Below are 72089 nucleotides of genomic sequence, written 5' to 3'. Positions count from 1 at the left end.
CCAAAAGTATTCACCATGGCCACTCTGAATCCCCTTCGGCTCCAAGTCACCCATATCAAGGCTCACCTGCAAGGTTAAAGAAGGGGTGATTTTGGGGAAACTCAGTGTGTAAGGAAAACCCATTCAAAGCCCAAGTCAGTTCAAACCCATTGGGCCTAAGCCGATTCAGGTAACAGTGGTACTGGGCCAAAACCCTTTTCAGATTACAATAAACTGGGCCTTAGCCCCTTATTCAGATAACAGTATGGTCCATAGGCCCATTTCAAAATACATGCAACATCAGTAAACATATGCAAGCCCATTTGAGGAGACTACTCAACCCACCAACCACTACACTCCATCCGTACCAGCCATACACTCCATGTAGGGAATAGCTCAACCCACCCAGCCCAACACTCCACAGTTGCAGCATTGCTGCTCAGTTAACAGTAAATTGAGGCTCCAGTACGTGGACAAGCCACTTTCAGTACTTCCTCCGTCAATATCCCAATCCCATACATCAGATAATAACAACATGGCATGAAGTAAATAACAACAGTCAAACATGCATTTAGGTCAATTTAACCCTAGGGGTATTTCGGTAATTTATCTCCTAGGGGTAAAACTGTAAAATTTTCACTTTTAAAGGTATTTCAGTAATTTATCTATTTTAGGGTTTTTCATGCATATTTCTACCTTTCACGTACTAACAGAATCACTACCGAGGGTTCTTACCGAATTGGGCCCGTTGGCCCATCATTCCAATTTTGGCCCATTAAGCCCCAAAATATCGAGGGCACAGAAATCATGCACTTTGCAGTCCAAACATTACAGCTTACCAAAAACATTAATCGATTTACTTCACGAGCATTCGCACACTCGCAAATCTACAAAATACCGATTTTCGGCATTTCGGCTTTTCGACTTTTGCCGATCTAGACTAGGAAAGAGGGTGTTAGTTACACACCTGTTTGCGACGATATGCTGACGAGATCCACACTCGAACCGCCTACAATTGGATTACTAACACGTTAATCTAACTATTCAAATACAAACTACGTATTAACCTCTTACAATATTCGGCCAACCACACCTACAGATCATAGTAAGCTTAGAAGAAATCAATAAGCAATTCATTAACAAATTTTTGTCAATGTTTACCACATAATCATAATTTCACTGCAAGCTGTCTTCCTGAGTAACAGTCACTAAATCATTTATAACTGGAGCTACGAAACTCCAAATCAAATGCCGTTAATTTTTCCTGAAAATAGACTCATATATATTTTATCCATAAAATTTTCAGAATTTTTGGTATGGCCAATCAATACCAGATTTTTCTTAAAGTTTCCCATGTTTCACTGTTTGACTAATCTGACCGCTCTTCATTACAAATCAAATTTCTCATTGTACAGAATTCAAAATATATTCTCGTTTATTTCATTTGAAACTAGACTCATTAAGATTTAATTACATAATTTATTCAGCTTCTAATTCATCTCCCACAATTTATGGTGATTTTCCAAAGTCATGTTACTGCTGCTGTCCCAAGCAGATTTATTACCAAATCACTCTTTCACACCTAACTTGCATGCTTGTTATTTAAACATGTATATCACCAATCAATCATCACATATCTATGATTTTACTTAAGTATAATCTCCATTTCATCATTTTAAAGCACAACATGTTAGCCGATTTTTCCCCTTAGCATCTAAGGCACATGCATGCTCATTTGTTTGGCTCAACTTCACCTATCTTCCATTTTTCATCAAAAGAACATGAAACAACAACCAAAAACCAAAATATGCTTCATGAGTTAGGATAGAATCAAGAAGAACTCATGAACATCAAGATAGAAGCAAAGTAACAAGAACTTACCTTCAATTTTTCCCCCTCCTAGTGACCGAATATTCAAGGGTTTCCTCCCCTATTTGCTCTCTCTCAAATTCGGCTATGAAGAACAAAGAATGAACAAAAACCTTCATTTACTTCCTTTTGTTATTCTTATCACTCAACATTTTATGACACATAAATGATATACTAATATTTGTGCCATACTCATGCCATAATTCCAATAAAAATATGCCCATAATCTTACCATGCCCATCATCCATTAACTATTAAAATGCTAATGCCCACCATCCATTAACTATTAAAATGCTAAAATGCATACATTATCAACTATCCATCACCTTGGCCGGCCACTACATTAAAAGTGGGGGATTTGACATGCAAATCCTCCTATTTTGCACTACTATTTATTTGGCCACTACAAATTAGCCTATAGCATTTTCAAACATTTTCACATAGGTCCTATTTCATAATTTCACTCCCTTTTCTTATGGAACAAAAATTAACTAAAATTACCGGGTTCTATCTTAAGCTTGGGCCTTTTAGAGGCCCACTAACATAATTAAACCTATGCCAACATTCACAGAATTCGCGAAAATTGGGGCGTTACAGAACTCGTTGAGTTGTGTTCCGAGTTCATTATGGATGCGAACACCTGAGCTCGTTGAGTTGTATTCCGAGTTCATTATGGATGCGGACACCCGAGCTCGTTGAGTTGCATTCCGAGTTCATTATGGGTGAGATTATGGTAGCTTTACTACATAAACAGCAGGCTATTGTGTTTGTCTAGCTACGGGCTTCCGTATATTCAATTATATTCCGAGTGTTCAACGGGTAATTTGACGGAGTATTCGATAATGGTCCCAATGAGACAAGCAATTGGTGAGTATGTTCTTAAGTTAAATTACAAGTTGTACAGTTATATACACTAAACTTACGTGTGATGCCTTGATATATGAAGCATATAGTATTGGTGAATACTATGAAAATGACATGATAAGGAATAAGTCTTGATACTTGATGAAATTGAGATTATGGATCTATGCCTATGAAGCATAATTATGTGTTCTTTCCATGATGGATGAAATGATATTGTATAGATTTAGTGAATAATAGTTGTGATTGAGTAAATTTAGCCTTGGCAGTTTTGGGTTACTGCAGTGATGCAACTTTGGGAATTCACCATAAATTGTGTAAATTGAGTTAGTGATTAAAGCTCAATGTGTGTAGTTTCACATAGAGGAAACGATACACGCAATTTAATTTTATGTTATGAGATATTTAAATTATTGTGAGATAGAGTCTGAATGACTTCGAGATCCTCTGTTCCTATTTTAGAAATTCACTAAAAATTGTGAAAAAATAATTAGGAGTTATAATTTACATTTATAAATTCCTTATTGAGTCTATTTTTGAGAGAAATAAACGGCATTGCCCTTTGAATTCTGTACAGATATAAAATTGATTCGTAGTGAACAGAGGTCAGAGTAGCCGAACACTGAAACAGGGGAAACTTTAATGAATAAACTGTATTAATTGGCTAAGTCAAAAATTCTGAAAATTTTATGGAAGAAAGGTATATGAGTCTAATTTCAAGGAAAATTAACAGAACCTAATTTGGAGTTTCTTATATCCAGATATAAATGATTTAGTAACTGTAACTCGATAAAACAACTTAATCTGAACATGTGTAATTGTACAATTATAGTGTTTTATCTTGAAAAGCATGTTTGTAATTGCTTATTAATTTCATATGGACTTACTAAGCGTAAAGCTTACCCCTCCTCGCCATTTCTTTAGTATTGGCAGGTTGGCTCGGGGTTGGAGATCGTCGGAGGCAGAATCACACTATCAAGCTATCATTTTTGGGAGAATTAATTCAAATATTAGAAATATCAAGTGAGTGGCATGTATAGGAAGCTAGTTTTATGACATGTATTATTATTATGATTTGGCCTAACCTATTGATCTACGTTGAGTTATCGTATATGGCCATGGGATGTGGTCCATATTCACTATGGTTTGTAAGCTTAATTAATCATGTCATGTTCTATGTTTCTGGTGTGACGAGGTAGTTAGCTTTGTTTGTTGTGCATGATTGGTGATACATTAGGTAAGTTGAATGCATACCTATGGATTATGAATTAAATGTAAATAAGTAATAATGCCTTGGACATGAATGTTTAATGGACAAATTGGTAACCACAGTAAGATGGTATTAAACGAGAATAAGATTTGGCATATCTAGTTCTAGTTAATGTAAGAATGTACATTACATACATGATGGTAGGCAAATGATACGTTGGTATTAAAATAGATGATATTGAATGTTATTGAACTCATGTATGTGCTAATATCTTGTGTTGAGGTTGATAGTCATGGATGTTGGTTAAAGTGAAAAATGTTTAAAATGAAAGACTTGTTGTTGCGTGAAATTTTTCAAGTTTTCGTAAGTTCTCAGTTTAGTCCCGAAACCGTTTTAAAGTATGTTTTGGGCTTCGTAGACCCAAATAAGGGATGTTATGCATGTGTCTGAATAGTTTTGAATTAAATGAAATTTTAGGGTCAGTTTTCATTTGTGTGCATGTTTAAGTCCGGTAATGCCTCGCATCCGATCCCAACATCAGACACAGGTAAGGGGTGTTACATATTTTGAGTTCCTAAAGTGTTTAGATGTGTTATAGGAAGGTTGATGGTGGTTTGAATTTGTTTTTAGATTGTTCAAACATGTTCTAAGTAATTTGTTTCCGCTGTTGCGACATCCAACGCCCAATGTCGCAAAACCCAACCTTCGTCGCAAAACCCAACCTTCAATGTCGTGACATTAGAGTCATTGGAGCATTCTATTTTCGGTGTTGTGACGTCTAAAGCCCAGTGTCGCGACATCCATTTTCCAGTGTCGCGACATTGACCATGTCTACCCTGTTTTGCCCCAATTAAGCCTCGAATGACCCCAGATTATAACCAAACTTTAAAGTGAGCTTAAAAATGACTTAAATATCTTTAAATGAGTATATATTATGTTAAAGAGAAGTCTTGATATTGATGCTTAAGTTAAATTAGCTTCAGCACCCAAATGTGATATGTCTTGCTCGAAACATATCGGTTCATTCCAGGTAAGGGGTGTTATAGTCTTATATGTAAATTTTTAGTCCAAATCTTATTTTAGTTTAAGTCGCACGCCTGATCATGATTTGTAATAGTTAATTTTGATGACAATTATTTGAAAGTTTACAATTTTTACTTATAATTTCTTTTCAAAAAGTTTAGATTATTTTTGTTTGGATGCTTTCATTAATTGGATTAAGATTTAAGTTTAAATTAATCAGTTTACTTGTGGATTTATCAAGCAATTAGAACAAATTCATGCTCAGTGGAAAGGTGTCAAAATTAACTATTACAAATTACGATTTGTTGCTGTTAAATGACAAGCAAGGGTGACCTCCTTGTTACAGGCCTGTAGTGGGCCAAATGTGCACGGGCCCATTATAAACAAACCAAAAACAAATAAATAAATATAAAAACCACAGTCTATTAACCCAAGCCCAATAATTAAACCCTGACCCGAATCTACAGGACCCGACAGGTCCAGAACACTAAAACAGGACAAAACCTGAGGACATCTCCTTTTCCTCTGCGCCGCAACCAAGCAACCCCCCATGGACGGCCTCCGTACCGTCTAGCAGCCACCCCCGTACACATACTAGCAGACCCCGTACCTGGAAAAAGACAAACAGGATGCAACAGCAAATAGAAAGAAAGAAAAAAATTGTATTTCATTTTTATTTTTTTACATTCGGCTATAAAAGCCTATTGATTTCGATTGTAAGGGCTTTTTTTTACGGGATATACAGAAGCAATATACAAACAGAGGTGATTTTCAGTCTCTTACTGGCTTTAGTTCTTTGATTGGGTCATTTTTATTTTTTTTTCTCTTCAATCTTTCGTTATTATACTTGAAAATAAAAAGAAACGAAAGGGGATCTTACTTTGCAAATTCGCCACGGGTTCTTCTTTGCTTCGCTGAAATCGAAGTCTGAGGAGTGATCTTGAGGTTGCAAACTGATTTCTGGGTTCTAGAAGTTTCATTGTTGGCGGCGACATGCTAAAGGAAACCCTAAAAGAATGGGCTGATAGCATGATTTATTTCTAAGGGGAAGGATTTGTGTTTTAGGTAAAAAAACGATTGAGAAAGGAGGGGTTTAGTAGCAGATCTAAACGGCGTCACTCCAAAAGGGGGTAGGGTCCGCGTGTCTACCCGTTTGAAGACCCGGATCCACCCTTTTGCGCCTAGAATGGAATATTTGTGCTGAAGGTCCCTCCTCCTTGTGCTGCGTTGTAATCTGCTCCCATTTGCATTTGATTTGCTTTATTTTCTTTTAGATTATTCCCAAAATTTGAAATACTTTTATGTTGTAGTCTGCATCTCAACACAATGTTTCAGGATCAGGGATTATTTCAATCTTGATCCCTGTGAATTCATGTGTGTTATATATGAGTCTCCATTAGTAGTTTACTTATTTGGTAAATTATCTTTTTATTTTACTTTGATTTCAATTAAGTATTTTATTAGATTTATGTTATAAATTTGGGTTTATTCACTCATATATTTTCAGTCCTTTTATTAATGCATGTATATTCATCATTATTTTATTTTCATTTTTGTTTTTTTATTGTTTATATTAGTTGTATTGTTAATATTAATTGTATCATTTGTATCATTGATTACTTATTTGTTGTAATTTGGGTAATTGAAGTTCCACATGTTGCATACTATTTTATGTATTGTTTTATGAATTATCATACATGTATATACCTTATAATAAAATTGGCTTTATTCTATGAACATTATTAACATTATTAACTATTTTTTTATATATATGTTATTTGTATTTTTTTTAAGAAATCGCATGTTATATGCATTAGTTAAATTTTAACTATACGTATACAAAAATTATTGATATATATAATTTAAATATATTTTTAAACGTTAATATTTTTATACATATAATTTCTTTTAGATTTATTCACGTATCTTTCTTATTTAAAAAGAAAATCCCACATATTTTGTGTATAATTTAAGTTATTATTAAACATATATTTAGAACTTATATTTAATTTGTATCCATTGTTAAAGCCAAGATATTCTTATACATATATATAGTTTTTAAATAAACTCATATAATTGTTTTTTTTTTAAATTATTACACATATAAGTTGTGTTTAATTCTATAATTCATATTTTAATTGATATCTTCACATATAATTATTTCTAATATTTCTTCACATGTATATGGTACATATTAAATTAGTTTTACTATGGTACATGTTATTATTTTCATATAACTTTATATAAATATTTATATATATATATCCCTATTTTTTAAGCTTGTCAACCTATATACCTAACTTATTAATATTATACCATTTTGATTTTTACATTTCATTTGCTTCACATATATCTTGTTGTTTTCTTTATATCTTATGGTATGAATATATATAATCATTGCATGGTATTCGTCTTAATGATTTGTTAATTGTTCTTCGTATGTGTTTGAGATTTGATTATGATCTCCGGATTAATTATATTTAATTGCATATTCTGCTAGCCGATTAATATTATTATTCATCAAGCATCGTACCATCATATGTGCCTTTTACCCTATATCATTGTTTCACTTAATTTTTGAAATGTGGTTCTATAAAACTCAAATTTTATGATTAATTTCGTCTTATTTCAAATCGAGTTAATACGTCTTAAGCTAGCTTTATAATCATTCATTCAAAAATTCTTCAAAACGAAGACGACATTCGATGTTTGGCAATTCGCAGAATCGTGCCCTAACGTGTTGGGTTGCAATTTCGCGTTTGCTCAAAATAACCGAATATCACTTCAAAATTTCATTCATGTCTTTTAAAAATTCTTTAAAATGAAGACGAAATTTGATATTTGGCAATTCACGGAATCGTACCCTAACGTGCTGGGTTGCAATTCCGAGTTTGCTCAAAATAATCAAATATCCCTTCAAGATTTCATCATTCATTCAAAAATTCTTTAAAACGAAGACGAAATTTGATAATTGGCAATTCGCGGAATCGTGCCCTAACGTGCTGGGTTACAATTTCGCGTTCGCTCAAAATAATCGAATATCACTTCAAATTTCACTCGTATCTTCTAAAAATCCCTTAAAACGAAGGCAATACTCAGTGTTTGACGATTCGGGAATCATGCCCTATCGCGCTGGGTTGTGATTTCTCGTTTGGTCAAAACAATCGAATATTCCTTTAGGTTTTCACTCATTTTTTTAAGAAAACATTTTAAAACGAAGGTGATGTCCAATGTTTGGCAATTTGAGAATCGTGCCCTATCATGCTGGGTTGCACATTTTCTTTAGTTCAAAACAATTGAAGATCCCTTCGGAGTTTCACTCACATTTTCTAAAAACTCTAAAAAACGAAAGAAACGTTCGATGTTGGGCAATGCAGGGAATAGTGCCCTATCGTGCTGGGTTGCAATCTCCCGTTTGTTCAAAATAATCGAATATTTCTTCAGAATTTCACTCGTATTTTCTAAAGCAAGGCAATGGTTAATGTTTGGCAATTCGAGGAATCGTGCCCTACTGTGCTGGGTTTCGGTTTTCTGTTGAACTAAATAGTGAGCATCCTCTTGTGAGTTTCAAATAAAAAATTTTCGAATGCCAAAACAAGAAGATTTTTGACAATCAACTCGGGTTATTCAACTGTTATTAAAAAGAACCACATTTCAAAAACATTTTTAATTTTAGACATAAGGACAGTATTTAATTGATTTGGTACCAATTTTGGGCATAGTGAGGGTGCTAATCCTTCATCATGCGTAACCGACTCCCGAGCCCGTTTTTTAAAATTTTCGTAGACCAGAGTCGTTGTTTTAGTAAACTAAAAATGTTTTATTGAAATAACTTCATTCTTAGGTGATCCGATCACACCAAAATAAAGATCGGTGGCGACTCCATATTTCTATTTTCCAAAAAGTCGATCCCCCGTATTTTCATCGAATTTAAAATTTTAAAATATTTCGAAAAAGGGATGGTTTCGACAAGGCCAAATTTGGCCCAGACCAAATCTACCCAAAACAGACCCTAACCAATACCCAACTATCCCCTAAAACAAAAATCCAAAACCCAACAGCAAGCCCAATACATAACACTAGCCTAAAACCCTAACAAAAAAACCCTAGCCTCTCTTTACCTCTCCTCACCCTAGGCGCCGCACTAGCCATCTTCTGACACCACCCACCGCCACCTGCTCCACCGCCTAAGTCCCTATCACTACTTGCATCTGCAAAAGGAAGGAAAAGACAGTAAATATAAAAAAATGAAACAAGTTGTAATAGCTATAAAAAGCCAAATCTAAAACCATGTTAAGGGATTTTTTCGGGGAATATATTGAAGAATACAAAAGCATTGGATTTTAACACAAAAACAGTGATTCGAACACCACCAAAATCAGAGAAACAGAGAACAAAAATCGAAATAAAAAAAACGAAGGTGCTTTTTTTTATATTTATTTTCGAATCGATTACTTTTTTTTTCTTTTCCTACTCATAACCATATAGAAATATATGTATATATTCAAAAAAACAAAAAAAATAAAAAAATATTTCTTACCTTTTCCGGCCACCGTGTAGCTAGTGGCGGCGGTCGACAGCTGTCCCCTCGCCGGATTCTGGCCTTGGCCAGAGAGAAAAATGAAGGAGAAAAGAATTTTTTTTTGAATCAAGGAAGAAATGAAAATTTTAAAAAAAAAATTGGCCTTATATAGCCTCCCAAAACAACGTCGTTTTGGAGGCTGCCCTTTAGCCCCAAAACGACGTCGTTTTGGCCATGCCCGACCCGTCCGACCCGACCCGCTAGAGGATCAACGTGTTTTTGTTTGAATGGGTTATTTATGCGCGCGGTCCTTCTGCTTTTTCAAGCTCTTGCAATTAAGTCATTTTTTATTTTCAATTTGGCCCCATAATTTTTTGCGCTTTTCAATTTAATCCCTATTGATGCGCTGCGTTTTGAGGGGAAGGAAATATTGCTGTTTCAGTCCCCCTACGTTTCACGTGTGTTCAAAATGGTCCTTTCCCTTTATTTTTTTTTCAATTTCGCCCCAAATATTTTATTTTTAGCTCAATTTAATCTTTTTTAGTTATTTTACTATTTAAATCAATTATTTTAGTATTATTATTTTTATTGTATCTATTATTAATATTATTACTATTATTAGTCTTAGTATTTATTTTAATTAATACTTATATATATACGTTTTGATATAGTATTAAATTATTATTTTTAATATTTTTAAAGAAATATATATATATTATTAACTTCCATGTTTTATTACTATCACTATTATTTTATGTATCTCTATATTATATTTAGCTTTATATATATCATGTCTTACTGTTATATATATATATTATTACTATGTATATTTTTAGTATATATATATTTATGAAGTATTATTAATAGTTGTTTTTAACATTATTATTATTTCTAATATATATATATTATGTAAATATTCTAATGTTATATTATATATATATATCTTTCATAATATTATGAATATATGTTTTTAATATCACATTTTTATATTATTATGTATATATCAATATATAGTATTTTTTATTATTACTTTATTTTAGTATTATTATTTTATTTTATTTACTTATGTGTGTTTCATTATTATTTCTAGTATCATTATTATTATTACTATTGGTATGTATTTTCATATATGCATATATATACGTATTCATATAATAGTATTTTTAATTACCTTATTTTAACATTATTATTATATTATACATTTTCCTTTTCATGTTCATGTTCATTTATCTATTACTCTATTAATAATTAACTTAATTTACTGATTATTATTATTATTATTATCACTATTGTTATATTTAGTATTACTTTTATTTTCATTATAACTATTCCTATTATTAATCCTCGTATTATTACTATTGTTTTTTTGTTTTTATATTATATTATATTATTAGTTTTGCTACTATTAGTATTAGTTTTAGTTTCAATTAGTATTTTAACATTCATATATATATACTTTTATGTAATATTGTTAATAATTATTTTTAAATATCATTATTATTTTTAATACATGCATATATATATATATTATGTGTATATTCTTTTAATAGATATTGTGTATATATATATTTTATATATTATTTTTAACTTTGTATTATGTATACATTTTTAATGTTATCCTTTTATATATCATATACATACTTTCAATACTATTAATGCACCATTAATACCTATTATTGTATATATCTTAATATGTGTATGTATGTAGCGTCATTAGTATTATTAATATTACGTTTTTTTTCGCCACCTTACGTACTATTAAATGTTCATATATATATACGTTTATTGTTTTTATTTCGTGTTTAGCACTATTATTATGTTTAATATCATATGCATGGTTATTGTTTTTAATTTTATTATCATATTTATTATTTGCCTCGATACATTTCCAATTCTTTTTTGGTCCTTATCCATTCTGCATTAGGTTGCTTTTCTTATTGTATTATTAGCATATCGTTATTTGTATTGTTATCTTCTTTCATTGTAAATATTGTTTTTATTTTTATTTTTATTTTTATCCTAATACTCTTATATTATATGTTAATATTTTTCATTCATTATATCGTTTATTTGCACCGTTAATTTATTTATGAATTTTTATTTTAAGAAAAAATATTTTATTCAATTTTCTTTTTTATCAATAAATAAGGCAATGAATCGATTTAACATTAAGTCATCGATTTCATCGCTATGTTGGGTGAAATTCGTCGGCTCGTGTTGAAAACGGGACACCCTTCTAAAAATCGAAAACTAAAAATTCTCATTTTTCAGTCGGATCACGATTAAATTTTAAATTGAATTCGTATTTTTGAAAATCAAGACAACACGTGTTTAACAAGATACCAATTTTGGGCGTCGCGAGGGTGCTAATACCTTCCTCGGGCGTAACCGACTCCCGAACCCTATTTTTCTCTGGATTTTCGCGTAGACCCAAACTCGATATCTCTCTTGTTTAAAAAATAGATTTTCTTTTTTTTTAAAAAAAATAGAGAATTTATTAGGTTTCCGATCACACCTAGAAAAAAGATCGGTGGCGACTCCTTTTTTTAATAAAATCAAAAGTCGTTTTCAAATTTCCAATAAATCGCCTCAATTAGCGACCGAAAAGAAAAAAGATTTTTACGTCGCTACACTCCTGATGCTAATGTTTCTTTGTAATTTGTTTTAAGCAAGGTTGAGATGTAACACTCCTCGCTTGTCTCCATCACCAGATTAGGGTTACAAGATGTTATGATAATTAAACAGTCAAGAATACGAAATTTTAATTCAATATTTACTTAAAACATACCTTTGTAGACAATAATTCAATAATCATAAAATTCTTACAAAAATGGGGCTTAATCAAACCTACAACTTTAAAATCAATTTAGAAACAAGCAAGGACTAATTTGAAACAAAACAAAAAAGTAAGGTAAAAATAGAAAATAGGGGTCAAACGACCGTGTTATCAGGCTGTGTGCAGGTGCATGACATGTGGTGATATGTGACATTGTAGTGTTGTTCAACCGTATGTAAGGTCTAAAACCATGTAGGTGGAGGCACACGACCATGTCTTCAAATCGTCTAACAGGCTGTGGTCGTGTGATCCAATTGACACCTAAATTAAACATAGCACACAGTCGTGCCATATGCCCATGTAAAACACACGACCATGTGTCAAGCCGTGTGCCAGACCATGTGAACTTAAATGTACCTTCAAATGCAAGTTATACCATTTTGTACTTACTTAGGTCACAAGTATACTATTAATCAATCATTCAACTTGTTCAAATCACACTAAAAACATATCAAAATATGTCATTTACCTAATTCTAACCAATATGCTATAAGGTACTATCACAAACAACATTCAAGTCTTGCATTCAACTTCAATTTTTACCAAGTTCAAACTTAATTAAATAAGACCATATATGGTGACAATATACCACAATTAAATCACCAAATAACACTCATTGCTAAAGCATATGCACTATATATTAGCTATCAAAAGAAAACCATACATATATACCAATTAATAGAATTAAAAACAACTCCAACCAAAGTATACCTATTCAAACATTACCTATCACATTTAATTCATTTAAACAAATATCACAGTCAAATCTCTAAACCAAACTATGATCCACCACATAAATTTCCATAAACATTCAACTTATATACAAGCACAAAATATACCACTTATAAACAAATACAAGATACTCCTATTATATGCCACATATCCCAAAATAAACGTTCTCAAAGTCTACTGAGAGATAATTGGATAGTGTGATCTTCAACTTGATCCGATTGCCTAGTTCTGCAAAACGATATCTACAAGAAAATAGGAAAAACGCTTTAAGAAGCTTAGTAAGTTCATAAGTTGAAACGATATAACTTACCTTGAAAACATAATTTAATAATTAACAAAATCATTATCTAGCATTAATCCTGTCAACCACGACCATTCAATAGGTGAGTTTTCATATATATATATATACACGAGTCATTTAATGATTTCATCTGTACAGTATCATTCATTATCAAGTCATGATATAATATCGAAAATCATAAAAACATATACAAGTCATCAACAAGACATTACAAGCAAATATCAAGTGCATATAATCATCATGTCATTTAACCATTGAAAATTCAACCCGATGAATGATATGAACAGATACGGATACGTGGTTATCCACTCAAGACATGCCAGAATGCTCTACTGAGCCAATCCAACTAAGAACACGCTTGAGCACCAAGTGCCTAGCCTGTAGGCTAACATCTCTCCAGAAACACGCTTGGGCACCAAGTTCCATGTAATACCCCTACCCGTATTCATTGCCGGAATAGGGTACGAGGCATTACCGGAGTTTACGAATTAATTTTTTTTTTCAATTCAACATATTTTCATGATACATTCATGCATTTATATAAGATAACGTCATCACATATCTATAACCAGGTTTGTTAACCATACTAATGGCTAACTTTACATTCATTTCACGTTAACATTTACCTTGTTAGCTTATACATGCCATTGATTTCCAAAATAAAGTTTCTTTATATATCGAAATCCTGAGGTTGACAGTGTGATGTATCTCCGACCAAATCCGACCTCCGAGCTCTTAACACTACAAAACAGGGAAAAAGGAAACGGGGTAAGCACTTTGTGCTTAGTAAGCTCATGTAACAAGAATTATACTTACCTAATGTTTTCAATACAATATAATAAACATTCATATATCCATTCAATGCATTATTACCCTAACATGCACAAACTCAACAATATATATACCATGATTGATGTACTCATCAATACCATGATTTTCATTCCCTTATTATTTTTCATATTTATCCCGTTGAATTTATCGGAATTTCGATGGATTTTCAGAGGTACACTTTTAGTGTACAATTCCGGGTCCGTCAATTCATATTCATGTGCGCACATTTCCATTTCAGAGAGCACACTCCCGCGAACCTCAACCTTGCAGCGGGATTACCAGTCCAGGCTAAATCTCCTGCAATATAAACTCATAGAGTATTGTCGGGATTACCAGTCCAGGCTAAATCCCCTGCAACGACAATTACTCTAATGAGCTTGGATCTGAATTACCAGTCCAGGCTAAATTCAGACCCTAATTCGGATTACCCGTCCGGGCTAAATCCATTTTACACATATTCTTCGGGAGGGCTATATCAGGATAGGATCACTCGTCCGGGCTAGATCCTTTTTACCGTCAATTCCTTTTCAGAGATCCATCGAATTTTCCTTTCATTCAAACGAGATTTCTTCCCATTTTATCAAATATATCAATGTTTCATAAATTTTCATACAATGAACATTCAAGTCATATTCATATCAAAAACATGCATTTCAAGCATTTAAGAATATAATTCAAGTTACATGAACTTACCTTGATACTTGTTTGTAAACAGTAAAAATCTATTAATCCCGAACTTTTTCCTTTCCTCGATCTAGCTTCGTATTTGAATCTTCTGGATCTAAATAAATAAATTTAATTATCAACCTAATACATTTCATGTTCATATGCAACATTCTCTATAATTCAACTATTATTTATAGTTCATTCAAAGCTGTCTACTTGAGTCATAGTCACTAAATTATTTATAACTTGAGATACGGAACTCCAAATTAAGATCTGTTAATTTTCCCTGAAACTAGACTCATATATATTTTTACCATAAAATTTTCAGAATTTTTGGTTTAGCCAATCAGTACAGTTTATTCTTCAAAGTCACCTCTGTTCTGTTGTCTAACAGTTCTGACCCTTCTTCACTAAAAATAAATTATCTCTTTATACAGAATTCAAATGATGTTCTTGTTTGTTTCTATTAAAAATAGACTCATTCAGAATTCTAGACATATAAATTTAAGTCCCTAATTATTTTTATTCAATTTTTTATAATTTTTCAAAGTCAGAACAGGGGAACCCGAATTCATTCTGACCTTGTCTCACAAAATTCATTATATCTCAAATTTACAAATCCATTGCTTACAATATTTCTTCTATGAGAAACTAGACTCAATAAGCTTTAATTCCATATTTTTTTCATCTTCTAATTCGATTCCTAAAATTTTTGGTGATTTTTCAAATTTAGTCTACTGCTGCTGTCCAAACTGTTTTAGTGCAAGCTGTTTATTACCATTTTTCCCCTAAGCTTTTAATAAATGATAATTTCGTCCCTACTCAATTAGCCCCTCAATTGAGCTGATTTTTCTCAATTAACATTTTATTCTATCACCTTAAACTAGTTTACAACCTTTAGGAATCAGAATTTCAGCAATAGACTTTAATTCCAAACATTTTCACAATTAGGTCCCAAAAATCAATTTCCATTGAAATTGCCTAATAATCATCTCATGAACAAATTAAAGCTTTAATTTCATTCTATTTCATCATAAAATTACAACACTCAACCATGGTGACTTTAAATTTCATCCATGAAATCAAAAACTAATGAATTTAATAGTAGGATCTAGTTGTAAAAGTCTTAGAAACACAAAAATTACAAGAAAAAGGCAAGGATTAACTCACTTGGTGCAAAATTTATGAAATACCAGCTTAGAGAACCCTCATATGGCGTTTTTAGCTGCTGGAATTGAAGAGAAATGAAGAGAAATCTAGATATTTCCTATTTAGTCCTAGTTTTATTTAGTTAATTTTGCAATATTCCAATTTTACCCTTAATTTATCAATTTTTCTGCTGATTTCATACCCTTGCCGTCCAGCCCAAATAACTTTTGGGTCTAATTGCCTTTTAAATCCTTTCTCATTAGACTCTTAAGCTATTTAATCACTCTAGCAACTTTTACACCTATTACAATTTAGTCCTTTTCATTTAATTAACTATCCAAACATTAAAATTTCCTAACTAAATTTTAATACCACATTAATAACATTTCATAAATATTTATAAAATTATTTTCGACTTGGTTTTACGAGATAGAGGTCCCGATACCTTATTTTACCCAATTTCTTCAATAATTTCTTTTTATAACTAATCACTAAATTGATAAAATTTTCCTATCAATATTTTCATACGATTTTCCTATCATATAAATTTTCAAGCAAAAATATTGAAATAAATTTCTCTTTAAATCGGATTTGTGGTTACGAAACCACTGTTCCGATAACATTGAATTTACGCCATTACATTCCAAGCTCGTAGGCTTTACATTAGTCCCAAGAAACATGTCAAGATCACTGTAAATATAACTTAGCAATCCACAACAAATGCTAGACTCAAGTATATTTAGTGTATAATAACAAGTCATGAATCATCATTTCATCACAAGTCAATCTTGTATAGCACGCAAAATAAACTATTGACATGTCAATTGTATCCTATCATATGTTATGTCCGGGCTCAATACATATCATCATATTAACACTTTACAATTCAATTATTTTCTCACCTTGTATAAATTTATAACAATTTAATTATACATATATATTCAACGAACCACAACTCACAATCAATATAGCATTTCAAATTTTACAAACTAAACCGTATGAACTTACTAGGGCCAAACTGTAGAAATAGTAAAATCAGGGATTATTTAGTAAATTCAAGCAATTTCATCCACAACCAAGCCTAGCCGAATTATATATGCACCTATATCATCCCATACAATTCACAATTTCACATATTTAACACAACATTTTCACATTTCTTAATTTAGCCCCTATTTGACAACTTCATTAAAAATCCTTTAACAAAAGTTGTTTATTTAACAACAATAACTCATTTTCTTCCATTAAACTTCAAAAATAACTAGCATGCTCTCATGGTAAAACCCTATACTTTGAATCATTTTGCAATTTAGTCCCTTATTTAGCTAGCTTAAGCAACAACGATTTCGAAAACATAAAAATTAACAAAAACGGGATGAGATAGCACTTACATGCAAAGGAAATAGCTTGAAGAAAAATTTTCTCTTCTCTAATGGCGAAAATCAGCTAGCATGGATGGAATGAGGAAGATGACATCATTTCTTTTATTAATTTAGCCTTTATTTACCTAATTACCTTTTTACCCTTACCTAACTTTAAAATTTTCGCAAATACCATGGCATGCACATCCACTAACTCAATCTATTGTCTAATTACCAACCTCCACTTTAAAGTTCTATAGCTATTTAACACCTTTAGCTAATAGAACAAAACTTTTGCACTTTACGCGATTTAGTCTTTTTTCACGAATTGAGCGTACAGACGGTAAAATTTCTTAACGAAATTTTTATGCAATAATACTATCATGCTGTAGACCACAAAATAATATTAAAATAAATTTTATGACATCGGATTCGTGGTCCCAAAACCACTGTTCCGATTTCACTGAAAACCGGCCGTTACATTATGCATATGACTTTTTATTGACATTTTTCACAATTGCCCTAAAATTTTGTAATTGATTCAATTTAACCCCTAAAATCGAAATAAGTTTATTTTCACAATTAATCCTTAACCCATATTTTTGAATTCTTAATCATCCATATACAACCCTCTAATTCTAAAATTTTACAAGAAAACCAAGCAAAATTCAATATTTAATCATTTTAGTCCTTAAACTCAAAACTACTCCAAAATCACTTTACAAAATAATCCAAATTCATCATCAAGCATCAAACTAAACCATTAACAACTAAAAAGCTTCAATAATATCAATGAAAAGTTTTTAAAACTTTAACAGTTTCACAAAATAGTCCACAGACTAGTTAGATTAAGTTACAACAATCTTAAAAACATAAAATTTACGAGAAACGGGATGGAAAAACATACCATGCATAAGAAATGAAGCTTGGCCGATTTTTCCAAGGTTTCAACCATGGAGTTTCGGTTGAAAGAACAAAGATGATGAAAGTGGACTTTGTTTTTCTTTTTGTTTTATTATTATAATACTTTAATCATAAAACTTGTAAATCAAGTCTAAAATCGGCCACTAACATCAAGAATGGCTAAATTTACATATTAGACCATTTAAATATGCTTTTATATTTAATTTTCACTTTTAAACTCATAAAGATTGACTTTTATAATTTTTATGATTTAGTCCTTTTTTTCTTTAATTAACTAGCCAAACGCCAAAATTTTGAACCAAATTTTAATATGATAGTAATGAGTTCGTAAATATTAAATAATTAATATTTATGAACTCACACATCAGAATTGTAGTCCTGAAACCACTGAAAAACGAGATGTTACATAAGAGATTCACATTGTTTTTTTTTTCAAGGTTGAGAGATTCACCTTTTTTTTCCATTATCCATAGTTTTTAGGTACAATTTATCTAGGGGGTGTCGTAGGGAGTTGTCCAATTATTATTTTTTTCCAATCACAAGTTAATTAGAGGTGGCATAGTACAAATTATCTTCTTGCTTTTACACCAAAAACATGTTTCTCTTGTCGATTTACTGAACTTGAAGATTTTGACATTCTTTTAGATTTTGGGTTTGCATCAATAGTGATGCAAATTAGATATTTGATACTAAAAATTCAAAACCAACAAGTGGATATGCTTTCACACTTGGTGGAGGTACAACATCTTGGAAATTCTCTAAGCCAGTGTATTGCAAAGTCTATGATAAAATCAAATTTTATTACTCTTGATAAAATTGGAAGGGAATCTAAATGGCTTCAAAATTTATTAAAGGATATTTCAAGTTGGCGAAAGCTAGTACTAGCTATTTGTGTCCATTGTGACAATCAATCAACAATTGGAAGGGTTCAAAGCGACATATATAATGGTAAAACTAGCTAGTCAAATGGAGTTATTTTCATTGATGTAAAGTCAAGGGAAAATATCGTGAATTGACTAGGGATCTCAAGAGTAATGACCTTAAAGCCTTTAAAAGGTAAAAAAAAGAAAAAATTGTTACGATGGTAACCATATTTAATTGACTAGAGATCCCAAGATTTAAGTTCAGAAAAAAAACTTAAGTCATATTGCAATTTTAATAGCACTTAAAATTATTAGTTACAGCACTTAAAATAAAATGAGGTGCGCTTTCATAATTCTCATATCTTGGTTTTCAAGTGGAGGATAAACATAATACTCTTTTTGAAATACCATTTATATGAATGAGAAATGTACTTGCTTTTTTAGAAATTTTGTAAGGTTGAATTTTATAAAGCATTCATGAAAACATGAATAATTGAGAGTAATGATTTTATCAAAAATCCCTCATTTTTAATAAATAATAAATATTATTTTAAGGATAATTTTATCTTTTCATATAAAATTTAGAAGAATACTAACGCATAATGGAATTCGAACCCAAAATATCATGTCATCATCACATCATTGTGATTTTTATTATTTAACTTTATTACTTCAGTCAAAGCCATTTATTACATAAATATTTCACTCACATCATGGGTTTGACAAAATTTGGTATTACTAATTGGTTTAATATATCATTTAGTTTCTGTGTTTAACATTTTTTTTCTAACGTGGTAAATGTGTTTTTTTTATCCAATATAGTACTTGTATTTGGCGAAAGTTATATATTTTAGTACTCAAAGATAACATAATTATCTTTTTAGTATTTAATTCGGCCTTTATAATTGATTTGATAATCGTTAATTGCTAATATTATTAGTTAATTATGATTTTTCATCAAATCAACCATAAAACTTAAATTAAACACAAAAAGGTTAACAATATTACTTTCAAGTGCAAAAAATATAGCTTTTTCCAAATACAAGTACCTTGTTGGATAAAGAAGCACAAATATTATATTAAAAAAAGTAACAAACTCAAATACTAAACGACCGATGGCATCTATAGAAAAACCCATTATAACACGTATGATTTAGATTGAGAAACGTGAGCTTACCTTTCAACCAATTCAACTGGTTTGAACACCAAAGAAAGTGAACAATTAATTTTTAGAGAAAAACAACGTATTTATTTCAGGTTTAACAAGTTTCAGCTCATCAATACAATTTTTTTAATTTCTGACATGATTTAATCAAACAACTACAATCTCCTCATTTTTGTGTTCTAACTACGGTGATCGATTTTGTTATAATAAACGTCGATAATGACAGTTGTAATGGGTCATTTTTGTCCGGCCTGCCAGAAAACCAAAACAGAAAATAAACCAAAAAAATGAAAGTCCAAATATTCAAATTACAAGCCCCCCCCCCCAAAAAAACTCAAAGCCCAAAAATAAAAAAAACCTAAGCCGCCCAAATGGCCCAAAACTTTAAACATTTTCAGAAAGAAAACCCTAGCCCCTGGCCCTTGTGCCGCGCCTCCCATGTGCGCTGCTGCCTCCACGTGCTAAGTCAACGCACTTGCCGTCCGAGGTGGCCTCTCTTGCACCAAAATGGGAGGCTTCCTTGTTCGTTGACTCCTTCTTAGGCCTGCAAAACAAGAACAAAAAAGAAAGTAAAACAGAGACAATGGAGCAAGGAAACAGAACAAAGAAATAATAATAATAAAAAAACTTAGCATTTATAGGCCATGCAAACGACGTTGTTTAGGGCTAATTTCAATAGCCTCAAAGCGGTGCCGTTTGGCCCTTGACTCATGTCTGACTCAACCCGCAGATGGGATCCGCGTGTTTTTAAGCAAAATGGGTTATTTTTAGCTTTAACCCTTCTGCCTTTTTATATTTTATAATCTAGCCCTATTCCCGTTTTATATATTTAAAATTTGTCCGTATAATTTAATTTTTGTTTCACTTTGGTACATTGCAAAACGACACACCCCGAGGACTAGGAATAATTTCCTATTTAGTCCCTCCTCCTTGGCGCGTGTTTTTTTTTGGCCCTCTGTTTTGCCTTTTTCTTTTATTTATTTATAATTTATCCTTTCAACTTTATTTTGATTTCGATTTCATCCTTTATTTGATCAAATTCAATCCTTTTAGATTTTATATAACGTTATTCTATTTTCACTTATTTTTATTTATTTATCCATTTGTTTTACTATTTATTTACCTTCTTGTTATATTTAAATTTTTGTTTTCACCTAATACTTATTTATTATTTATATCTATTATATTTTTTTTATTTATTTGTTCATTTTCCTTTTAATTATTTAAATTTAATGTTATGTATATTTGTTTTATTTATTCATTTACCTTTTTTTTAATATTTAAAATTAATATTATCTATTTTTTATTTACTTAAATTTAATGTTATTTGTTTTATCTATTTATTTATTATTATTTTACTTTCTAAATATTTAATTTGATATTATTTATATTTCCCTTTCATTTTTATTCTAAATTATTTTATTTATTTTATTATTAATGCTATGAAATAATATTCTTATTTGCATTATTATAATTCTTCATTATTACTAAATAAATATTAATTATGTCATGATCATTACCATTATTATAATCAATTCGTGTCACATTAATTTTTACCTGATACATAAAAAGGAAATCTTTTAAAAATAGGCAATATTTCGTATTTGGAGATTCGAGAAGTAAAATAAGAACACACAAATTTTAGTGTGGAAACCCTTTTGGGGAAAAAACCACGAGCAAAGGAGAATAAATCCACTAATGTTGAAAACCGAATAATACAATAGGAGTTTCGACTAATCTATTTAAGGGTTGAAATGTATTATTCTAATCAAAGTTAAATAGTAGAAGTATAGTTCTATACAAACTCAACTTATGCAGTATAGTCCGTACCACAAGGACTCTACCCCCACAACCCTAATCCAATTTTGTACTTATGAACAATGTATACGGACTTGGGTCACACAAACTCAACAATAATCCTTACTAATTTTGTAACAAAAGGAAAACCGGTAGCAGCGCCATCGCAATGCACCCCATAGCCATTCCTTTCGTTGTGGTTGGTAATTGCGTGATATAAAAACGTCTCTTCACTTTTTCTCAAATAAAAAGCCAAAGCCAATAATGAATAATTATCTCTTTGCTAAGCCCTCCCCCAACACACTTTGATTTTGAAAGCTCTTCCCACTTTGATTTTAATACCAACAAATATTCAACGATTAAAATATTTAGGAGTCCTTATATTATATTAATTGAATTAAATTAGTCCCTCTATTATTAAAAAGAATCAATTAAGTACATATCGTAATAGAGTTAAGATTTCTTGTAAAACAAAATATTCTGTTTGGAATTGAATTGAAAAAAATAAATTCAAGCTACTTTTTAAACAACAAATATTAGTCCTATTCAAATTTGATATGATTTTTTCTAATAGTATAAGAATTAAACTGATCCATTTAATAATAGAAGGATTAATTTGATCAAGTCTTGATAATCTCAGGGGTCCAAGTTAATTTTTTGCATTTAAACATATTGCTTTGCTTTGGTTTTAAGTTGAAGTAGCTTAGGGTCTTGTTTTACCAACCAATCTTTTAACCATTGTCTCTTGTATATATATAAACTAGACTTAAAACCCTTTCTCTTCCAACAATCAAACCAACAAGCTTTGTTCTCTTATCAATTACTGTCCCCTCTCTTGTTTCTCTCATTTCATTTGTTTAAGAATGTCTTTCATGGCGGCTGCAAAGGTTTTTGCGTGTCCTTTTGTCTTTGTTGCCCTCTTCAGCATGGTTGCTTCTGATCCTGATCTTCTCCAAGATCTCTGCGTAGCTAATAAAGCTGCTGGTACAACTACTACAACTGTAATATATGTTCTTACTTTCTTTCTTTTTTTTTAATTTGGGAACTTTTCTTAACTTTGTCCCCAGGACGGAAGGAGGGGCAGGGATCATGCCCCCAAAATTGGAAAATTCCATCTTTTACCCTTTAAAACGTATAAAATTATAAATTAGTAATAGAAAATTGTACTTTGATCTCCCCAAATAATAAGATTTTAATTTAATCCTTTAGAAAATTATAAACATATTAACTAGTACAATGGTGAAAAAAAGAGTTTTTCAAGCTTCGCTCATGTTGGTCCTTAAAATTTTTTTGTCCACTAGTTTTGGACCTTAACCTCCAGTTTTTATTAAAAAAAATTTTAAGTGATGATATGACGTAACCTCATAATGTCATATCATTATATTGGCCCAAATTGAAAAACTTTGTCAAATTTAGAGAGCAATGTGAACCAAAAAAGAGTTCAAGATCAAATTGTAAAATAATTACTATACATTCAGACCTTTTTTGTATTCAACACATTTTCAATATATAAATCTATATTCGATGAGTTACAAAAGGTTTTTCAATATGCCAGAATGTGATTATGTGTGAATCTGCGTATAATAAAATATTTTTTTTATTTTAATCTTGAAGGCCGTGGCAGAACCTTAAATTATTTTTAGAAATTTTAAAAGATTAAATCAAAATTTTATCATTTTTGAAGGTCAAAATGTAATTTTATTATTATAAAGAATCTAAATTAAAATTTACCATGGAGGCCACTTCGCCAGGGTATTATTTAACCTATTTGTATACTAATTGTATAGGGATAAAGGTTAATGGATTTCCATGCAAGGACGAAGCCAATGTTACCGAAGCTGATTTTTTCTTTAGCGGATTAGCCAATCCAGGAGTCATCAACAACTCGGTTGGATCAGTGGCAACAGGAGCCAATGTCGAGAAAATCCCAGGGCTCAACACCCTCGGCGTCTCGCTTGCTCGGATCGACTATGCACCAGGTGGCCTTAACCCTCCTCACACTCACCCACGAGCCACCGAGATCATCTTCGTTCTCGACGGTGAATTAGACGTGGGGTTCATCACTACATCAAACAAGTTGGTCTCCAAATCAGTCAAGAAAGGCGACGTTTTCGTGTTCCCAAGGGGATTGGTTCATTTCCAGAAGAACAATGGCGACAAATCGGCATCCGTTATAGCAGGATTTAACAGCCAATTGCCTGGAACTCAATCTATTGCCGCAACATTGTTTACATCGACACCGGCTGTCCCAGACAATGTGTTGACAAAGACCTTTCAAATTGGCACCAAAGAAGTTGACAAAATCAAAAACAAGCTAGCCCCGAAGAAAACTTAGAAAATTGGCTTCTGTAATTGAAAATATCATACGTATTTCTGTCGGGGATTGAATAATGTAATTTAAGAGCAAAATATTGGTTTTGTATGTGGTAACGTCGCCAATTCACTATATTTTCTTTGAATTATCTACTCATGTTTGTTTTTACATTTGTTCGTGTTCAATTTATACTCGTGTTTGTTTATTTCAACAACGTGTTTATGTTTATTTTTTTAAATTGAATGAATTTGTTTATGAATGGGATAAATCCCAAAACTATACATGAACTATGATTTAATGTGCAATTGTATACATGAATTTTGATTTTGTGTAATTTTATACATAGAAATTTTAATTTGATTCAATTTTTATAAATTATTAACACAATTATTGATATAACATCATTTTATGTTTATATATTTCATACATAAATAATTTTATTTATTTATTTAAATGTATATAATTAAATCAAAATTAAAGTTTCAAGTATACATTTGAACCACAATTAGAATTTCACGTGTATAATTGCATTAAATTAAAGTTTATGTATACAATTGCACCTTAAACCAAAGTTCATATATAATTTTAATATTTATCCCTTTATGAACTTTAAATGAACATATTCATGAATTATAATCGAGCATGTTTATGAAAAAATAAAAATATGTTTAAAAACAATAAACAAATAAATTTAAACAAACTATAAATATGTATCTTATTTTTTAGATATAAAATAATCAAACATAAATTATTTTTTATACAATGCTTGAAAGTACTTATAATTTCTCCCCAACTCTTAAACGGGAGAAAAAACACGCTTCAACATGCTTGAATCTATATCCTCAGGCTTTGGTAATAATGCCGTTACCAACCAAACTATGATTCAATTCTATGGTACACTCATTATGTGGGTGGAAAAAAATTAGATTATCCCAAAATTATATAACAATTATATTTATAAAAAAAATTATATGGGTTGAAATAGCACAATCTTGCATCTAAAAAATATAAAGTTGTGAAGTTTTTGTACTATTATAAATAGAGGTGGTTGCTGAACTTTGTTAAATTTTTGGCCTTCTTATTATTTTATTTATCTTTCAATATTTTGTATTGAAATATATTCTGCTGAGATTTTGTCTAGAATATTAGATTTTCTAATAAAAACAGTTTACTCTTCTTTACCCTATTCGCATAACAATATAAACTCAAATGAGATTTTGATTGAAATAGTAAAACTGAGACATTAAAAACTTATGTCATATAAGTTCAAATTCTATTATGTACATTACTTTGTAAAAAAAATGAGATTTCGATAATTTTTTAATTGAATTGAGATCAATTGATAGGTGACATTAATTTATAAGCAGATACACCCACACCGATTCGATTCCACTACCCCTCGGACTAATTCAGGTACTTCCTCAACATAAAGCCTTTTTTTTATATAAAAATAACCTTAAAAAATTAATTAATTATTTAAATAACCTATTTTTTTGATAAATACAAAAATAACTTAAAATCTATAATAAAAGTTGGTGGAGCCAAAATGTTTGGCGCCACTAACATGCCACATCAGCAATCTACATAAAAAAATTAATTTTTTAGTGGAGCCACATAAAATGGCGCCACTTATATAAATACTAAGGAAATACTGTAATTTTTGAAAGTATAAGAGGGACTTTAACAATTTTACCTTTTTTTTGGTGGAGCCACATTGGCACCACCAAATTTCAAAAAATTAGCTTTTGACACACTATTTCCCTATTCAAACAGTTTAAGGCCAATTTTTTTTCCTTTTCACGTCAGATTCTTTGAATTTTCTTATTACTTTTTCTTTCTTTTTAAGTTTATATTTATTTACTTTTTTAAGTTTTTTATTTGTCCTTATTTATTTATTTTATTTGTTTGTTTATTATTGATTTTAAAAAACTTGAAAGGTATATTTGAAATTTTTTATAATATTTTTTAAAAATTTTAAATATATATATTTGAAATTATTTTTTTAAATTTTAAATATATTTTTTAATAATATAAAACATTTAAATATTTTAAAGATATGAACTTTCAAATTTATTATTAGTTTTATAATATTTTAAATGTATATTTTAAATATTTTTTTAATTTAACATATAAATTTTTAAATTATGATTTTTAAATTATTTTTAAATATATTCAAAACTTTTTTTAAATTCTATTTAAAATTTTAAAAAATAATATTTTATATAAAAAAGTGAAATTTGAATTAATTAGAAAAAAATAAAAAAATAATTGTTAAAAAAAGGATTTATTTGTCAAAAAATATGACTTTATTTAAAATATATATATTAAAAAGTAAAAATTTAAATTTAAAAATTAAAAATATATATTATAACTTATCACATCGTGTTAGTGATATCAGCGATGTGACTAGTCATTAACCTAAATATTAATTAAAACAAAAAGATAAATGTTATATAAGGTGGGGTTTGGTCCCCCTTCAAAAGGAAGGAAGAAAAGAGAAAAAAGAAAGTAAGTTATTTATAATTTTTATTTTGTATTTTTATATTTTATAGTTATTGTAATATAATAATTAGTTATATTGCATTTGTGCTTTTTTTATATTTTGCAGATATCAAAATATTTTCTGGAGCAAATCAGGATCACACTTTATCGAGTATCAACGAAACAGTAAAATTAATTATAAATTAAATAAAAAAAAGTTTTAGCTTCTCGTTTTTTCTTGCTAAGCGCTCTTTGCCCAACATGTTTTGATTGCATGAAATTAATCTATATTTGGTTTTTATTATTCCTTTTTAACTATTTTCTTGCATGAAATTAATTTCTATGTGGTAGTTATAATTTTTAAATTTTAGTACATATTCATAAATTTATATATTATTTTTTAATATGACGACATTTCTGCTTGATTTTACTGTTTACTATGTTTGGTTCCATTTGTAGGGTACAAAAAAGCTATATTTGTCTTTAACGAGTGAATTTTTTTTTATGAAATTCTCGTTGTTGGAAAATATGGATATCACATATATAATAAGGATAATTATATGTTATTATTTACTATCATTATAGGTTAGCCCAAATTAAAAGTGATCTAATTTGGCTAAAATTTTATTGGGCTTTAATTATTAAATAAAATATGGGTCAAATATGTGTAGATACTTTACTAATTAAGTTCTAATCAAATTCTAATTAATGATGGGCTAATTAGAATTTGATTAGAACTAATATGTCAAAGTTATAAATATTAGGGTTATGGTCCCCAAAATATACACAAGATATCTTTTCTAATATCCCATCATTAAGAAAGAGAGAGCAAATATTCTCTAAATTTCTTGTGTGCTAATTTGAAAGATTAAAACCCCAAGATCCAGAAAATTTCTAGGAATCCATGGATTCAGGTACGCTTCCGCATATAGTTATGTTATTTATTTATTGTTGATTATTTGACATGATAAATCTTGGTTTACAGTTCTAATTTTATATTAGATATTATTTAAAATTCTAACACTCGTATATAAGATAAATTTTCGAGTTTAAATATGCCTAGTTTATATTATATTTTAAACTCTATGTATTATTATAGATATCAATTCAATAAAAATAAACCTTTTTTATTTTTATATTTATTCATACCATCTATAGTTTTTTAGGACATTATTATTATTTTTATATACTTTTTGTAGTTATATAGTTGCCTTTAATTTTAATGCTTAACTATGATTAGGACATAATAATCACATTTGATTTCTATGTGTTATAATTAATATTTTATGACAAATCTTTATTCTATTATTAATATTTTATTACTTATTTAATTTAACTTAAATAAAAAATGCTTAGAATGGCGATGTTGGTATACTGTAAGTATGATGTTTTTATTTTCTCAACCTTTCAATTTTACTCTTCAATATATAATTTTATGTTTAAACTATATAGATAATTGACTTATCATATTTTTATAAAAAAAATTACCATACAGGATGGTTATCGAGTTTTAAGGTCGCGGTTTCATTTTCCCAAGTAGGATCCGGACGAGTGAATCATGCCATACTTACAGTTGGCGGGATTTGGGGACGTCGTATTGATCCGGAGGTTTGACCTGAGGGCGAACTTAATATCTGCCTTGGTTGAACGGTGGTGTACGGAGACCCACACCTTCATTATGCCATGCGGGAGTGCATTATCACATTGGAAGACGTCGTTATACAACTTGGGTTACGAGTTGACGGGTCGAAGCAAAGTGTTGGAACCTTAAGTACTATGCCACAAATTGTTTGGACAGTCCCTTAGTGATGGGGAACAGAATTTCCCATGCTTGACTTTGGCATGGTTGAGAGCAAATTTTAATGAGTTATCGAGCATTGTCACTGAGCACGAGGTGATGTGTGTTGCTTGAGCCTATATTATGCAGCTGATCTAGGGGTACTTATGTAGAAAAACATGTCTAATAGGGTCCACTTAAAGTACTTGCCTCTATTGGAGGATTTTTCTCGTGCCGGAAGTTACAGCTAGGGATTGGCAATGTTGGTCATATTATACTATGAACTTTGCCAAGCAACAAAACATGGGGTTAGAAACATAGCTGGTTGTTTGGGTCTGCTGTAGTCTTGGGCTTTATATAGGATGCCGTTTCTAGCGGTTGTTAGGCACCAACCATATTCGTGGCCACTTATAAATAGGTAAAAACAAAATTATACTTAACATTTAATGACTTATAAGTGTGAATAATATTTTCTAAAGTTTAACTGCTAATGTGTTTGTTTTGGTTTCAAATGGGCCACGTATCCGGAAATTGGTGCGAGCCAAACATTAATCATTTACTGCTAAATGATAGAGGCATACGCCAGAGAGAAAGTAACAAATATTAATATGGTTTAAGTAACATTGATTTAACTTATCCACTTGCAGTATGTGATGTGACTTGACTCATTATGTTATATTGTACAGTTCTTGTGGATGTCGTATTCTGCACTGAACATTGCAACCCTTATTCATCAATGGGTTCACGCTAAAGCCCATATGTGGTGCATTAACAAGCCAATACTCAATTTCTCAATTGTTGAGTGGTACAACGGTGATCGAGTTATGCGACAATTTGGGTATAGAAAATTTGTGCCGGTCGAGCCACAACAATTTGCTAATGTCACGGTAAGACCATGAGGGGGAAACATACAACAAATTGGAGCTTGGAACATCAATGTTATGTAGCACTATGGAATGCCCAGTACGACAGGTGGCCTGAGATGCACTCCTGCATGTTTGACTTCAATCTCTCAACTGAATACATGTTGTGGTACATGACTTAATGGTGTGTTTATTTATATGGTGGACAACTTATGATAGTACCGGGTTACGGCTACAGACGTGGAAATCAACCTATGGGGGAGCTAGAGGATTAAAATATGGTGGAACTCGACTCGACCGACCAACCTTTGAGCACATCAGACTAATGGGTTGACGCTTTTTGTAATGAGTCACAGAGCAGTTCATATCACCTAGACATTAGCAATTAAAGTTCATATCACTCGGACATGGGCGGTTCAAGTTCATATCACTCGGATATAGGCAGTTCAAGTTCATTTCACCCAGAGCAACCACCGATATCATTTGATATGTTTGGTAATAACATGTACTCCACCCCGCCCCAGGCCACGTTCGATCCAGCTGTTGATCCTCCTGATGTGTATAGTACATCCGAAAGTCCACTCCTTTAACGAAGGCCTGTAAACTGCTATACCCTGAACAACGATACCATTCGCGGTTCTTTTCAATTTTGAGTTATGTAAATTTCAAGTGTTATGTAATATATGTTGTATTAGTTTAGGGTTCCACAACTTATATATTAGTCTTTTTTTGTATAATTTATAATATATTTTAAAGTATTAAAAGTTGCAACTGTTAATTTTAAATAAAAGCTTAACACTAAATAATACAAACTTTATTTTTAAAAGATCATAAAATGCAAACATCATGTACAACATTTAATTTCTTTTAGATTGTGAAGGTTGACCAGTGTAGACGTTTCCATGGGGATATTTGCTCCGATTGTGGCCAACTGTTCTACATGTGGTGCAACGCTTTGGATCGACTTGTTCTCATATATCTATATCATTCTGAATCCTCATTGTTGTCGGTCGACCTTTGACTCTCCTACGTAGTGACCGATCTGGCAACATCTCGAACATAGGCAGTTGCACTTCCCATGTCGATACATCCCTTAATATAGGGAACTCGTTACCCCAAATACGTAATGTACGTTCAAGTGTGTACACATCGTTGATATATTGTTTGACATTCAAATTGTAGGTAGCACACGCTACAACCACATGCGCACATGAGTACCGTAGTGTTTGGAACATCCCCTATCACATCGCCTGTTTCGGAGATCAACTCCATAGGACTGGGGCAAGATCCCCAACCGAGGACTAATATACTCTGTCACTCGAAAAGTTTTAAAATTTCGGGAATATAGTTTTGCATTCATCGACCTAGCCCATTGAGTGTTCTCTTTCATGGCATCCTTGATTTTTTCGACGTACACGTGTCCTGCCTCTAACTGTTTTACTTGTTTCAACCCCATTTTCGGTATTAAGGTTGCTAGCCTATAAAATGTGGTTGAAAAACTGCTGAAATTGGAAAGTGACACGTACGCATCAAGATGGAGTTAACGGCCTCAATGAGGTTAGTTGTCATATGACCATACCAGTACCCCTCGTTAAAACATTAAGCCCATTGCTACGGCTCCATGCTACCTAACCACTGTCTAAGAGAAAGTTTGGACCTCACCATATCAGTCTCTAACCTTACCAACTTATGTCTGAATCGGTATGCTTCCAACTCGTATCCTACGTATGGATTTCGATAAAATGCGTTACCATCCCAATTAGGAAATGGACTCAAAATATTTACAAATATGAATTTAAATATGATATTTTTACCCATGTTCACAATTCGTCTGCGCCAGTTTTTACTCTTGTACTCATTGTGGAAGTTGACAGTGATGTGACGAATACAATAGACGGACCTCCACGGAACCTCGGATTGCCAAATCACAACAACAAGACCCTTCGATCTGTCAGTGATAATGCAAATTTTGTATTACCTGAAAACATGTCTCCACAAGTTCCAAATGAAATATACCTATGATTCGGAGTTCTCCAACTCCATTATGGCAGAATAGATCACAGTATATTTTCGTTACCTTTTTGTGCAACCACAATCAAAAGTATCTGCGTGTATTTTTCATAAACTCATGTTCCATCAACTTGCATTAGCGGTTTGCAGTGGGAGAAGGCCTTAACAGATGGATCGAAAGTCCAGAACAGTCGACGGAAAACTCTTTTCCCCAGTTCCAATTGTCCATTAAGGCCTTTATAAGGCAACTTTTGCAAGTCCATGATAGTTCATGGGATGTACTCCATCATGACTGAAATCCAACCCTGAAGTTTATTATATGACTCATCCTAGTCGCTGTACAATTGTTGTATGGCCATTTGTTTCACCCACCATGCTTTCCTGTACGACACTTTGTACTGAAATCAAGCTTGCATATCTGCAATCAATGTCGACATAGGAATGATTAGGCTATATTTCACTAGTGGCATGATGCAATTGTAAATATTTTTGGCATCTAATTTCTGGTGGTTTTGAGACATACGTGCGACAGTACATGTATGATGCCCTTCTAATTTTCGTATTTGCCACTGTTGAGTCCTCTGTATAAATGCAACTCAAACTCGCCAACCACACTCATCGCCGGCACTCCAACATTTCCCAACATATAATGTTGGTGTAGATTTGGCAGCCTTGTAATCAATCGACAACTTCATGCTGTATTGTTTGATGGCAAACACATAGTCCGTCTTGTTCTCGAACTATTGCCCAACGAACAACTCCTCGAACTGTGAATTTGACGCCAATCTATGAGCAGGTACTATATCAACATATTCAGGGAACTCAGATGCATGTGCTACATCTAGATCTACGTTCAACATGTCGCCCTAGGTTCATTTCGTAAAATAATGCCATGACTCAGATTACTAAATGCAAGGCCGTAAACATCTTTAACCTCTTCCGGACCTTCATCATCGATATCGTTCGAAACCTTATCAACATCGGGGTCACTAAAATCTTCAACGTCTTGATCATAACCTTTACCATTAATGGTTATTTCTCTGACATTTGCCTCTATGCTTATTATCACCTCCGGATGTATTTGTGACGGAGACCGATGGTAGGGTTGTTATACTAACTCCCACCATAATTAGGATTTTTGGGTATATGTGATGTCCCTTTGTATTCTAATTAGTCTTTCCATCCAACATTAAGATCAAAGTCAAATTCGTGATGTTGACTTATTGGACTTATTGGACTAACATTCTCAACAGGCTCTAAGTCTGCTAACTCAACAACTAACTCAACTAGTTGGGGGTTCTCACTCTCAATCGACCACCATATTTCCATCATAGTGCACAAGTTATCATCATCTAACAGCTGCATCTCACAAAATTTGAACGGATCTGTAGAGATTAGAAACTTGTAAAATAATTTGGATATCGCCCTTCCACAACGATAGCTATTTTCGCACTGATCTTCTTTTTCATTTTTGCTAGCTTCACATTTTTTTTGAATCGCAAACCTACTCTTTGCCAACCTTGAAATATACAACGAACATTACCTTTTACAATTTCACCATAAAAAAGAACATACACAAAAAACACATCATTATTCATCTTTAATAGATTTTTTGAACTCTCCTACTGAACACAACAATTTCACCATTTTATATATGGTAGAGAAATAGGTGGAGCCATAAAGAATGGCTCCACCAAAATAAAATATTAAATATTAAAATTTTATATTAAAAAATATTAAAAAAAGTACATTATAAAGTGATGGAGCCATTCTAAATGGCTCCACCAAATAAAATATTAATTTTTAAATTTTTAAATTTAGTTTAAAAATTAATAATTTATAAAAATTATATTTAAAATTTTAAAAATATTTAAAATATACATTTAAAATATTATAAAACAAATAATAAATTTGAAAGGTCATATCTTTAAAAATAATATATTTAAAAAAATTAAGAATATTTAAAATATTATAAAACAAATTTAAAATATTTAAAATTTAAAATATTATAAAACTAATAATAAATTTGAAAGGTCATATCTTTAAAATATTTAAATGTTTTATATTATTAAATATATATTTAAAATTTTAAAAAATAATTTTAAATATATATATTTAAATTTTAAAAAAATATATTATAAAACATTTTAAATATACATTTCAATTTTTTTAAAATCAATAATAAAAAATAAATAAAACAAATAAGGACAAATAAAAAACTTTAAAAAAGTAAATAAATATAAACTTAAAAAGAAAGAAAAAAGTAATAAGACAATTCAAAGAATCTGATGTAAAAGGGAAAAAAATAAAAAAAAATTGACCTTAACTATTTAAATAGGAAAATAGGGTGTCAAGAGCTAATTTTTTGAAATCTAATGCTGCTAATTTATTTGGTTCCACCAAAAAAAGGTAAAATTGTTAAAGTTCCCCTTATACTTTTAAAAATCACAGTATTTTTTTTAATATTTATACAGGTGATGCCATTCTAAATAGCTCCATCAAAAAATTAATTTTTTAACGTATATTGTTGATGTGGCATGTTGATGACGCCAAACTTTTAACTCCACTAACTTTTACTGTAGATTTTGGATTATTTTCATATTTTATCAAAAAAAAATTATTTAAGCAATTAATTAACTTTTTTAAGATTATTTTTGTAAAAGAATCCCAACATAGAACATATCCCTAGTGGAAGCAAAACCCTCTTTAGAAATTAAATGAGCTGATTGATTCCCTTCTCTCGGGATGAGCTTGAAAATACACTGCTCAAACCATGTAGGGAGAGCTTTTCCATCCTCGATAATTGCACTGATGCTTGATCTGTCCAGCTGCTTTCCAGAAAGTTTCCTGATAACCGAACAGGAATCTCCTTCGAGTTCGATGTAGGAGAACCGCATGTCAGTCGCGAATCTTAGACCACGAATCGCTGCCCTAGCTTTGGCGTCAAATAGGTCAGGTACGATATCATGCCTAATATTGTAAGACCCCATAACTAAGTCATCATGGTTGCGAATAATTATCCATGAGCTTTAGACCAGGTAACTAACTCCTGACTACTTTGACGAACCCCCTTATGTACTAATTTGTTCCTTGACCACAACATAGCACCCATCACAACTGAGATTAATTGTCGAGTGGCTGCATCATTATACTCAAACATGTAATTCAACAACTCCCAACTTCTTGTTATCTAATGTAGCAGGCTAGTGAATCCCCAACAGAGTCCAAATCACCACAGCAAATAGACACTTCAATATGACATATTGTAGTCTCCCTGCCATTGGCGCATCTAGGACATATGGCATCCTTTTTAATTCTTTTTAACTTTTAACTGTGTAAAGTAGGAACAAACTTATGATACAAAGTTGATGGAAACCTTTAGGCTTGTCAACGAGAACCTGGTTGGAGTGATAGACCAAGCCTGAAGCAAGCAATTTGTACCCACTTCTCACAGAGTAGAAGCTAGAGTAATCAGGCTACCAGACCAGCATATCGAGAACGGGAGCATGGGCAATGGGCACACAGAGAATCTTTCGGACCTCGTCAGCATTACTATTAGGTAGAAACAATTCAGAGACATAAGAGACGCCACTAATTCTGGGAGATTAAATTTTACAGGGACTAGTATCGGATAGCCAGCGATCCTCCCAAATCAAAAGAGAGGTACCATCCCCCACTCTTCACTTTAATCCTGCATTGAACTCCAAATGTTTTTCGACATAAGGATGACTCCCTAACTCGGGCCGAAGGAAATCAATGTGGAAAATACTTAGCCTTCAAAAACCTACCGACTAAAGAGTGGGGGTTGGTGATGAGCCTCCAACCCTGCTTTGCTAATAGAGAAATACTAAATTTCACCAAATCTATGAATCCAAGGCCCCCTTTCTCTTTGGCCACACAAGGCACGACCACGAGCACGAATGTATACTACGTTTTTGTCGAGATTTTTGCCACTAGTACTAGCTAATAATGGATTCCAATTCGTTACAAAGCATTTTCGATAATAAAAAGCAGGGCATAGTATAAGTCGGTAGCGACTGTAAGATAAACTTGATAGAACTTCCTTCTCACCATGCAAGAGCATCCTCGAACTCCAACTATCTACCCACCCTCAAAGTTTTTTTAGACCTTGAAATGCAGCCCTCTTATTCATCCCAACCATCGTAGGGAGCCTTAAATATCGTTCGATATTCAAAGTTCTTAGCACCCCAAACAATTGAACAATCTGGTCACAGCAACTTTCAGCTACATTGGAATTAAAGAAAATTTCGACATCAAAAATCACTTTCTGACCCAAATGCAATTCATACATGTGAATGATAGATTTAATCACTGTCACCCCGTAATCGAAGCCTCTCCAAAAGTAATGTTATCATCTGCAAAAAAATAAATGAGTTAACCCCGACCGTCCTCTACAAATCCGAGTTTCCTTTACAGACCTCTCATCCTTGGCAAGCTTCAACCAGGATGAAAAACCTTCACAACAAATCAGAAACAAATATGGGCTTAAAGGATCACCTTGTCTAAACCCTCTATTTGGCATAATCAACTCAATTCACCTTAGTTAAGACCCAACCGACCAAGCATTTCTTCAAGGAAATGTCACTTATTGTCTGATATTTATCTTCCAGACGCAAAAGCACTCTCAACTGCATCAATGCACTTATCCAAAACTATTTGGAACCGATTCAAAATAACTTTTTAAATAATTTCATACTAGCAAAGATTAATAACATGAAAATGTATCATGTTTTTACGACTTGGCTTTTAAGGAATAAACACAATATTCGTCTTATTAATACAGTTAGCCTCTATAACCTTATTTAAGACACCAAGATAGTACTAACCAACATCCACTCCCACAATGTGCCAAAAAATTTCTGACAAAAAAGTGTTGGGAATCCTTTAATACATGATGCTTTCGTTGGGCTTATGCCGTAGACCGTTTGGAGAATCTCCTCAGCATTAAGAGTAGCATTCATCTCATCAGTGATACAACTTTCAATTCTTGATAATAAATAAGAACCGGTAAACAAATCTAAAAATAGTTGTTTGCAATGTCGAACATAGCATCAATATTACCAGGTCAAGTCCTCAATTCAATCAAACTATTAAATAGTATAGATATATAAACTATAATTTTTTTTGGTAGAAAACAACAGCATTAATCGAGACACCAATTAGTTACATTTTAATCCAGCATTGATCGAGTTAAATCGGCTAATAGCAAACTTTTCACTGAATCCGGGAGTTCGTCGTATACTCGCAAACTTGGGACTCCAGGAATATAACATTTAGCCATATGATCGGCCACTTCATTATGAATTCTTGGAATATGATGGATTCTCACTCTCCACCTCCTTATTAGAATTTGATGCAACAAACGTAACTCAACCAAGCTGCTATTTTCTCCCCCATTAGCTAGAAGTAACTCCATCAGTAGTGCGTTATTACATTCAACCTCTATTTGTCTAAACCCCTTATTTTAGGTTATGATTAGACCTTTCAATGCTGCCTTTGGTTTTACTTTAAAGACAGAATCCTTACCAAAAAGTCATCAAGAAACCACCCAACCAGTTAAAGATTGGTGGTTGAAACTGCACCATCCATATTAAGTTTTATCCAACCTCTATCCGAGCGAGACTAATGTAACAATGTGCATATAGGGCTTGGCTGAAATAGTCTCGAGTCAAATTCTATATAACTCCTTGCCCAAGAATAACCTGTAGTCACAATAGCATAAAGACAACTATGGTGGTTAGAAAAAACAAATGAGTTTCGGTCTTTCCAAAGCAACCAACATATTATAGAAAATAGAGTCCATCAATCTGTATTCTCTACTTCATAGTTCCTTATATGCACTACTTATGAATACATTTTAAGTAATAACATAAAATTTTATTTATTAATAAGTTCTATTATGATTGTTCAGTTATAAATTCAGACTTTTTCATATTTTGGGTTAAATTTATCTCAAGCTCAAGCTAAATCAGCATCGAGCTCAAATCTTGTTACGAACTCAAGTTTTCTCAGCTGAAGTTCTATTGGGCTTGGATTTTATAAAGCTCAGATCAACATGAGCAGGCTACTATGCTCAAGCCTATTTTGTTACCTCTAATTTTTTTGGTTTGATTCATAATTGAGTGATCATAATTAATAACTGAACAATAAAAGAATACCAAATAAGCTTTGAATGGTTCATTATACGAGCTTTAAAACAAACATATCCATAAACATAAATAAATTAAAAAAGAATCTTAAAAAAATCTTGCTCATATTCATTTATTTAACTTAATAAACAAACAAAAACAATTAAATTCATCAACCCCTAATTAATGTGTTGAACACAAATCTTATGCCACTCGAACCAAAAAGAAAATTGTTTTAACTAATCACTAAAGTTTTTCATAAATCCAGTAAAACCCATCAAAGCTAAAATACCTAAACAAGCAATGAGAAGTATTAAATTGGCAGTGTTAAGGCCTATACATGTATGAACACTTTCTAGACAAAATCAAATGAGAGAAAAAGCAAAATGGAAAGAAAGAAAACAAACATTACAATTGATATTTTGATATACTTGTAGTATAATAGTACAATTCTATAAACTTGAAAACAAAACTCTTAATATAATATATTTGGGTTAACTTGCTACTTGCGTTTTTTGCTTATGATCCTACGAATTTTCAACCTGGCGAAGCTCCAAAGGAAAGGCTTCTAAAGTATAACAAACCCTTCTCTATATGTGTATAGCAATCAATCATTAATGGATAAGCTATGAACAGGCATTGAGACCTATACATCATACATAAATACTTACATACATTACATACATTTGAATTTTAAAGGCGATTATAATCTGTCAAACTATTTATCAATTCTAAGATTATTACAGAGATGTCCTAATTCAGGCCTTGCATCCATCCAAGTTGTGAATTTCATCTTAATTGGAGATGTACTGTATAGGTAAGATCGGAACGTGATGAGGAAGAAATAACGCCTGCAAAATAAACAAATACAAAAGTTCAAGGATCATGAAATGCAAACCCTGGTATGTTTCGATTCATAGTATCAACAACCTAACCCCGATCAGGCACACTAGATTATCAAACCATGAAAGGAGGAAAAAAAGAGAGAAAATTGAGTTTCATTAGCAATGAAAACTGACTAAATGCAGGAGCATGGCTTTGAAGTTCAAGTTGAACCCATCAATCAATACACAAACACTAATTGACATGCTACTTGATTGAGGCAGTAAAATTGTAGTTTGCTCTAGATGCAACTATGTAATAACTAACCTCATAGCCTTAACGCCCATATCCATAATGTATGCTCGGTTCTCATCATCGTTGCTTGGCACCTTCTCCAGTTCCTTACTATAATGGAGGATATCATCTCGTAAATGCCCTGCACCAGCACACCTTCACAAAAAAACAGAACAAACTCAGCACCATTTAAGGGTTAAAAAGCCGATAACTGGAATGTTAAATGGCAAAGGGCAGGGATAAAAAACTGGTTGCCTAAAATATGAAACAAAATAAATGCTTTGAATGAAAAAAATTAAATAAGTGAAAGGTGGGCACGTTCAACTGAGTCCAGAAAGAAAAGAAAATGAAGAAATAAACTCAGTACAGTTATCCATCATTTTGTTCTCTGGACCACCTGAATCACGAATCTGATTATACATATTGCTGGTATAGTAAAAGAGTGAGAAGATAAACTTCATTCTGATTCTTTAATATCTAAATAAAGGGGGAAAAGGGAAAAAGGAAATGAGATATACCTTTCAATAATAGTATCAACATTTGCTTTGCTTTTGGGACCATGCATGAGAACTCTTGTAAGGCTTAGAATGTCACGGTAATCACCCATCCTTCGTGCTTTTTCTTCAGAAGTCCAGGATGGCAAGTTTTCTTCAGATGTAGAATGTAGATGTGCATCACCCAATGATTGTGCATTGGATGTTCCAAAGTTCACCTCTGCATCAAGTCTGCAGCAAATGATTGCCATTGCGTATGCAACTCCTCCAAATCCAGTGTGTGATACATAAAGGTAACACCCTGAGGAGCTGTAGAGCACATAATTGCAGCTTCAAAACAATGATTTAATTTCAAGGAACCATTTAAATCTACAATCACAGATCCTTTTTGGGTCAAAAACTTAAGTATATATTTACCTCAAAGTCCCCCTGAGCAATCACAAGAGAAAATACTTCTTCAAATTCTTGGTATCATAATGACTAAAATGGTCCTCATATCACTAAATGCAGTTTTGGAAAAAGAACAATCCTTAATAGATGCTGTTGGCTTTTCCAAAACTACAAATGATGAGGGCTTTTCCAATTGTGGCAGTTCAGTTTTAATTGCCGTTCTCCCCCAACAGGAAAAGAACATAAAGGATATCTTTTCATATAGACAAATTTTAATCTGTGCTGCAAATTTCCGAAAATAACCATAAAACCAGCCACAACACATTATTCACCTAAGAAGCCATTAATACATAATATCCTGAGCTAAAACTATGTTACTTGTGCAAGCATGTGTGAATAGATGCAGGTGGAATCAGATGCAACAAAAACTTTGTAGGAAGAACTTCAATAGACTGATGAACAAAGCACTAGCTAGGCATACAAATACTTACTCATCTTGACAGTTCTGGATTTCATCCACATCAGAAGCTAAAGCCTCCCTCTCTCTAGTTAATGGAATCCTCCTATATTCTATATTATACCCCTCATCTTTTAGAGCAGCATATAGTTCAGCAGCTGTTTTCACATCATCAGTAAAAATGTTTTCCCAGTATCCCACAACACTGGACTGATTTGATGATGGACTAAATTCTTCACGATGTAAAAGCATTCGACCACCGGACTGTCTAACCTCTGACAATATATCTTCCTTTAGCCGTGCCTCCATGTGTTCCACCTACATAATTTTTCACAATGCAAGAAGTTGGCTGAAGAAATGGTGCTAAAGAACTTGCCACAAAAAGTAAAATAGGTGTTAAGGTGACATACCACAGGTCCAGTAATTCCGACATGCTTTAGGGTATTAACAGGCTTATTTAACTCCCTCAGTACAAATGGCGTGCCATTAATGTACACAACTGCTTCTTCTCTAAGATCAGTTACCACCACTTTCTGACCGGCAACTCCTGCAATGGACCTGGCACCTAGAAATGCTAGCATCTCTTTGGCACCAGTAATTGTTGGAGTTGCCATGCTATAAACAGGGTATCCATCCACCTGAACATACAGGTTCGAAGGATTTAATACAAGGGTTTGCAAATGTTTAATCATTTTATATAACCTAAGACCAAGAAGATGTATGCTTGTTGTCTAAGTTTGACACCTAGAGATTTAAGATAGGATGTAAGGCACTGAACTAAACTAACATGGAGGGAATGGAATGGACTCTTGAAAAAGGTAATATGGATACATGATTTACTGTAATGCAGCAGATAAATTTAACCAGGAAAAAATAACTTCTAAAACAAATAGGAGAATACTAAATACTTCTGAAGAAAGTTATTTTTCTTTTGAGCAAACCTTAAAGACATGTGGTGCACCATGTATTTGGATGTGGCTGGAAGTTCTCTGACCAGGAAAGAAGTACATTTTAATTATAGAGCCTTTTCCCAAAACAGAACCATTCCGTGTCTTTACAATGGCTTCCATAACAGCATCTCCATGTTGCAGTTCATGTGGTGCTCTTAACTCCTCCTGCATTTGAAAACCAAAAGTAGTTAAACAAGTTCAAAACAAAGTATAAGAACATTAAAATGTAGCAATCTTAGGAATATTGTATTGATTAAGCCTTTCACTTGATTCTAGCCAGAGAGGAAGATTTACAGGAACGGTGAAAAATCGCCCAGGCCTTAATCTTATACTCCATTTCATTGCTTGAACCTCTGGTCTCTGATGCAACCAATTCTTAAATGACATCTTACATTCTCCTTGTCCGCAAAAACTGTCAAATGCTTCACTGCCAAGATATGCAGCAAAAGCAATTAAGCGAAAGTACCGCTCCAAGTACTCGGCTCCACGGTTCAGAGCTACTCTCCTCACCCTTGGCTCAATATGCTGTTGGTTGAACACCTTCCTATAGTGCAGAACTGCTTGCCGTATGTTCTGCAGTGCTGAACATCTATCAATAATAGCATCTAGGACCTCACGGCACTCCACCCCATTTTCAAATAATCTCGTTATCTTCCACAAAAGTAGGATATCATCAATGCCAAATGCACGGCCTTGCTCATTTTTAGTTCTCACTTTAACAGTGCTAGAAGTCAATCTAGTTGCATCACTTCCACTTTCTTCACCACTAGAGGAGCTCCCATCTGCCTGTTCATGGTTAACATCACCAGGCAGAACTTTAATTGGTCTCCCATAATCAATACGGAGCTTCACAAGGCAAGCTATAACAGTACCAGTTGTTGTCCTCCCTCTGCCCATCTATGAAAAGAAAGGGAACAATCACATTTAGGTGAGAGCAGGAAAAAGAGCAAAATGAAAAACTTTATAAGCATATACAAACTCATATAGCACATGAAGACATTTTGAAAAAGAAATACCTGGCAATTGAACACAAAAGCAGTATCCTTTGAAGCAGAAGCAATGTTTGCAGCTAGTCTATCAAAGTCGGAACTTTTGGGAGCTTTCCCATCAGTAATGGGCACACGAGCATATTTAATGGGAAAACCATCACCCTCTAAGCTTTTAAAAACTTCTAGTGGAGTTTGTATAGAATCAGAGTTGACATGTTCCCAAGCATCAAATATTTGACCATCCTTTGTTTCATGAATGACCATTATAGCACCCTCATAGCTTTCAGCTTCTCGCAGGATATCTTCCTTCAACCGCGCTTCCATTCTCTCCACTCTTTCACGATCAATTCCCTGAATGCCAAGATCGATTTAGATTCCAGTACCAATCAGCCCTTTGCTTCCCAAGTGAATGGGGCAGAAGGGATTCAAAAACAATTTGCATAAATCAAAGCAGGTACTCTTTTCAAAAGACCCATGTTAATTTTAGGCACAAGTATAAATGTTTAAACCATTTACCAATCAAATGACTGCACTCAGCATGAACACATAAATATTATGGCAATGACCAAAGAACCAGTAATGATGCTACTGTAAGCAGAACTCATACTACAATGAAGGGAAACACCTCAACTGGAGACCCTTCTGTGCCCAAAGCTCCACCACACAGATCCTCAACAATTTTTTACAGATAACAAGAAGTAAAATAATTTACCGAGTACTCCAACATGTTTTTGTAGGGTCTTTCAACCTCACGGAGAACAAATGGCTTTCCATTAATGTAAACGACAGGTTCTTCCCGCATATTGTGCCAAAAAACTGGACGACCACCTTTGGAGCTGCCAATCCTTTGAAGGACAGATCGAATTCCATCGATAGTTGGATTTGCGACTCCAAAAACAGGAAACCCAGGAACCTCTCTGAAGTTAGGAGCACCCTCTACTCTCTCTGGTAAGCTTACATTTTGACAACCAGGACAGTGGTCACTTTTTAGGACAGTCTGGCTGCCAAGAACCTCTCCGCTCCTCATAGCAGCAACTAAACCCACTTCATGAGGGCGACGATCAGCAGATTCAACACTCTTTGTCAAAGATGGCTTCAGACTTGCATATCCAAGTGCACCCATTGGATCCCTCCGAAGCAACCTGAAATAATACATTGTAAAGTAATGCATGCACCAAAAAAAAAAAGTCCTGAATCTGGGATGGTTTTCTTTTAAAAATTATTTAACAATAATTTTAGCATCAACTTAGGGTGAGAAAAAGAACTTTAACTATGCAGCCCAACATAAATTCATATGCATATTGAGTTGCTATAAATGCATTCCCCTTCCCTTTCTTTACTAAACAATTTTCTAAAAGAAACTTAAGAGAAAAAAAAATGGGGTTGGTGTGAAACAACTTGTTGCTCGCTAATCCATATCAACTACACCAAATGGCTAAATTAGAATCAGTCTTGCAAGTTTAACTTGCAAACAACATCTATTCAGCAGGCTCTAGTGCACTTGAGCCCCAACCAAGCATTAGAAGGCAAGGACATGAACTATTAGAGGCAACCAACCCAATATTGATAATGTTATATATGATCATCATAACTAAATGCTAAGAATTGATCACATAAACAAGCCAAGATTCGGATTCCAGGCAGTTCAGCACCGCTGACAAATTACTATTAGTCAATTCATAATCACAGCTCTCAAAATGTCTGCCTTATTTGACACACCACATGACACCTATAAATATTATTAAATAAGTGATACAAGTATCTATACTGCTTCTATAAGTGTAAAGTCAGTATCTCAAATGCTTCAGCTTAAGTTCCTGAAATTAAAAGAGGAAACTTCTTATAACACTTCCATTCATATCTTTACCTGCGAATAATGCTATATAGCTCTGGCCTTGCCTTCATCCAGTCAGCAAAACTTGTATTACCAGAGGAAATAGAACGGAGAGCTGCCCTCTCTGAGTGGATGTATACAGCAAAGCATATTAGAAAGTAATATCTCTCCAAGTACTCCACAAAAAACGAAAGTGCTGCTTCCCTCTTCATCTCATCTGGCTGACGAAGGATACTATTGCGATAAGTGGCAATTGCTTCTCTTAAGTTCTGTATTAGCATTTAAAGCGACACATCAGTGGGTAGTATCCAGTATTCACCAATGATAAAACTTAATAGGCCTTGTAGATAAAGACGATAAAATATCAACAAGGAATTATGGCAATCGTCTACTCAGCAGCATTTTTATTTCAAACCAGACTTTACGCTTAGAACAAGCCTGAAAAAATATGGATACTTAGAAAGCCATACCTGCATGGACGCGCATTTGTCAATGACCTTGTCCACTTGCCTTTTCCCTTCAACACCACCCTAAAGGAATGCCACTATTTTATAAGAAAAATGACCAAAGCAGATGTCAAAGAACCAACCAAGTAATAGTATAATACCTCTAGGACGCGAATCAGGCTTCTTATGACTGCATATTCTCCTCTACGAATTGCATCCTCAGAATTGGGCAGATTGTCAGTGACATTAGAAGCATAGTCAGAAACTCTCCCTATTGAGTCATTCCTTGGAATGCCTAAATCATTAGATATAATAACTTAGAAATCATAATAAGTTACATTACATGCAGTTATACATTTATTTTATATGTATGAAGTAAATATAAATTAAATAATATTGAAGGCAATCTAAAAACAGTTTAATGAATATAACAAATAACAAATTTGATGCAAACCAAGTTTTGAACTTAAAAGGAGGTTCCTAGTATATTTTTTATAATCTGGAGGACCATCACCATGCATGGTTTTCTTTCTCCACAAATTTAATTTAAAGGATTCTGTGTCCCACTGTCGCTGCTTCATTCTAGACTCTTTAATTTAGGATGCAACTTGATTCTTGCTAGACAATTATACAGAGGAGAAGATAGCTATAGTTCATAAAGTTTTTCTTCTTTTCAAAGACAACCATTACCAAAGTAATCCATGACAAGCTTTTCTCTCTATGTTACTATAGTTCCTAAATGGCTCCTACACACTCAGCCTCACCCTTAACTCCTAATAATGGTAACCTTTCAAAGAAGAAAATCCCAAAGAGCTTAAAAGCAGGAGTAGAAATCATCATCCTTGAAATAAAACAAACAAGTTTTGCTTCGTAATAGATAATATATAATGTCCACAAGGTACTTAGGAGAAAAATGATAAGAGGACACATAGCTATATAACAAGTCCATTCAAGTTCATAAATTGTCAGAGGTCCTTTACTCTATCTCGGCAATTTTTATACCTTTTCAAATGCATGAGGATTCTCTTGCATGCAGCAACTATTCAACTCAGTACCACTAAGGATCAAATATATCTACTAGTGATAAACTGTTAAAAAGCATGCAATCTAATACAGGATGAGAGTGAATCTTGTTCTGAGGAGAGGACTCAACAACTGTTCTCAAGGAAGCATGCTACCATTGACTAAATTAGGGAGTTAACATATCTTATACAAGAAAAAGGGGGAATCAGATAACTCTCTTGTAAAACTCTCTTGAAAGCTTTACTGTCTCTGTACAAATTCAAGGCCAAATTACACTATGGTTTGATTTGATTCATTGCAAAATGAGAAAGATGAGGAATCCCCTTCATTGTTCCAATGCCTAAACAATTTCAATCATAAAAGTTACAAGAAGTGGCATAAATAGAAGGAAAATGTGTAGCTTGTTTGAGTTAAAATTACATAAATAAAGAGACAACACTACCAGACGCTCCAATTCTGTTGAGATAAGCCAAAGTAGCAATCACCATGCCAGTAGTTGTTCTTCCTCGTCCCATTTGACAATTAAAAACAACCTCTGTGCTTATGTCAGCTTGAGAAATTTTATTAACCTGGACTCAGAAAGGAAGAAAGAGATAATGTAATATATTATTAGCACAGTGCAATTTTCAGATGTCAATTGATAAGCTTCTCCTTTTATTATACTTCTTTAAAAACCAAAATTTTGAGTCACCATGACATCATGTAAAAACACATAAATTAGTAAGCTTCTACCTTTTATTATACTCTTTTAGCTAAAAATTTATTTAGCTATACGAATCCTTTTTCAGCAGTTCAACGTGATTTCATTTAAGTCACTAAGCTAAAAAGAGATAAATAGCATCCACTGATTTCCACATCCACTGATTTCCAATCAGTCAACCCAAGAGCAAAACAGACAGAAAATTCAATCCCTCAAGAGCCCTCCAATATTGCTAATAAAGAAAATTTGCAGTCAAACCGTATTACCAGAACAAAACTAAGTTATACTAGGGCATAATGTACAGTAAAAAGTTCAACTGGTCAGAAAATATGTGCTTATTACCCTTAGTTATATTAATATATGAAGAAAAACTATGGTGTTGATATTTAGTTGTCCAAGTATTAGCAGAAATTTAGTAGGATGAAACAAAGTGGGAAGGTGTCTCAAGAAAAAAAGACATTAATTATTCAAATAAATAAGCAGAATAAGGCTAATAACATGGAACTCACCACAATATCAAAATCCAGCTCCTTTGGTGACTTTTCATCTGTTATAGGCACACGCTCATAGTCAACCAAGTACCCTTCGACTTGCAATTCTTCATAAACCTAAACCAATGAAACACCCAAAAATGAGTTTGAGATAATAAGTCAAAACTTTGGTAGATCAGTCACATTTTCTTATTTTTCAAAACTTATACCTCCAAAGGTGTCTTCACAGAATCACAGGATACTCGTTCCCACTGGTCCACCATCTGACCATCTGGCAGTTCATCAGTGACAAGGATCTTATTTCCATATCTGCTATGTCATAATTCCAAATAAAATTTGCTATCATGCAAGGTAGGGCAATCATTTGTAAAGACAGCAAACAAACATTTACAAATGATAAAGAAATTGTGCAACCAAAGGACATACCTAGCAGCTTCCAACAGGATATCTTCCTTTAATCGAGCTTCCATTTGCTCAACTCTGTCCCTATTGATTCCCTATACAATATAAGGCTATAATCAAGTTAACAATAAACAAAAAGGCCCTTATCTTGCACATGCGCAGTTAATAATTTGAAGTCATAATTTCTAACAAATACTCTTCACAAAGCTAACATACCGTATATTCAAGGTTGGAGAAAGGCCTTTCCACATCACGTAAAACAAAGGGCCGTCCATTAATATACACAACCTATTAAGCATAAAGGATATATATGTAAATATTAGACTAAGAAAATTAGAAAAGAAAAAAAACTCATTAAATATCTTATGTAAAACAACAGGCACACCACAATCAAGTATCATGGGTTTCTAATGAATAATGAATGCATGTATTACATTTCTATTTTATCATCACCAACAACATAACAAACAAGCATCAATATATGTTTTTCTACTGGCAAAGAAAATTTTTTCCTTTTGTATTTTAAGGATGGGAGCATGGAGTAGATACCTTATGGTTCCAAGTTGATTTACCAAATATATGTAAAAAGAAAATCATTTTTGGTAGGGACTGAAGGCAATTGTTTTGAGATTACATAACCAATGGCTTAAAACTTTGAATTTACTAGTTGACCCAGCATCTATCACAATTTGTGTCAAAAAAATGCATAAAGAGAATGATTGTTTATTAGATGAAGCCGATTTCCACCATTTCTCATTCCATGTGATTGATTTGACATTATGCTTCATGTTATCTTATCTTCAGTATCATAAGTAGTCCTAAAAATCAAGCTTCTACTTTTGTCCCAATTCTCAAAATATTTTCATAAAATAAGTCAAGCAAAGTATCCCAAATGTCAATTATATTTCACAGTCCACACACTTATCCAAAAACAGTAATCAACGGATGAGACATCATTTACCGGTTCCTCCCGAAGATTAATCCAAAGAACATGTGCTTTCCCACCCTTTTGGGCTCCAATATGCTTAAGAACATTGTGTATTCCAACAATTGTTGGAATTGCAACACCATGAACACGCAATGAATCAGCCTGTTATTAGCAGATCAAAATATAAAGGCAAAGAAAAAGGGTTAAAAAAGAACATGAATTTTAACAATATAGATCGTACCATATAATAAGAGTTATCAATTCAAAGTGATAATCACGTAACCAAACCATCATCTGCATCATAACCGATAATTTAAAGACACATATCACCAATAACAGTTAAAGAACTAAGGGCACAGTATACTGTAAACCTTGAAATTTAATAGCACCTATTGGATTACTAAACGAGGTGAAACATAACTCATAATTTATTAGATTACTAAACGAGGTGAAGCATATATCTTGCAGCCCCTCATTTTTATAGATAGGATATCCAAGAAAGCAGTAAATAAACAGATAATAGCAAAGGGCAATGAAAAAAATCCAGCAGAAAAGGCAAGAATTCCAATTAGATGCCAATTCCTATTAAGCCCGTAGACACATATATACATATGTATGTATATGAATATATATCCGTAGCATAAGAACTCTCTAGAAGGGGAAAACAAATAACAGAAGAATTAAGGTGAAGAACCTGACGGTAATTAGGAGCACCATCGATCTGGGGAGATAATCGCTTGTTTTGGCATCCAGGGAAATGGTCGCTCTTGAGAATGGTCTTTTTACCCAACACCGAACCCCCTCTTAGTTTCATCACTTGTTCTAACTCCTTTGGTATCGACATCTTCTCATGCAAACACACTTCAATTCTCCTCAAGATTCAAACTAAACCTTTGTTTTTCTCTCAAAATTCTAAGGAACCCAATTCCAGAAAATAAAGGAAAAATACACTTTTTCCCTTGAAAATTCAATGCAAAGAGAATAAAATTCAAGATTCTAAGGAACCCAATGCCAGAAAATAAAGGAAGATACAGATTTTTACCTTGAGAAGTCAATGCAAAAGGAATGAATTTCACATTAATCCCTCCCAAGATTCCAACTAAACCTTTGTTCTTGACAATTCTAAGGAAACCAATGCCGGAAAACAAATAGTGGAGACAATGCCATGAAAAGGGATTGAGAGAAAGTGGAACAAACAAAACTCACCTTCAATTTCAATCCTTTAGAGGATTGGAACTTGACCCTTTTCCTAAGGAACCAATGACAGAAAAAGAAAAGACAAAAAATAAAAATAAAAGGGTCTTTTACTTTGTGAAATGAGATTGAGAGAAGGGAAAATGGAAGGAAAGGAAAGGATTGAAGCTAAAGAGATATTGAAGAGAAAAAATGGAAAATTTCATTGGTCCACTCAAGTTAACAACACCACAAAAATAAGACAGACAAAGGCAAACCTTTTTTTTATATATAATTACGATGGCAGATGGTATGTTTTTAGATCTAATTACCACAATATAATATAATAATGGGTTGACATTAAAAAAATTAAAATAATTTCATAAAACTTAATAGAAAGCAAAATTCAATTAAATTTTAAATCAAAAATAAATTATCAATTAAGCCTCAAATCTCCTACTTTTTTAAATTAAAATAATTTATTTTTAAAATGAAATACTAGTTATATATGGATTAAATCATAATAATGACTAATAATAATAATGACTATTTAATAAATCATGAATAGTTATTTTATCAGTGTCACCAACAAAAATCGTCACAAATATTAGATTATTTGTGATTTTTGTTATATATTACAACATAACCGTCACTAAAAACCTTAATTGTTGTAGTGACGCTTATATATATCATTTTCATTTAAATCCGGGCATGTATTTAGTTTTTTTTAAATCTAAGTAATTATTATAAAAATCATTAATGAATAATCAAAATATTTCTTTAGCATTTAATTATTACATGTGATGTATAATAAATAATTATTTTTTATTAAATCTAAATAATATATGTAGAGGCCCAAATTTGTCCGGCCCAACAAATTAAAATCAAACCTAAATCCTACCTAATTCACAAACCCAATTACAAAATCAGACCCAAAACTAAGCTCAAATAATAAAAACCATAGCTCAATACAACCTAAACTTTTTTTTAAAAAAAAAAAGACAAAACCCTAGCCACCTTGCCTCCCACTTGCACCTACTCCACCACCTTGCCTCCCACTTGCACCTACTCCACCACCTTGCCTCCCACTTGCACCTACATCATCAAATGGAGAAGAGACATAGAATGATAAGAACTGTATGTAAGATAGTTATAAAAACAAAACCAAAAGTCTATTATAAAAAAAAAAGAGAAGGAAAGAATTGTATTTTTGAAAGGTTTTTTTTATACAAAAAAAAGAGAAAAATGTAAAAGCAAAAGGTTTGCAAGCAAATCTGAAATAAAAAAAGCGAGTATTGAAGAAGAAAAGATTCAAACGCGTTAAGGTTTTTATTTCTTTTTTCCTTTTTATTTTCACTTTTTTTTGTACATATAAACATTTTTTTCTTTTTTTTCTTTTCTTTCAAAAATAGTATACATATATTTAGATATAAAAATATAATAAAAAAACAAAAAATAATACATTTTTTAATTCCGGCCACCGTGCGCGGTGGCCGGCAACGGTGGAAAAGACGGCGGACGGTGCCGGTCCGGTGCCTGGGTACTGACCGGACCATGGCCGGAATGGGGAAAGAGGGAGAGAGTTGAGAGTTTTGTTTTATTTTTTTTATATTATTATTATTATTTCTCATGTATATATTATTATTTATATTATTATATTATATATACCCTCTCCATATTTATTTATATTATAACTATCATTATTGTTACTTCTATTATTTTTTATTTCTGACTACTATTATTATATATGTATATATATCTGTATTATTGTTTGTATTATTATTATTATTATTATCACCCCTATTGTTATTACTTTACTTTTGTATTCTAATATATTATTAATATTACTCATATTTTCATTATTTTTTCTATTACTATTACTATTATATATAGTGTATATTTTTATGTATATATATATTTATATGTGGTTTTGTTTTTTTATTACTTTAATTTAATATTTTTATTATATTTGTTTTTTGTTTTATTATTATTATTATTATTACTATTATATAATAGTGTGTATTTCTATTACATACGTATATATATTTATATATAGTATTATTATTTACTTTACTTTAATGTTATTATTATTATTATCATTATTTTTGGTGTTTGGAAATTCGAGGAAACGCACCCTAACTTACTGGGTTTTGATTTTACTCGTTCACCTTGACTAACCGAATATCCTTTTGAAATACACAAATTTTCATGTAAAAGGCAAGCTCGCTATCGAAAATTCAAAATGCCGTGTCCTAACTTACTGGATGTGACATTTTATATTTTGAGACGAGAAGGTCTTTAACATTTGAGCATTTTCTTTACAAAGAGGGATCGTATTTTAAATTCTTTCAAGTTTTCAAATTTTCGACACTAAGATATTAATTAATCAACTAGGTACCAATTTTGGGCGTATCGAGGGTGCTAATCCTTCCTCGTGCGTAACTGACTCCCGAACTCGTTTTCTGATTTTCGTAGACCAAAAATTATCGTTTTAGTAAATCTTAACTTTTATTAAAATGATTAATTTAAGGTGATCCGATCACACCACATCAAAAAGGGATTGGTGGCGACTCCTCTGTTCGTTTTCATTTTCAAAATCAAGTCGATACCCGTTTTTTTCAAAAAAAAATGGTTACGACAGCTTGGCGACTCCACTGGGGACACCAAATAAGAGAGTCAAGCCACAAGTTGATTAACTTTTGTCTTTTTGTCGAAAATTGAGATTTTGGTTTTGATATATGATCCCTTCATTGTATTTCACTCGTTTTCCGTACGGTTTTCATCATTTTATTCTCATTTTCTTTAATCGCTTCAAGTTTTTATGCATATATCCTCGCACATTGCATTGCATGACCGTTGTGGTCACACCCTTTAAGTGGGAGTGAGAAACTATTCCTTCGTGAGGTTTTCACCTCCGTGCAGGATAGCGGATCGCTTTCGGGATACATCCGTACCTATGTCTTCGTGAGATTTTCATCTCCGTGCAGCCATAGGGAAATGTATCCCCCTGAACTGAACTCGGTCCATATGAGCCTATAATGGGCGAGGGTCGAGGAATCTGCTAGTTCAGGTACCCTTACTCTAGAACGGAGCCACATATAGAGAGACCTAGGAGCCCACCCTAGGTAGAGCCACTCCGAACCCCTAGTGGTCACCCGAATTGCTTTATTTGTTATTTATTTATCTTGCACTAACGTGTTTTATTTTTGTTTTGTTTATAATTGCATTACATTACATCATCCTAGGAAGGAGGTGTTGATTCATATTTGATTGCTAAATAGAACAGTTTGTCATAAGAAAATGAATTTTTTGATAAAGTGGATTATAATACGGTTGTCTAAATATGGTCCAAGTGAACACATGAAAGAAGGCTGATAGTCCGTGAAGAAGTACAAGACTTTGCTTCATTGCCTGAGGACAGAAACTGACAAAGATTATTCGAGAGCCGTCACGTCTTGACTTTCTTAAAGGAGTTGACAAGTATGACAGAAATAAGTGAACAACAAGTCGCAACCTGGATCAAGCAAAAAGGAGTTAATATAGACATCTCTTGGGGAATTTGCAAGACTCGACCATAAGATCTGGATATGAAGAGGAAGTTAGGTGTCTTCACTTGGAATATGGGAGAAAGGCCGTATATGTAGTCCGTTTTATGTAATGAAATTTGTTTTCTAGAAAAGTTGTTCTAATGAAATTGAATTCAGAATCAATGCCTTCCTTTCTTTTGCATTCATTTCATGCATTTGCATTGCATTGCATTGCATTATTTGCATTAGACTTTCCCTAAAAGAACCCTAATTAGGTGAAATTATTTCAGTCAGCCTGGGAACCGACAAAGGTCAAACGACTAGGCATCTTTACGGTACACGAAAAAGGATAAAAGGTATGGATCAAAGATTGGAAATACTTGAAAAACTTCAAAGAGAGACGCAAGACCTGCTACAAATGCAAATGCAATAGCAACTAGCGAAGATCCAGCAAGATATAGGGGACCAAATGCTACAGTCCCAAAGGAATACGATGAATCAATTGTCCCAATTACTGACTAAGGGGATAAGAAAAGGAAAAAACTCCATGATCAACGCTGGAGAGGACAATGATGAGCCTCTATACCCTTCGGGTTTCACCCCGATAAACGATCAGACATGTCCGCAAGATGTACCTATTGTTATCAGATCACAACAACTTCAGGTCGGTACCCTGGCACCCCTGAACTACCCGACGGGCTCAGGTTCCAATCCAAGGGATAGTCCAACCAATCATGAAGTTCCTGATCTAGACGAAATGAAAAAAATAGAAAAAGCAAAGGTTGAACTGGCAAGACAACTCGAAGATCGATACAAGTGGTTGGAAGAAAAACTTAGAGTGATGGAGAATGCTGATTACCATTGCGAGGTCGATGCCAAGGATCTGAGTTTGGTCCCTGATCTAGTACTCCCGCCAAAATTTAAGACTCCAGAATTTGAAAAGTACAATGGGACTAGTTGTCCTGAAGCTCACATCACAATGTTCTGTCGAAGGATGACAGGATATGTTAATAACGACCAATTATTAATTCATTGCTTTCAAGACAGCCTGATCGAGTCAGCAACTAAATGGTACAATAAATTAAGTCGTGCTAAAATCAATTCATGGAAAGACTTAGCACGGGCTTTCATGAAGCAGTATGGCCACGTGACTGGTATGGCGCCTGACAGAATTACACTACAGAATATGGAAAAGAAGCAAAGTGAGAGCTTCAGGCAATATGCCCAAAGATGGAGAGAGGTAGCGACGCAAGTCCAGCTGCCTCTTCTGGAAAATGAGACCACGATGCTTTTCATCAATACTCTGAAAGCCTTATTCATTACCCATATGTTGGGAAGCGCTACCCTGAGCTTCTCAGATATAGTAATGTCCAGTGAGATGATTGAAAATGCAATCAAGAGCGGGAAGATATATGTAGGAGAAAGCGCAAAGAGGTCAACCCCAAATAGAAATGAAAATGAAGTGAATAATATGAGCAAGGGGTACCCCAATTTGGTTAACATAGGCCAGCCGGGGCAGGAATCCAACTCGAGGCCGAATACAGAAAGGCTCCGGTTTACACCAATCCTAATGTCATATAAGGAGTTGTATCAGAATCTCTTTGATGTACATGTAGTGTCACCGTTCTACTCGGAACCAGTGCAACCTCTGTTCCCAAAATGGTATAATGAGAATGTTCAATGCGAGTACCACGCGGGAATAACGGGACACTCAATTGAAAACTACACTACTTTTAAAAAGTTGGTCGAAAGGTTCATTGAAATGGGAGTTGTAAAGTTTGACGATTCCTCAGAACCAAATAGCGCTGACAATGCAATAAATACGATTTGAAAGTGGGGGCAAGAGAGTTGCAATGCCTTGAACAAGTCAAAAGTTTGGAAGGAATATCGGGGAATCTGGATGACTTATCCGAATAAGGAACCGGGGAATAAAAGTTTCCAAACCCTTGCATTACTTGGAAGTGTTTTGAACAATGGGACTGTGGAAGAGATCCCTTTATTTTTAGAGTTAATCTAGAGTAATATTCAAAACATGCTTGTTGCTTTAAACCTAGAAGCAATTAGACCCCTTTTGTGAAATAAGCTTGTGTCCTAAGTTTTTATTTCAATAAAATGCATCTTTTTGAGCAAATATTCTTTGATTTCATATTGTACAAATAATCGTTCTTAGATTCATTTGTTCTTTGGACTTTCTTTCAAATATTCATGTATACTTCATCCATGATCATACCATACAAATAATCATCCTTAGAATCATTTATTCTTTGGAATCTGCCTTCAGCGGGTCCCCAGATATCAATGATGTGAGTAACGCTGTCATTGACTCCGAGTCTCCTTTGAGCGAAATATGGGCCTAAAGGGATCTCAACACTTTAAAGATGATAGAGATGTAGACTACTCTCTGATTTGTTAGGGATGGTAGAGTAAGATGAAAACAGATCCTCTCTTACAAAAAGTCAGTAGACAGTAGGCCTAGGACAAGAGAAAGAGGCAAACATCGAAGTCTGCATTACCACAAAGGCAAAACGAGCGTCATTGAGTCACTTCCAAGAATTTAAAGATTTTTGCACATGAGGATGTTATAGGGTTTTGAATGACATATGCTAATGGGTTTACGATTGTAACGCCCCAATTTTCGGGAATTCTGTGAATGTTGGCATAAGTTTAATTATGTTAGTGGACCTCTAGAAGGCCCAAACTTAAGATAGAACCCGACAATTTTAGTTAATTTTTTTGTTCCATAAGAAAAAGGGGGTAAAATTATGAAATAGGACCTATGTGAAAATGTTTGAAAATGCTATAGGCTAAATTGAAGTGGCCAAATAAATAGGAGTGCAAAATAGGAGGATTTGCATGACAAACCTCCCATTTTACATGAAGTGGCCAGCCATCATGTTGTTGTAGACAAAATGTGCACTTGATATCCATAATTTATGGTACAAATTGATACAAATTGATAATGGGTTAGGTAAATGTTCCATGATAATGGGTTAGGTAAATGTTTCTTGATAATGGGTTAGGTAAATGTTCCATGATGGGAATTTCATGTCTTTTGTATTAAAGAATTAAATGGATGAAATATGAAATTTTATTAAAAAAAAGGGGGTAAAAAGAACAAAGATTTGTCCATCTTTGTTCATCATAGTCTAAAGTTAGAGAAGAGAAAGGAGAGGAGAAAGCTCTTGAATGTTCGGTCACTTGGGGAAGAAAATTGAAGGTAAGTTCATGGTAGTTTGCTTTTATTTTAAGGTTCATGAGTTCTTCTTGATTCTACCTTAACTCTTGAAGCATATTTTGGTTTTTGGTTGTGTTGTGAGCATTTGGTCATAAATTAAAATGAAGGAAATGGTTGTTGTTTCATGTTCTTTTGATGAAAAATGGAAGATATGTGAAGTTGAGCCAAACAAATGAGCATGAATGTGCTTAGATGCTAAGAGGAAAAATCGGCTAATATGTTGTGCTTTAAAATGATGAAATGGAGATTATACTTAAGTAAAATCATAGATATGTGATGATTGATTGGTAATATACATGTTTAAAAAAAACATGCATGCAAGTTATGTGTGAAAGAGTGATTTGGTAATAAATCTGCTTGGGACAGCAGCAGTAACGTGAATTTGGAAAAACACCATAAATTGTGGGAGGTGAGTTAGAAGCTGAATAAATTATGTAATTAAAGCTTAATGAGTTTATTTTCAAATGAAATAAACGAGAACATATTTTGAATTCTATACAATGAGAAATTTGATTCATAATGTAGAGTGGTCAGATTAGTCAAACAGTGAAACATAGGAAACTTTAAGAAAAATCTGGTATTGTTTGGCTAAACCAAAAATTTTGAAAATTTTATGGATAGAAGATATATGAGTCTATTTTCAGGTAAAATTAACGGCACTTGATTTGGAGTTTCGTAGCTCCAGTTATAAATGATTTAGTGACTGTTGTTCAGGAAGACAGCTTGCAGTGAGATTATGATTATGTGGTAAACATTGACAAAAATTTGTTAATGAGTTGCTTATTGATTTCTTATAAGCTTACTATGATCTGTAGGTGTGGTTGGCCGAATATTGTAAGGGGTTAATACGTAGTTCGTATTTGAATAGTTAGATTAATATGTTAGTAATCCAATTGTAGGCAGTTCGTGTGTGGATCTCGTTAGCATATCATCGCAAACAAGTGTGTAACTAACACCCTATTTCTTAGTTTGGATCGGTAAAAGTCGAAAAGCCGAAATGCTGAAAACCGGTATTTTGTAGATTTGCGAGTGTGCGAATGCTCGTGAGGTAAATCGATTAAAGTTTTTGGTAAGCTGCAAAATTTGGACTGCAAAGTGCATGATTTCTGTGCCCTCGATATTTTTGGGCTTAATGGGCCAAAATTGGAATGATGGGTCAACAGGCCCAATTCGGTAAGAACCCTCAGTACGTGATTCTGTTAGTATGTGAAAAGTAGGAATATACATGAAAAACCCTAAAATAGATAAATTATTGAAATACCTTTAAAAGTGAAAAATTTTCAGTTTTACCCCTAGTAGTTAAATTACCGAAATACCCCTAGGGTTAAATTGACCTAAATGCATGTTTGACTGTTGTTATTTACTGCATGCCATGTTGTTATTATCTGACGCATGGGATTGGGATATTGACTGAGGAAGTACTGAAAGTGGCTTGTCCACGTACTGAAGGATTTGCCTCAATTTACTGTTAACTGAGCAGCAAGGTTGCAACTGTGGAGTGTTGGGCTGGGTGGGTTGAGCTATTCCCCACATGGAGTGTAGGGCTGGTACGGGTGGAGTGTAGTGGTTGGTGGGTTGAGTAGTCTCCCCAAATGGGCTTGCATATGTTATTGATGTTGCATGTATTTTGAAATGGGCCTATGGGCCATACTGTTATCTGAATAAGGGGCTAAGGCCCAGTTTATTGTAATCTGAAAAGGGCTCTGGTCCAGTATCACTGTTACCTGAATGGGCTTAGGCCCAATAGGCTTGAGCTGACTTGGGCTTTGAATGGGTTTTCCTTACACACTGAGTTTTCCTAAACTCACCCCTTTTATTTTCATCCACGCAGGAAATCCCCAACCATAGTGGGCTTGGAGCTGTGAGGGAATTCGGAGTACCCGTTCTGAAAGTTTAGTTTTCTTCTGGTGAACTAGACATCCTATTATTTACGTTGAGGTTTGGGTTTTTAAATGTAATAAGGCCGCTTAATTATTTTTGATGGTTTTAATATGTATTACCAAGATAGGTATTACTTATTTTAACTGTTGAAATTGGATAGCTTTAGGGCGCATTTTCAAAAAAAAAAAACAATTGATTTCAAAATAACACGACAACAAGCAAAGCTTCCGCAATGAAAGTATTTTCCAAAATTAATCACTTTTCCTAAAAATGACTTAATCAAATCGATTTCCTAGATATATACATGACGTTAAGGTGTGGCAATGGCGGTGTGCATGTCTAGGATTGGATCCGAAGGGAGCTTGGTACTTAAGTAGTCCGAGAGACTCACCTCTTCTTTTTCGGTTTCCTACCTGGTGCACAGCTTCCATTCACTTTAACCTATAATGAAATTATCTTTTAAAACACTAAGTAGGTTTTTCTAGATCAACAATATAAAATGTTTTGAACGCTTCGATGTGGCATGTCGGATCCGGCCATAACGTCTGGGCCGGGTTTGGGGTGCTACAACGATGGCCAAGCTAATCATGAGATTTGGGTTCTGCTGGCCCACCATAGAAAGGGATTGCATCAGTATGCCGTAAATGCCAAATTTATGGAGAGAAATTCATGTGCCCCTTCATTCTTTCTACTTTCTCTATGTGGGGCATGGAGGTTATGGGCTGATCTTGTCGAAAGCTTTTAGCAGACATCAATTACTTCGCCAAGAGGGTGAAAGTCGCTTCATATGCCAATCATCAAATCCTAAAAAAAAAAGAAAGAAAGAAAGAAAGAAAGAAAGAAAGAAAGAGAAGAAAAAGGAGAGGCCAAAGCGAAAACCCGCAAAGGGCACTTTGAGACCAAAGGGGATTTGAGTTGAAAACCCGGAAAGGGCGGCTCAAATTTGGATCCAAGTGAGGCATACAACAGTCTTGCTATACCTGAATTAACAATGAAGAAATATGCTACGTCTTGGGGCATCAACAAAGTGCTTCAGATCTCCTAAACACGTATTGAGCTCAGAAAAGTCCTCAAGAAGTTGGTACAGAGAAGCTCAAGCTGCGATATCTGGGGCACCTAGTTTTCCATCCTACCCATTTTGAATTTGCTATATTCATTTTGAGTTAATTTCCTTCTTATTGCATTGCTATCTTTGATTAACTTATTCATTTTGAGTTAATTTCTTTCTTATGGCATTTGCAATCTTTGATTAATTTATTCATTTCGAGCTATGCTCCTACTCAATTTCGTTCTTGTCCATTGTTTTGATCTATTTCAAGAATTTTACATTGAAATAATGATTAATGGACTAATAACACTTTCACAAAAGAAGTTTTGCATATTTCTCTGGAAGTTTCTAAATAATACAAGAACTTGAAACAGGACTGTTGTTTAGAACTCACCAAGCCTAAGGGTTGAAAATATTGAAGAAAGATGGTTACCTCTTTGGAGTCAACAAAAAGACAAGACATTTCATCAGTGATACAATCTTGACAAATAATGAGCAATGTCAACCCAAGTGTAAAAAAAAATGGTCACTCTCGGGAAAAAGAAAAATGATACTCTGCATTCATTCGAATATCAGGCATATACATCTGGTCATTACACCCAGGGAATAGTGTAACAAATTAATCGATTGAAGATGATACAAATCCTATACATTTGAGTTGCAGCAGGATGGATGGAAGAAACCAAATGTTATTCTTCTGAAATTACAGCGGGGCAAGCTTGCTGAGCAAAATATGATTATTTTTCTGACTTTTTTGTCAAGAATACCAGCCGAACAAGATGGCAGCGTAATACGCCAGTGATAATGTCCTGATGAACAATGAGCCATGATACCTTAAGCCTCTTTAAAAAGCTCATGACATTTCTACATTCCTATAATAACACATCTAGTTAGGAACATTTGATTCATTTCGATCATAGTATCCTAATTATTTGACATAAACATCACATTTAATTAGGAGCATTTGATTCATTTCAGTCATAACGTCCTAATTATTTGGCATAAGCATGGATACATGAAACTGATTTTACAGATCATGTTCCTCAGAGGACAGTGCAGTGGAATCGGTGAATCCACAAGCCTTAACCCCCTAAGCAGTAGGGTAACAGGCTAAATTTACAGATCTTAAACCCCTAAGCAGTAGGGTAACAGGCTGAATTTCCAGATCTTAACCCCCTATACAGTAAAAAAACAGATCGAAGACGAAGGGTCTTAAACCCTTAAGCAGTAGGGTAACAGACCAAATTGCAGATCTTATCTCCCTAAGCAGTAGTGGAGTAGATCAAAGACGAAGGGCCTTAAACCCCTAAGCAGTAGAGTAATAGGTTGAATTTACAGATCTTAACCCCCTAAGCAGTAGGGAAACAGATCGAAGGCAATGGACCTTAACCCCCTAAGCAGTAGGGTAACAGGCTGAATTTACAGATCTTAACCCCCTAAGCAGTAGGGAAATAGATCGAAGGCGATGGGCCTTAAACCCCTAAGCAGTAGGGTAATAGGCTGAATTTACAGATCTTAACCCCCTAAGCAGTAGGGAAACAGATCAAAGACGATAAGCCTTAAACCCCTAAGCAGTAGGGTAACAGGTTAAATTTACAGACCCTAAACAGTAGAGAAACAGATCGAAGGTGACAAGGCTTAAACCCCTAAGCAGTAGGGTAACAGGCTAAAGATTTACAGACCTTAAACCCCTTAAGCACTAGGGAAATAGATCGAAGGTGACAAGCCTTAACCACTAAACAGTAGGGTAACAGGATAAATTTACAGATCTTAACACCCTAAGCAATAGGGAAACAGATCGAAGACGATGGGCCTTAAACCCCTAAGCAGTAGGGTACCAAGCTGAAAATTACAACTTTCTTCTCCCTGAAATGGCACTAAAGAGGCTCGAAGCCACTATTCGTACCTCCTTGAAGTTTCAGCGGATCTCTTCTCCTTGAAATGGCTTGGAGCGGTTAAAAGCCACAACAGATCTCCTTGAAGTTTCGGCGGAGAAGATTGAAGTCACAAGTCTTATTTTTCTGAAGTTACAGTGGAATGGATCGGAGCATCAAGATGTAATAGACTGAAGTGAGGCTACATGAAGAAGTGGAGCACAGAAGAAGTCGAGACCGGGTGAGACCAGGCAAATTTGGCCCTTTTTGAGTCTTTGCTCCATTCTCGTTACACGACAATGAGCAAAGAGGGGCAGCTGTAGAGCCCCAAATTTACCCGGCCCAACAAATTAAAATCAAACCTAAATCCTACCCAATTCACAAACCCAATTACAAAATCAGACCCAAAACTAAGCCCAAATAATGAAAACCCTAGCCCAATACAACCTAAACTTATTTTTTTTTAAAAAAAAAAAAGACAAAACCCTAGCCACCTTGCCTCCCACTTGCACCTACTCCACCACCTTGCCTCCCACTTGCACCTACTCCATCACCTTGCCTCCCACTTGCACCTACTCCACCACCTTGTCTCCCACTTGCACCTACACCATCAAATGGAGAAAAGACATAGAATGATAAGAAATGTATGTAAGATGGCTATAAAAGCAAAACCAAAAGTCCATTGTAAAAAAAAAGACGATGAAAGAATTGTATTTTTGAAAGGTTTTTTTTATACAAAAAAAAGAGAAGAATGTAAAAGCAAAAAGTTTGCAAGCAAATCTAAAATAAAAAAGCGAGTATTGAAGAAGAAAAGATTCAAACACGTTAAGGTTTTTATTTCTTTTTTCCTTTTTATTTTCACTTTTTTTGTACATATAAACATTTTTTCTTTTTTTTTTCTTTTCTTTCAAAAATAGTATACATATATTTAGATATAAAAATATAAAAAAACAAAAAATAATACATTTTTTAATTCCAGCCACCGTGCGTTGTGGCCGGCGACGGTGGCAAAGACGGCGGACGGCGCCGGTCCAGCGCCTGGGTACTGACCGGACCATGGCCAGAATAGGGAAAGAGGGAGAGAGTTGAGAGTTTTGTTTTATTTTTTTATATTATTATTATTATTTCTCATGTATATATTATTATTTATATTATTATTATATTATATATACCCTCTCCATATTTATTTATATTATTACTATCATTATTGTTACTTCTATTATTTTTTATTTCTGACTACTATTATTATATATGTATATATATCTGTATTATTGTTTGTATTATTATTATTGTTATCATCCCTATTGTTATTACTTTACTTTTGTATTCTAATATATTATTAATATTACTCATATTTTCATTATTTTTGCTATTACTATTATTATTATATATAGTGTATATTTTTATGTATATATATATTTATATGTGGTTTTGTTTTTTTTATTACTTTAATTTAATATTTTTATTATATTTGCTTTTTGTATTTCTATTATTATTATTATTACTATTATATAATAGTGTGTATTTCTATTACATACGTATATATATATTTATATATAGTATTATTATTTACTTTACTTTAATGTTATTATTATTATTATCATTATTTTTGTTGTTCGGAAATTCGAGGAAACGCACCCTAACTTACTGGGTTTCGATTTTACTCGTTCACCTTGACTAACCGAATATCCTTTTGAAATACACGAATTTTCATCTAAAAGGCAAGCTCGCTATCGAAAATTCAAAATGTCGTGTCCTAACTTACTGGATGTGACATTTTATATTTTGAGACGAGAAGGTCTTTAACATTTGAGCATTTTCTTTACAAAGAGGGATCATATTTTAAATTCTTTCAAGTTTTCAAATTTTCGACACTAAGATATTGATTAATCAACTAGGTACCAATTTTGGGCGTATCGAGGGTGCTAATCCTTCCTCGTGCGTAACCGACTCCCGAACTCATTTTCTGATTTTCGTAGACCAAAAATTATCGTTTTAGTACATCTTAACTTTTATTAAAATGATTAATTTAAGGTGATCCGATCACACCTCATCAAAAAGGGATTGGTGGCGACTCCTTTGTTCGTTTTCATTTTCAAAATCAAGTCGATACCCGTTTTTTTTTAAAATGGTTACGACAATATATATATGTATAAATTCATTGTTAAACTTAAATGTATGAAGTTATCTATTGGGTACATTTATTGTTATTGTTGTTTTCTTTTGTTTTATTGCATGTATAGTAGAGAATATAACAGCCCGATTTTTAGTGGCATCCAAATGGTGGTCTCAGAATCTCATTTCTCAGTGGTGAGTTAGTAAATACTATTTATTAATATTTACGAGTCTATTATAGGGTTTTATTAACATTCAGTTCGATAATTTTATTGAAAGGTAAGTATAAAGATTAAATCATAAAAACCGTAAAAGTTGCTCACTATTAATTTTTTTTAGTTAAAAAGCTTGTTTAGTAATCATTCTAGGCTCTGGATGGCAATTAGGCCATTTTTAATTAAGGTTGGATGGTTTGTGCTTATTTTTGTCATAATTTATATGTTAAATTAATGTTAAAATAATAATAATAATAATAATAGTTAAACGGTAATAAACATAAAAATAAAAAGGGCATCATCTTTTTCATTGTTAACAAAAAGAACCAAGGGAAGCCTTTTTTATCTTCAATCATTCATCCCTTTCATGTAAGTGATTTCTAGATCGGTTTTTCATAATTTTAATGTTTTTGATATTGTTGTAGCTTATTTTAGTTAATTTGATATTAAATTGTAAAACTGTTAGAGTTTTGAGATGTTGTCAGTGATGGTTTTTTATGCTTTTGATGTTAAATAGCTTGGTTGTAAGCTTAGATTTGATTATGGATTAAATTGTAAAATGAAATTTTTTAGTTTTGAGTTTAAGGATTAAATTGTAATTATGTAAAATTTGACATGTAATTTCTATATTTTTTATTCTATAGGGTTATAAAAGGATAAAATTGAAAATGGGTTGAAAATGAAGCTTAAATGTGAAAGATATGCTTGTTTCGATTTTAGGGACTAAATTGAATAACATGCAAAACTTTAGGGAAATTTTGTAAAAAAGAAATTAAGTTGTCATGTGCCTTTAATTAGAGGTTTTAAGGTAATTGGAATTGATCATTTGAAATGAATTAATGTATAGATCAATATTTGAACCAATTGATAGATGATAAAGGAAAAAGGAAAATTACAGATTAGTCCCTGACAATTTAATCATTGTTGCTATTACCTAGTACGTTCGTAGGGTATAGTTATGTACTTATATGTATTTATTGTGGTTAAATTGTGAATTTATAGTGTTTGAATGTATTTTACAATGTTTACAAGTTAGTACGAAAGGTAAGAAATGCATTAATTTGTAGAGATAAATGTTTTGTTATGTTTGTTGAGCCTAATTGAACATAGGATACGATACAATTGGCATTTCAAGAAGGTTAGTCGCGTGCTTGTATGAGTTTGTACTTCGGTGCCTCTATACAATACTATGATGCTCTCTATTATGGTGTAGATACTCGAGCATCTGACCTTTTGTTATTGTTCATCGAGCTATTTTGATTAATTAAAAGAAATGAATGATTCGATTATATGTGTAACATCCCGAAATAGGGCCTAAACGGAATAGTGGTTGCGAAACCATAAATCCGAGGCAGAAAAATTTATTTTATTATTATTTTGAGGTTCATGATATGATTTCATGATTGTGTGAAAATTTCGTGATGAAATTCTATGCATAAAGTGCTTAAGTTGAGGTTAGGGACTAAATCGAATAATTTGCAAAACTTGCATTCTAGAAGTTTTTAGTATGAAATTGCTTTGGAATATTAATTAGGAGGGTTTAAATAACAATTTTACCAATTTTAAGTTCATGGAAAAAAATTAGGACATGGAAGGAAATTTTTTTAAAGTTTAGTAAGGAGGGGCAATTTGGTCATTTGGAAATTAAATGAATTAAAAAGGGAAAATAACACAAAATTTGTTATCATCTTCTTTAGTTGCTGCCGAATTTTTTCTCTCTCCATAGATAGGGTTTCTTCAATTTTCAAGCTCCATAGTAAGTGATTCCAAGACCCGTTTTAATGTTCTTTACGTTTTCGGAGTCCCGGTAGTTCGATAAAGCTTATGCTAGCAATAATTTAAGTTAGGGTTCATATTTGGAAAAATACCCATAGGTGAAAAGTGTTTATTTTGATGTTTTATGAAAGAATATGAGGTCTTAAATTATGTTATACAACTTGTGCTACTCGGTTTTAGGTAAAAACGAGTAAAAAGGGCTTAATCGGTAAAAATACCTAATAGTGATAAGTGCATGTTAGAGTGTGAATTTGATGCTGCCATAGAAGGGAAAAATGATCAGCATGTCACAAAACATAAGAATAAGGGATAAAGGTTAATTCCCGAGCCTAGGGGCAAAAGTGTAAATATGCAAAAGTTTAGGGGCAAAAATGTAATTTTTGAAAAGTTTGAGTAAAGGACTGTTTTGATAAATTTGAATATTAAATAAGTTAAATTTGCTATTATAGATCAAGAAGAACGAAATTCGGGAGTAGATCGGGGAAAAGAAAAAGTAAAGGACTAAATTGTAAAGTTTAGTCACATTTTGTATCGAGGTAAGTTTACAGTAAATAAATGCAATATTATTTTATTTTAAATTATTATTGTCAATTTCCAGCATTTATATACTTATTTTCTTTAAATATTTAAAGTTGAATTAAAGGCGAAGTGACAGAGAAAAAGCATTAGGAAGCCCCGTTTGAACCTTAGGAATGTTAGGATATTGGGGTTGACAGGACAGGACAGGACAGAAATGAGCCATGTAAGTCCATATCAGATATATGGCTTTGGAGACAGGAATGAGCCATGTAAGCCAATATTATATATATATATGGCATTGGAGACAGGAATAATTCATGTAAGTCCATGTCGAAGACATGGCATTGGCAGGATATTGATAGACAGGAACGATCCTAGTATCCTTAGTATTTCGAGTGGTTCAACGGGTCATTGTACACGTTAAATTACAGTGAATTATTAGCAAAAGGGAAAGTAGATTATATTTATGAATAGTGAAAAGTCAGGTAAGAAAGAAGGTAAGTGAGTAAAGAAGAAGGTAGAAAATGAGAATGTAAAGAAAGTTTATGAAGCTAGGTGACATTATGTATATTTATTCATTATGTTGAATGTTGTAATTTATTTGCTTGTAAGCTTACTAAGCCTAGTGCTTACTCTCTTTATTTTCTTTTTCTTATAGTTTTTATCAAGCCACTCGGGGATCGAAGAAACGTCAGAAACCGATCACACTATCGAAGCAATCACATTGGTATAGTTAGACGTTTCGTTTTATGTATGGCATGTATAGGAACTTGGTTTCTTTTGATATGATATGATCAATGAATGATGTGTAAATACTTGCTAGTGATTAACTAATAGAGTAGCTGATGATATACATGTTTAATAGTATGTATGATTAAGTAGTAACTATCACATGAAAACTAAGAAAAATGTGAATGTAACTTAAAAATAGATTCAAGTATCAGAAATAACGTGATTTTGAAAAATCACAAGAAATTGTAGAGACATGGGTTGATGGTGAATAATATATGAAATTAAAGCTCGTTGTGTCTATTTTCATAAGGAATAAGCAAAACAGGTAAAGGTTTTGTATTTTATAGGGTATCTGAGTTTTGGTGAAATAGGGCCAGAGCGATTTCTGGATCCCCTGTTCCAACTTTAGAAATTCACCATAAATTTTACAAAAATAATTAGGTGGTGTACTTTATATGGTTAGAACCTTTATTGAATCTAGCTTTAATAGAAACAAACGGTATAGTCATATGATTTCTATACAGAGAGAAAAGTGGTTCGTAGTAAGTAGAGGCTAGTGCAGTCAAATTCTGAAATAGGGGCAACTTTAACTAGTAAACTGTACTAATTGGCTAAGTCAAAAATTCTAGAAAAAAATTAGTAGATATATATATGAGTATAGTTTCAGAAAAAATTTACGGATCTTAATTTCAAGTTTTTAAACTCGATAAATGAATTTTTAAGCAACCATGATGCAGAAAAATACTTTATTCCAAAAATTAAAAAAAAAGTGGTTTAGAGTTGTTTAAAAGGTAAGATAAGTTTAGTAACACCTCAAGCTTGACTCCGGTGACGATTTCGGGCGTGGGGGTGTTACATTTATTGGTATCAGAGTAGGTTTAGTCGGTTCTCGAAACAGTTAGTGTGAGTAAAAGTCTAGCTATAGATGCCATACCTGTATTTTGATAGTGTGACGACTCCTGACGATTTTTAGATATTTTGTTTTATAGTAATGGATTTCGAGCGAGCTGGTGATGATGATGTAGAAAGTAATGCGCCTGCTCCCGCGTAAGGGGCAGCGCCATCTGAGAATAGGCCAGTAACAGTTAATCAGGCAGAAGTGACTCGAGAAGCTCTCTTCCAAGCTTTGAATGATTTGTTTGCCGAGTTCGTTTGTACGAATCCGGAAGTTAGACCTCCACTCCCTCATGATTCTCAGGCTACCCATGTAGCTCAAGCTCCCCCAGTCACAGGTACAGTGATAATAGAAAAGCCACCAGTTGATAGAATCAAGAAACAAGGGGCAGAAGAGTTTCGAGCAACAAAAGATGATGATGCAGAAAGAGCAGAATTTTGGTTAGAAAATACTATCAGAGTCTTTGACGAATTATCTTGTACACCCGAGGAATGTATGAAATGTGTAGTATCACTTCTTAGAGGCTCAGCCTACTACTGGTGGAAGACACTTGTATCAGTTGTACCAAAAGAGAGGGTCACTTGGGATTTCTTTCAGGAGGAATTTCGTAAAGAGTACATCAGTCAGAGGTTTATTGACCAGAAAAGAAAGGAATTCTTGGAATTGAAATAAGGTAATATGACAGTGACTGATTATGAGCGCGAATTTGTTAGGCTTAGTAAATATGCTCGAGAATGTGTGTCCACAGAGGCTATTATGTGTAAAAGGTTTAAGGATGGGTTAAATGATAATATCCGACTGTCAGTGGGTATCCTAGAAATAAAAGAGTTCGTTATTTTAGTTGAGAGAGCCTGTAAGGCAGAGGAGCTATTAAAAACAAAAGGCAAAGTTGAGACAGAGACACAAGATACAAAGAAGAAACATATGAGCAGGTCATTCCAGGCTGCATCCAAAAGGCCAAAAGAGTTTTCTACCAGATCTAGTTTCTCAGCCGGGTATTCTAGTCAGAATAGAGGCAGCAGATTTAAGGATTCAAAGGCTCAGAACACCTCGACTGTGAGTGTAGGTAATGTTGGACAGGGTAGATCAGGGTGTTCACGGTGTGGTAGACTTCATTATGGTCCTTGTCGGGCAGGCGAAAATGTTTGTTATAAATGCGGTGCTCCAGATCATTTGGTACGAGAATGTCCAGAGGTGGCTAATCGAAAGATAACGCAGAGTGCTAGATCCAGAAATGCTCCTACTAGAGGCATATCACCGAGGCAACCGGGAGTAGAAGCAAGTAACAAAGGTACCTCAAGAGATTCGGCTGTGAGACCAGATGTTAGATCCCCTGCAAGGACTTATGCTATTCGTGCACGCGAAGAGGCATCCTTCCCCGATGTGATTACAGGTATATTTTCTCTATATGATATTAATGTCATTGCTTTGATTGATCCGGGTTCAACTCATTCATATGTTTGCAAGAAATTGATGTCTAGTACAAGTATGCCTATAGAATCTACAGAATTTGTGATTAAAGTATCGAATCCATTAGGCAAGCATGTATTAGTAGATAATGTATGTAGAAATTGTCCTTTAATGATTAGAGGCTATTGTTTTCCTGCTGATCTCATACTATTGCCATTCGATGAGTTTGATGTGATTCTTGGTATGGATTGGTTAATTACACATGATGTGATAGTGAATTGTGGAAAGAAATTCATTGAGTTGAAGTGTGAAAATGGTGAAATTCTTCGGGTTAATTCAGAAGAGTCAGATAGTTTATTTCCCATAATTTCTGTTACGTCTGCTCAGAAATGTTTGAGAAAAGGGTATGAAGCTTATCTTACTTTTGTGTTAAACACTAAAGATCCAGAATTGAAAATTGAATCAGTGCCTATGGTATGTGAGTTTCCCGATGTGTTTCCGAAAGAACTACCAGGTTTGCCTCCTGTTAGAGAAGTTGAGTTTGGTATTGAGTTAATTCCAGGTACCACGCCTATTTCTATTGCTCCTTATAGAATGGCTCCATTGGAATTGAAAGAATTGAAATCTCAGTTGCAGGAATTAACAGATAAAGGCTTTGTAAGACCCAGTAGTTCACCATGGGGTGCACCAGTGCTATTTGTGAAAAAGAAAGACGGATCGATGAGATTGTGGATAGATTATCGGCAACTTAACAAAGTAACAGTAAAGAACAAGTATCCATTGCCTAGAATTGATGATCTGTTTGATCAATTGAAGGGAGCTACTGTGTTTTCCAAGATAGATTTGAGATCCGGATACTATCAGTTGCGAGTTAAAGAGTCAGATGTCTTGAAGGTTGCTTTCCGGACTAGGTATGGTCATTATGAGTTCCTTGTGATTCCATTTGGCTTGACTAATGCTCCTGCCATTTTCATGGACTTAATGAACCGAATTTTCAGACCGTATTTGGATAAGTTTGTAGTTGTGTTCATTGATGATATTTTGATTTATTCTCATGATGAGACTGAGCATGCAGAGCATTTGAGAACAGTTTTACAGATTCTGAAAGATAATCAGTTATATGCCAAGTTCAGCAAAAGTGAGTTCTGGTTACGATAAGTTGGTTTTCTTGGACATATTGTCTCAGGTGAAGGTATTAAGGTCGATCCGAGCAAGATTTCAGCCATTGTTGATTGGAAGCCTCCTAGAAATGTATCAGAAGTTAGAAGTTTTCTTGGTCTTGCCGGATATTATAGACGATTTGTAGAGGGATTTTCCATGCTAGCTACCCCGCTGACAAGATTGCTGCGAAAGGATGTCAAGTTTGAATGGACTGAGAAGTGTCAACAGAGTTTTGATAAGTTAAAAGCATTGTTGACTAAAACTCCTGTTTTAGTACAACCAAAACCAGGTAAGGAGTTTGTGATTTACAGTGATGCGTCCATGAATGGACTTGGTTGTGTACTTATGCAGGAAGGGAAGGTAATTACTTATGCCTCTAGACAGTTAAAGCCACATGAGAAGAACTATCCGACACATGATTTAGAGCTAGCTGCCATTATTTTTGCGTTGAGGATTTGGAGACATCATTTGTACGGTGAGAAGTTCCACATATTCACTGATCACAAAAGTTTGAACTATTTGATGACTCAAAAAGATTTGAATTAAAGATGGTTAGAGTTGATTAAAGATTATGAGCTAGTGATCGATTATCACCCAGGTAAGGCAAACGTTGTTGCTGATGCTTTGAGTAGGAAATCTTTATTTGCATTAAAAGCTTTGAATACTAGTCTAGCCTTATTAGATGATGGTTTTATCTTAGCTGAGTTGAGAGCTAAACCGATGTTTCTTGAAGAAATTTGTGAAGCTCAGAAAAATGATAGTGAGTTGTTAGCCAAAAGAGATCAGTGTGAGTCGGATATAGAGTCAGATTTTCAGATCAGTTCTGACGGTTGTTTGATGTTCAGAGATAGGGTATGCGTACCGAAGAATGATGAGCTTATTCGAAAGATCTTATAGGAAGTACATGGTAGTTCTTTGTCTATTCATCCAGGTAGTACAAAGATGTATAATGATTTGAAGAAAATGTACTGGTGGGCAGGAATGAAAAGGGATATTTCAGAGTTTGTTTCTAGATGCTTGATCTGTCAGCAGGTAAAGGCCGAACATCAGGTACCTTCAGGTTTATTGCAGCCTGTGCTAGTCCCTGAGTGGAAATGGGATCGAGTTACTATGGATTTTGTGGCAGGATTGTCGTTGACACCAAGAAAGAAAGATGCAATATATGTTGTGATTGATAAGTTAACGAAGTCAGCTCATTTTATCCCAGTTCGTATGGATTATTCACTTGACAAGTTGGCCGAGTTGTATATTTCAGAGATAGTCAGACTACACGAGGTACCGTTATCGATCATTTCAGACAGAGATCCAAGATTTACTTCACGGTTTTGGAAGAAATTGCAGAAGGCTTTGGGCACTAAGTTGAGTTTTAGTACAGCTTTCCATCCTCAAACCGACAGTCAGCCAGAGAGAGTTATTCAGGTACTTGAAGATATGCTTAGATGCTGTGTACTGGAACTTCAAGGCAGTTGGGAAAAATATTTACCATTAGTAGAGTTTGCCTACAATAATAGTTATCAGTCGAGTTTAAAGATGGCACCTTATGAAGCTTTGTATGGACGTAAATGTCGCACACCTTTGTATTGGACAGAGCTTAAGGAAAATCAGATTTACGAGGTTGATCTAGTTAAGGAAACAGAAGAGAAAGTAAAAATCATCAGAGATTTCTTGAAAGCAGCCTCAGACAGACAAAAGTCGTATGCAGATTTGAAGAGAAAAGAAATTGAGTATCAAGTTGGTGATAAAGTTTTTCAGAAATTATCCCCGTGGAAGAAAGTTCTCAGATTTGGCAACAAAAGGCAAATTAAGTCCACATTTTATTGGACCGTTTGAAGTGATTGAGAGAGTCGGACCATTAGCATATCGGTTAGCTTTGCCTATTGAGTTAGAGAAGATTCATAATGTATTTCATGTGTCTATGCTACGTCGTTATCGTTCAGATCCTTCACATGTGATTTCTCAAACAGAGGTTGAGATTCAACCAGACATGACTTACGGTGAAGAACCGGTAAAGATTCTAGCTCGAGAGGTAAAGCAATTAAGGAACAAAAGTATTGCACTTGTGAAAGTCCTATGGAATAGACATGGGGTAGACGAGGCTACATGGGAACTTGAAGAGGCTAAGCGAAAACAGTACCCAAATCTCTTCACAGGTAAAATTTTCGGGGACGAAAATCCCTAAAGGGAGGGAGAAATGTAACATCCTGAAATAGGGCCTAAACGGAATAGTGGTTGCGAAACCACAAATTTAAGGTAGAAAAATTTATTTTATTATTATTTTGAGGTTGATGATATGATTGCATGATTGTGTAAAAATTTCGTGATGAAATTCTATGCATAAAGTGCTTAAGTTGAGGTTAGGGACTAAATCGAATAATTTGCAAAACTTGCATTCTAGAAGTTTTTAGTATGAAATTGCTTTGGAATATTAATTAGGAGGGTTTAAATATCAATTTGACTAATTTTAAGTTCATGGACGAAAATTAAGACATGGAAGGAAATTTTTTTAAAGTTTAGTAAGGAGGGGCAATTTGGTCATTTGGATATTAAATGAATTAAAAAGGGAAAAATAACACAAAATTTGTTATCATCTTCTTTAGCTGCTGCCGAATTTTTGCTCTCTCCATA

The 72089-nt window shown here is 33.3% G+C and overlaps 2 protein-coding genes across 2 annotated transcripts; one reads left to right on the top strand and one right to left on the bottom strand.

Annotated features, from left to right (window-relative positions):
• The first annotated feature begins 22861 nt into the window (after positions 1-22861).
• On the top strand, positions 22862-24571 carry LOC107930459 (germin-like protein subfamily 2 member 4). Its single transcript, XM_016862133.2, has 2 exons — positions 22862-23073; positions 23877-24571. Exons 1-2 carry the CDS (start codon positions 22953-22955, stop codon positions 24422-24424), a joined length of 669 nt encoding a protein of 222 aa, XP_016717622.1. The 5' UTR covers positions 22862-22952; the 3' UTR covers positions 24425-24571.
• Positions 24572-38070: 13499 nt separating this feature from the next.
• LOC107930496 (paladin) lies at positions 38071-49335 on the bottom strand. The gene is made up of 19 exons (XM_016862162.2): positions 48598-49335; positions 47937-48065; positions 47192-47263; positions 47000-47070; positions 46783-46882; positions 46592-46690; positions 45825-45951; positions 44521-44654; positions 44384-44443; positions 43947-44182; positions 42792-43221; positions 42107-42430; positions 41385-41987; positions 41082-41255; positions 40551-40778; positions 40175-40458; positions 39318-39602; positions 38833-38955; positions 38071-38534 (listed from the first exon to the last, which is right to left on the bottom strand). The coding sequence occupies exons 1-19, from the start codon at positions 48745-48747 to the stop codon at positions 38402-38404; spliced, it is 3762 nt and encodes a 1253-aa protein (XP_016717651.1). The 5' UTR covers positions 48748-49335; the 3' UTR covers positions 38071-38401.
• Positions 49336-72089: the final 22754 nt, after the last annotated feature.

This window comes from Gossypium hirsutum, chromosome A08, assembly GCF_007990345.1.
Source record: "Gossypium hirsutum isolate 1008001.06 chromosome A08, Gossypium_hirsutum_v2.1, whole genome shotgun sequence".
Taxonomy (NCBI): Eukaryota; Viridiplantae; Streptophyta; class Magnoliopsida; order Malvales; family Malvaceae; genus Gossypium; species Gossypium hirsutum.
The sequence above is the reverse complement of the archived record's forward strand: the minus strand, read 5'-3'. Positions and strand labels throughout refer to the sequence as shown.

Bases quoted from the DNA above. Each gene is read 5' to 3' on its own strand.
- LOC107930459 (XM_016862133.2), top strand. From the start codon at position 22,953: ATGTCTTTCATGGCGGCTGCAAAGGTTTTTGCGTGTCCTTTTGTCTTT. The intron at 23,074-23,876 runs GTACAACTACTA...CTAATTGTATAG, and splicing joins CGTAGCTAATAAAGCTGCTG to GGATAAAGGTTAATGGATTT.
- LOC107930496 (XM_016862162.2), bottom strand. From the start codon at position 48,747: ATGTCGATACCAAAGGAGTTAGAACAAGTGATGAAACTAAGAGGGGGT. The intron at 44,183-44,383 runs GTATGGCTTTCT...ATGCTAATACAG, and splicing joins ACAAATGCGCGTCCATGCAG to AACTTAAGAGAAGCAATTGC. The intron at 39,603-40,174 runs GTAAGTATTTGT...TGTGCTCTACAG, and splicing joins ATCCAGAACTGTCAAGATGA to CTCCTCAGGGTGTTACCTTT.